The sequence below is a fragment of the Mus caroli genome, chromosome 1 (assembly GCF_900094665.2).
Source record: "Mus caroli chromosome 1, CAROLI_EIJ_v1.1, whole genome shotgun sequence".
In the NCBI taxonomy this organism is placed as follows: Eukaryota; Metazoa; Chordata; class Mammalia; order Rodentia; family Muridae; genus Mus; species Mus caroli.
In genome coordinates, this window is record NC_034570.1 from 88,071,044 (window position 1) to 88,143,132 (window position 72,089).

Genomic DNA, 72,089 nt, shown 5'->3' on the forward strand with positions numbered 1-72,089 from the left:
TTGTGTTCCTGCTCATGTTTTAGCAATGGTCTTCTATAGACTTCTACAGTTATCATCTGTAGGTTGGTGGTAAGCTACTGAGGACAATTTACTCTTTGAACTGAGAGTGATAGGTCATTCTTCTAACCTCAGCAATTGGGAGGCTGAGTCGGGACAATTGTAAAGTTAAAACATGTCAGACTTACACAACGAGTTCCAGGCCAGAATAGATTATAGAATGCATCAAAATATGAATAAATGAATGAATGAATGAATCAATCAATCAATCAATCAATCAGTAAGTAAATAAATAAACCTATTTGCTATTTAATAGCTATCCCTGTTCTAGGTACTTGAGTTTAAACCAATGGAGACTTTAGATATTTTAGTTTGTAAGAGAGGCAGACCAGATACTGACCAAAACAGATATGAATGCTCGCAGCCAAACATTGACTGAGCCCAGGAACTCCAATGGAGGAGTTAGGGAAGGACTGAAGGAGCTGAAGGAGCCTTATCTGGCATCAGTGGGAGGAGATGCCCTTGGTTTGGTGAAGACTTGATACCCCAGTGTGGAGGAATGCTCGAGGCGGGAGTGGGTGGTGGGTGGGATAGCACCCTTACAGAAGCAGTGTAAGGGGAATGGGATAGGGGGTTTACAGAGGGGAAACAGGGGAAGGGGATAACATTTGGATTGTAAATAAATAAAATATCCAATTAAAAAAAAGAGAGAGGCAGACTTAGCAATACCCTTAATGAGAAGTACAATATGCAATTACTTTAGGAATTATTAGGTAGCGCAAGTATTGAAAGGCATTTGAAGAAAATGATATTATGAAAGATGTGTGTGATAGTTCATGATTTCATGATTGCCACCCCAGTACCCAGAGAGAGAAGCAGAAGGATGAGTTCCTTTTGAGATGTACTAAGTTCAGTTCCTTGGCAGACTTCAAAGTGTGATTTGGCCTCAACAAAGCAAAACCCAATAAAAATGAAACAAAAATTAAGGAGTATATTTAATATGGTGTCACAAATAAAGTGAGGTGTTTTGGTTTGTTAAACCTAGATGTATTTTAGACAAGATATTTGTATATAATATATAGTGTATGTATATATGTGTGTGTATAATATATAAATATAAGTATATATTATATACACACACATATATATACATACATATAAACACACACACATATATACACATAAATATATATAACATATAAAATGCTATATAAACCACATTGCTATATATATATAGTAAGACTACTTGTATAATGTTTGGCATATAGAGTATTTGGATTTTAGAAATTCTCACAAGAGTGGAAATACCTTATATTTTACATAATAAATTTTCTTTAATATTTTTGTGTGTGTGTTTTGGTAAGATTCCATTTTTCTGATCTACTGTTAGTAATGTTTCACAAAGATGTTGTTGTTTGTAGTTATACAGATTGCCTTTTCTTGGACATGCCTGTTTTCCTTTATTTTGACTGCCTTCTGGACATACAGTATCCTTTGTTACTTTAACACTATATGGCATGGATATCATTCTACTTCAGTGTTTGGGATTTCATTTTTCTTATGCACCACTTAAGGCTTTACATGTGATGACACAAAAACCTTACAAGGGGTTGAGTAATTGCACAGGCAAATTCCATGTTCCTCAGTGAACGTTTTTCATTACACATTTACTTTTTCATTTATTTCACAGATGGGCTGAAGCCAACTGTGTGTGCTGTGACCATAGTGTACTTTGATGTATAATAAATGTAGCTGGGCAATATTATTTTGTATAATGTTTTAGTTATTTTAATTGGAAGAGATTTAAAAGCAGGTCTTTCTATCCACACATTGTCTCCATTTTCAGTTGCTGCCTTTACCTTCAGTTAACTTAAAGTTTCCATCTTTGCACTCAGTCTGAAAAAACGGTATTTAGCCTTTGTTGCCACATTATCCCCCTGAAATGGAAGTTTCTCATACTAAATTCTGTTAGAAATATCCTTATTTTTATTACCATTTTCAAGAATAGTCTGATGCGATTGGGATATGGGTTTCAACACTGTATGGTTTGGGTTCTCTTGTCATTTCCTCCATGCTGCTGAAGTCTCTTTGGCTGCCTGTTCTTCTGAGAGAACATGCTGACTCATTTATGCTGATTCATTTGTGCTTGCAGGTTTTTCTGGTTTTCAGTGTCATACACTGTGGGGCATTGGGCTATGCACAGACAGGCTGGTCTCCAGTTGAGCTGGGGTCTGAACCCCACAAGGGTGATAATTCACCTACATGACACTATAGGCATTCCCTCCTGCTCCTGGAACTCTCTGGCTCCTGCCTAAGTTACCCCGCCCCACAGCTCCCACAAGAGAATCATGGCTAGAAGTCACATAGGTAATGTCCCAAGCTTCTGACCTTCAGGCTAAACTCCTCCCCAGTTACCTAGCAACAGTAAAGACCAAAAAAAGGGGGGGGGCTGTTAGGCCCCTACTCACCTCTCTCTTACTTCTCACTCTCACCTTCTCACTCTTCTCTCTTTGTCTTCTTTCCTCTCTCACTCCTCTCTCATTCCTTTGTTCACTTACCTCTCACTTCTCTCACTCCTTTCTCCTCTCTTTGTCTTCTCCTCTCCTCTCCTCTCTCCTCTCCTCTCCTCTCCTCTCCTCTCCTCTCCCTCTTTCCCTCTTATTCTCTCTTTCTCTCTAGCCTTCCCCCTCTCTCTCTTCTACCTTCTCTCTTTCCCCCTGCATCTCTATAATAAAGCTCTAAAACCATAGACAGTTTCTGCTCATCAAGATCCACTGCACTCACTTGCCGGTATGGGAACCTCTCTTCCTTCTTCCCTCTCTCCCATAACCCCTGGGCTTTAGAGAGTAGCCCCGTGGCTCCCAGGTTGGGCTGCCCCTTGTCCACCCCCCAAAGAGTGGGTCAGAGGCTTGGCTCCCCACCCCGGGGCTGAGTGGAAAGCATCTGACCACGTTCGCCTTACCAGAGCGTGAGTGGAACTCTGGTGGGGTGTGGATCCTTCCTCTCTCTTCCCTGGGCCCCCTTTTTAGTTCCCACAATATATAACTCTGATGTGAGGAGATAAGGATCCTTTTGTTCATTTTTCAGCACGTTAATCTCTGGCTCTTCTGAAGCTTATATTTACAGCCCTGTCTCTTGTCATAAATTAACTTTATTTCCATTAAATTCAGTAAATACTTCATGAATGCTGACCATGTATAAGACATTCTGTTAGGCACAAAAATGACACCTGTAAATCCATAGTGAGTAGTGATATATGTACCTAAATTCTGTTTTACAAAGCCTAAAGTTGTTAAAAATCTATTAGGCCAAGTAACACTGAAGTATTCTTTTAATTAAACTTTTTATTGATTCTTTGTGAATTTCACATCATACACCCCAATCCTACCTCTTTTTACCCACCCTCTTCCTTTGTAGCATGCACCATCCCACCTCATCCCCCACAAGAAAAATCTCAGTGAGGTAGCTATATCACTATCTACAGTATAACTTTTGTGGACTTCTTTACTAGCAAATGTTCATTGCAAAGACTCCTTGTTCTGTTTCAAGGTCTCTGGCTTCTGCTACACTACCAATACTGGACCCTCACGGGGATACTGTTGTTTTCCTGTATCATGCAGGTCCTGCCACATTGTATCTGTAGGACCTACACCTTCATATACTCCAAACTTTTATAGATCTGGTAGATGTTGAGGTGGGCCAACTCAAAGTCCAAGATCTGAGCCTACTTTGTACCTGAGTTGTTTACTTCACCAGCACACAACACCAGAGGCAGCTCTCTAGCACTGCCCAGGATAGCTCATCCAATGCCATAGCCAGCAAGAGACAAGGCAAGTTCCCCAGATCTCATGCCCTTGGAGCTGGCTCACCTGAACCTGTCATCAGAGGCAGCTCTATTGTGATGCCAAGGCCTGTTCTCCCAAGTGCTGCAGCAGATGAGGGACTGGACCAGTTCTCCATCACTCAGACCCTCAGGGCTGGCTCAAATGCAAATCCCTTTGCCTGCAACCAGGGCCACCTCTAGTACTGCAGCTAGTGAGGAGGGCCATCTTTCCTATGAGGCTAACTCTCCAGTGAGGTTCAGGCAAAGGAGGGGGGGGGGCAGCTCTGCACAACTCTGACATCAGCATGGCCCCAGGCACCAGTCCAGAACAGCAGCATCTGCCTGGACTTTGGTCAAAGTGTCAGACACAGAGATAATTAATGCCCCCCTTCTCTCATATAGCAAACACACACACACACACACCATTGTCAAAAAATTAAAAATTTAAAATGTTTAAAAAAAAAGACAGTATGAAATTGTGACATTATTTCCATCAGGTACAGTAGTAACACATGATCAGTAAAGTTAAACCTAACCATTAATGGACAAGCATGGAGATTTTGACATTGGAGAATAATTAGTAATTTTTTTCCCTATGGATGATTTAACTGGCAATGGAATGTCTGTCAGTACCAAGTTTATTTTTTCTCTACTGACATAAACATAGCTGTGTTGGAGACCCAAGCATGTCCTTTTCAATGCGGAACTTTAGAGGTTCCTCAAAAGCTAGGTACATTCACATCACCTGTAACAGTTATCACTGAACAAGGACAATCAACAGCATCAGTTAAGATTTATCTTTTAGGCTAATATTTATTTTCCTCATTAGAAAAAACAAACAAACATATTGTTCCTCTCTATGTCTGTTCTCTACTACCCTTCTACTTGATACTACCCTTGAAAAGAATATGACAACTTCAGTACTCTGATCCTGGAAGAATATAAGAAGTTACCAGGTATAAATGAGTTAAACAGGTAGCCTAGAACCAACTACAGAAAGGTTTAGGCTGAGATAACTGACAAGACTTTAATCACACATGTATGAAAGAGAAATGTTTACTTGGTTTATGCCACAATGATTTTATGGTGGCTGGTTATTGCCTATTATCCTAGGAATAGCAGATTGAGACAATAAGCTAGAATCAAGCCATATGCATATTTAATTGGGAAAATATAATAACAAAGCAGTAAATAATCTGTTTGCTGGAACCACAAGGGGTCTGTATTTAGCAATATTAGTAGTCACACATGTTTTAGCAAAATTATTTTCTATCTCAGTTTTCTTAGTTGTAAATTAAGAATAATAATGGTGTATTTTTGGTAAAACAAGATAATATACCTTAAAGCCTGCCCTCACAGTAACATAATACTTTCTCCAATAAGGCCACACCTATTCCAATAAGGCTACACTTCCTAATAATGCTAATCCCTGTGGTCAAGCATTCAAACACATGAGTCTATGGGGTCCAAACCTATTCAAACCATCACAGTTATTCTGACTCTATCTTTGATCGTTTTATAGTTCATCCAGCACCGATAGTGACAAATACAAAGAATTCAACAAGGAAAGGTAAATATAGAGGAATCTACAGTACCCAATATTGCAAAAACTGGGGACAACACAGAAGACTATCTCCTGGTGGCTCAAAAAGTGAGCTCGACCATCTATTAAAACAAAACAAAACAAAACAAAACAAAACAAAACAAAACAAAACAAAACAAAACATAAAACAGGTGTTATAAGAATGTCTATACTGACTACAGCAGACCTGTGGGCAAATGACAGTGTATCTGCAGAAATTATAGCACAACACCTATTGAGAATGAAGAACTATGTTTGTATCAACCAGAGATATCTTGTTGGCCAAGAGGTTGTTATAGAGGCTTTTTTGACTCCTTGGAAAATACTACAGAGTCAATTACATTATAATTAAAAGATGTACTGATTATTTGCTAGTAGGGCAATAGTCTTAAAGCCCAAGCTCATGCATGTTGTAAGTGTAAGTGGTAAGGGGAAAGGCTTTTTAAAGGCAAAACCACAAGATCTTCAATATTTATGCAAACAACCAAATACTGGTCAGTTCTGCCAAGCTTACGTGGGCAAGGCAAAACAATCTTTGGGTATCTGCGTAAGTAAATTACACAATTAAAAAAGCACCTAGTCATATCATAATGTCATGGCTGTGCATTTCTGCATGTGGTCACTGAGTCAAGGTTACTGGGAGCTTATCTTCAAGGGACTGGAGTCAGAGACAAATGGCTAATGGCTACCAAGTTGGATCTTAGCATAAAATGAAGTTTTGTTAGCCCTCACAAGGGAAATACTTCAGCTCTTGTTTGAAAATGCCTGCAAAATTAAGTAGAATTCACAGATACTTGTCTTGTGACATTCTGCATTTTAAGACTGGAACAGGCTGTCTAGAACATGTCTTCAGCTGTGATTTTAGAGGTCCTCTATAGCTACTGCAGTGTCTTCAGGGTAATCCTAATAGTTTCCAGGACATGGACTAAATTGCAGTTCCAGACCCTTAAATAGCTGACTCTTGACAGATGTCTGAGAAAGCCTAAAAAAAAATCTGTTTATAATAGACTGAAAGAAAGCTCAAGAAAGAACTAATCATATTTATACACAACCCAGGCTCCAATGCCCCAGGCAGGTGTCTGTTTTTTCTCAGTGTTACTTGATGGAAATCTTAGATAAAGGCAACATTATTCAAATGTAAGAGAACTAAACTTGGAGTTCAAGTTCTACAAAGTAAAATAGAGTAGGCAGATCACAGTCCCAGATATTTGCTAAGGTAACATACAAACTTTCTCTCTTCTATAAGTTCAGGGATAGTTTTGCAGCTTGAGGTAGCCCATAGCAAAAACTAGTTAACAGGGGCACAATTTTCTTGTTGGTTTTATTTCAAAAGGATGACTGTAGATCTCTGGAAATTGACAAGAGGGGTTTTTACAAATATTTACACTTTAAAGGGGGAAAACCTGAATAAACAACTCTACATTTTCCAAAGAAAGGGATTCCAACAATAGTCGATACCCTTACAGCCAGAAAAAAGCTCTCTTTAAAGTTTGTGATCCTCCAGAGGGAACTGAGAGGAAGTGTTTACTGATTAGATGTAGTTATGAGGTTTGACATCAAGGAAATTAAATCGAGTTTCCCATTGCTACCGTTTCCCCACTTGGAAAGAATTGTAGGCATAACTGTTCATCTTGTTCAGGTTACCCATTCTGGCCCAAGCCTTTTCTCTATTAGGCACACTCCTGAGACATGGAAAACCTAGATTGGACCTCTCAGAGGGTCCCACAGCTACGCGTGCGCAATAGGCTCGAATCTCTGACGTCACTGAGCGCAGCCCGCCCCTACATATTAGCAACCGGAGGCGTCCGTAGCAGCAGTGGCTGCGGGGATGTACGAACTTCCGGTTGTCCCGGCAGGCTGCCGCCTAAGCCGCCGCCTAAGCCGCCAGGCGCAGTCTCAGCCACCGGCTCTCCGCCAGAGAGTCGGCTCTGCGGTTCTGGCGCGCCCATGGTCGGCGCTGCGGACCGGGAGGCCGGCCCGGCGGCTGCGGCGTGCTGAGAGGCCGGCGTGGAGACCATGCCGACCCCGCGCGGCTGCTCCGGGCCTTGCCACTTCCTGGCTCTGGCCTTCGTGTTGCTGTTGCTGCCCGCGCTAAGCGGGTCCGGGGCGGTACCGTCGATGGCGGTCAGGGAGGTGCAGAAGTCCAAGCCTCCCAAGCCCGGGCCGCACACGCTGTCGCCGCTTCCTCCGGGCCCCACCGCGGCCCAGCCTCGGGGCCAAGCTCAGGCTGATGCCGCCGAGCTGCCAGGCTCGGAGAGCCGCAATGGCAGCATCCCCGGGGCGGGGTCTGAGGCGGACGGCCTTGAAGGGAAGGCCGGAGAAGGTTCCCAGGGTGGCAGCCTGGCCGTGAGTCCCAGTCCTGGCGACAAACCCATGACCCAGCGGGCCCTGACAGTGTTGGTGGTGGTGAGCGCCGCGGTGCTGGTGTACTTCGTGGTCAGGACCGTCAGGTGAGGCACAGCCTCGATGGGCACCCCTTGCAGCCTAGAGCTGGCTGACAGGTGACCTGCTCCATGAAGCGGGGAGAATGTCTGTGACCTGGGCCTGACTTATCCCCTTCCCCGGCCCCCAGCGTCAGGGACTGGAATCTAAGACCATCTGGTTGGCTGTCTTAATGCCTGTGCTGCCTTAGCTGGTGACACAAGCTGTTGCCTTTCCTTTAGAAACCAGTAACCTACCCCCAACATCTTGCTCTCTGAGGCTTGCCTCTGCCTTCACAGACCCTGAAGTGGAAGTGCTCTTCCATCCCCTGGAAGTTTGATTACAGTGCTGTGCAGTACTTCTCTCACTACTCTGCAGTTGGTGTAACAGCCTTTTGCCTGTTAGAATGCACTCCTATTTCTGAGGCAGGGTACCATAAAAGTAGCGCACAAAGTCCTGATTGGGTGTTTCACTTTTGCAAAACTTGCCAATTATGTTTCTTAGATGGTGCCCTTAATCTATCCCAATGTTAAATTGTCCTCAATTAATTGGGCACCACATCCCTGGAGAGGTGTCACATAGAGGAAGACCCCCAGCAGAAGGGGCTAGCTAGCCAAGAGAACAACTGTGGTTTCCCTTTCCCTAAAATGAGAGCAGATGGTATTTTGTGAGATCTGTACTGGTTTGTTTATTTCCTGTTTTCCAAATTACTTCACACTTTCCCATAACTACACCTTACCATTACTTAATGTCCTTAAATCCTCAAAACGAAATGTAGATTTTTTAAAAAAAGTACTTGTGAATGGAAAGCCAACATGGCGTGTTTTAAGTGGTTGATTAAAATGGTACAGTGTTTCTATGTCGTCCAAAGAATCTTATGGAATCTGTTTCTTTTACACATCTTCCTTAGCTACTGTTTTACATCTGTTTTCCAAATAACACATTCTCCTACAAGTATATGAAATACAAAATATTTACTGGTAAGGCTGGAAATTCTAATTGGAACTGATATCAAGAAAATATGTCACATTTTAGTGTTGTATATATTCTTAAAAAGAATCAGAAAAGGGTATTAAAGTGCACCCTTTTCCAAGTTGATATGTTTTTGAGGGTGGATTTTCTTTGTATCCATTAGCCAAATTTTACAAATGATTGGATGCAGACACAAATTTGAAAATCTAGGGTCCCTCCTCCCCTTTTTTATTTTTTGTACTCGGTTTAGGCCAAATGTTAAATAGATTTTGAAGGGGAAAAAAGTCACTTTTTACTATTTTTGGTTTTATGAATCGTTCGTTAACTTAAGATTACTTTTTAAAATCAAGTATTTAATTTGTCCAGAGTTCATTGATACTAGGTTAGAATCCACATATATAGCTTCCTGGAGCCCTTAATAAGTTCTAAGCATATAAAGGAATGCAAGGCATTTGAAAGCCCCTCACATGAGCAATATCACTGAGCTGGAAGCTGTTGATTTACAAAGTTCAGAAAATCCACACCCACTTTGTCACTGGCGAGTTAGATAATGCTCAGAAGTTATTAAAAGCTCATGACCACCAAAGTGGGACTTCTTGATGTTTAGAAATCTTAAAGGAAACTTAAATCATTTTTACTATGCAGTTTTTATGTAATACTGTACATAATGCCTATAAGGACCATATTATTCATGGTATGTAGAAAGCACAGTTACACTGATCATTTTCTCCATATGCTTCTTTTTTCCTATTTTATTTTTATTCCTCCTTATTTGGAATCTTTTATATAAACAGTTGCTGCTGTTGCTTTTCTGTGTTCATTTCCTTACAACTTGAAAGAACTCAGCCTTTTCTGATTCGCCTGGATAATTCCGTATCCTGTTGTATGAGAGCACCAGATTTAGAACTGGGGCTGATAAAAACTGCGCACTCCAGGCAGCATCTCACACGTGGGCGCAGTCCAAGTTCTACATTTAGTTGGCTGTCTAACATCCAAAACGTGATTGGGGCTGACTAAATCTCGGCATATCCAGAACTTGCTCCCTTTACTTCCATATTGTGTTCTTTATCCTCATTATGGTGGTTGCTCATTCTGGCGCCTTTCCCAAAGTATGCGTGACAGAGAACCAGGGCTGCTTACTTGTGCCAAGGGAGTCCATTCCCAGGTCACTTCTGTAACCGATGATATGGGCTAAAACTGATTGTTTTCATTGTAAAATGTTATTATATCAAACTCTATGAGACTTTAAAAATGCTTTGTCTTAATCAAACTTGGTATCACAAATATTTGGATAGAAATAATTTATTCTGGTAGTATAGAATTATTCCAAGCAACAGCATTCTTTCTGTAGAGGAACTTGAGTACATCACTAGAGTGCTATAGGAACAAAGTAAACTTAGTACAATGAATACAGCTTCTCTCTGAATATGGTACTTGTCTGTTCTGTTCTATACTGTATGCCCATTGCTAAACTTTGTAGCTCTGTGCACGGAGTATAGAGCGCATAATGTTGCTTAATGGATGGGCCTTCGTTCATGCTTTATGGTGCTGAATAGGTAAGTGGTGAGGATAGACATAAAGCGTGACTGCTACTTGCTGATAGAAAAAGAAATACTCAATTACTATTTAATTTCTTTCTTTGTAGGACTTTCTTCCTATAGTAAACTGTGTAAGGCCAGAAAACAACTATAGACAGTTATTACAATTTCAAGGGTATATGTTGATTATATAAAAAGTTTCTATTATAAGCTTAGGATAATTGTTCTTGTCTTAAAGCAAACATTTTTTTTTTCCTGCCATGTTGTGTCCTGTTTATTCATTGTGTTTATTCTACTTTTCCTCCTTTGGGAAGTCCCTTGACTTCTCCAGTCACAGCACTCTATGAAATAGAGAGAAAGAATCCTTTGAAGTGGTGGCAGTAGGCACCAAATTTAGCATTGATTCAGCCATTCAGCCAGTCAATATTTATTCAGCTGCCCACACTGGGCAATCACAGTATCATTTTGAAATAAATCAGCATTACTGCCCCCATGGCACTCACAGCCTGGAATAGCACAGGGACATTCATCAAACAGTTCACAGATAATTAAACAGTGCAGTCCCCACCCCCACTCACTCTCTTCCTCATTGATAGTGGATCGTTTACCTTTCCACCTTGGCTTCTTTGGATGATAGGGACTATATGTATGTACAATTATTGTACAGCAATTAAGAATAGAATTATGAAAATTATGTCTGGGTTCTATTAATATTTAGCATATGAAACTGCACAGTATTAATATAGTTTTAACCATATACTGACTGAAAACTTTAAAGCTTGTACGAGGCTTCCTTCAAAGAATCTGACTTTGTACATAAAACACTACTTTTGAGATTTTTATCTGTCATCTGCATAAGCTAGTCAGTATTAATTGCTGATTGATGTGTGTCAATATACCATGTCACATAATATGATAATTCTTGCAAAAATCCTCAAAGTAGGTGATATTCTTCTGAAGACAGTTGAGTCTGAACGAGGTTAAGGGGTTTATCTGGAGCACATACATAGGACCTGCCCAAATCCAGATCTGCCTGAACCTAACTGTGGTCTCTTTTAACAAATATACTTTATTTAGGGTGATAGTGTATATGAAAATGGCCAGCTGGTTTATAAAAAAAAATGAACTTGGCAATGTTTCTGTGTAAAATAAGAGTTTGGGTGAATGTTCACTTTTTAAAACTTTACAGATTGACAAAGTAAGACAACTTTAGGATTTATTGATATTCATTACTGTGCTAAACTGAAAATAATTGTTGTTGTTTTGAAAATAATTTTGTATGCTATGTTAACCCAACATCCTCTCCTTCACAGATGTTCTTCATTTGCTAGATATAGTCAGAGAATAGCTGTATTTTAAAGCAACTACTGCTGCTATACATTGTCATTTGTCTGATTCTTCTTTATTTCTATTTGTCTGCCATCTATCTATCTATCTATCTATCTATCTATCTATCTATCTATCTATCTATCTACTTATTTGGAATTTCACTATGCCACCCTCGATGGCCTAGTATTTGGTATGAAAGAACAAGGCAGTGTTAGATTCAGAGCTGTGCCCACCGCTGTCTGTAGTGGCACTAAAGCTGTGTACTACCATGCCCAGCTTCTTACCTGCTTTCTTGAGAATATGAGTACTGAGTGAGTTTCACCACCAATTATAAAATTAAGTCATTGAGGGAAATTCAATTTAGACAGTGATAAAGATAGGAAGCCTGCATTGCTATTTATATCCATTAGTCATTGCCATTAATTTAGTAAGTACTGCTGAGTGCCTGCCAGTACTAGGCCTTGTAATAGGAACTAGCAGTAGGTAAGAGGAGAAGTGCTACATGTTTAAGAATCTATCTAATTATTATCCCTTGAAAGTGTCATTTGTGCTCTCGTTTTGTATCAAGAGAGATGAAAGTACATTAGTATATATTTAACAAATATGATGCCTCAAAAAATATTTTTTTTTGTGGGATGAAACTTTCCCAAATGTTTATGTATATTGTGATATAATAATACAGTGTGAAATATGCTGTGTGGTCTTCTCTCAAGATGTCAAAATATGACCAGGCGTGGTGATCTCAGTGATGAGACAGTGTAGCTTGTCAGTCATCAGTGTGGAAGGAATTACTGGAGATTAAGGAAGACCAGAGAAGAGTGGCTATTTTACTTACTACATTTCATCCAGGAAGAAGGACAGTGCTTCCACCCAAATTGTTAGCAAGTAAGAAGGCCTGAGCAGCCTGAGACTGTAAAGACTCTACTAAGAAAAATAGTTATTTCATTGAGCTTTTCAGCAGAAATAGCCTCTCTCACCCTTCTCTCCCTACAAAACAGGAAGAAAAGAAAGGAAGGAAGGAAGGAAGAGAAGATTGGCTAAGTGATGGGATTTTCCAGAATTTTGAGCTATCAAGCAGTCAAAAGAAAGAAACAGAAGAGAACAGAACAAGTTGAGGGTTTGAGCAGCACGGAGGCTGCACTGAAATGCACCCGGCTAGGAGAATAGAAGGTCCCCACACAGCCCTGTGTGCTGTGTGTTCCCACCTTGACATGCAAGGTCCAGGCTGGACTGACAGTTCTGGTGGTTTGTGAATCAGGGAAAGTGAAGGTATCTCAGGATCTACCTATAACAGGCAGTGCAGGTCCTGCCAGTTGACAACCATTTACTAAATTTTCAGGGAGATAATGGTTATTGTTTTCCTTATTTTTCAATGTGATCTGAAAATCTACCTCTTTTATCCAATAATTTAGACATAATACTTTTGAGAGTTTCTTTTTCTTTTTTAAGACAATGTTTTACCTCATGTAGCCGAGGCTGGTCTCAAATTCCATATATAGTAGAGGCTAGACTTGACCACCTGATCTTCCTTTTTTCATCTCCTAAGTACTGGGATTACAGTTGTGTACTATCATGCTGTCCTTTTGAGCATTTCATTTTTTAGTTGTTACTAAACATTACTACCATTGTTACTATTAGTGTGTGCTACTGTAAAAAAATAACTATCTAGTCAGGTGTCAGGGAGATGATACAGACAAGGCAAAAAATGAAATTCCTGTGCCAACTCTGCCTTTCAGTCAACTTCCAGAGTGATCCTCTGGTTTCTTCATATATAGATAGTTAAATACAATGAAACTTTGGAAAGGTTTCCAAATGTGACAGTTATAACAAAGTTTTAGGCCTAGCTGCACAGAAACTCCCTAGCACAGTAGCAAAGCTCCTGCGACCTTTACTGTAAGAATGAGGTGTTTGGCTGATAGAGCTCAGGGCTAGGGCCTAGAGAGAAAGGATTTGTAATAAAGCCTAAGGATAGATTTTATTGGTGGAGGATGCAAAGTACATGGGACATCTTTCCTAAGGATGGGTTCCAGTCACTTAGACAAAGCCTAAACTATGCTTAGGATATGGGGGGATTCAGGTGGAGGCTGACTCCTAGTAGAAACAATAGCCTGATTCTTTGACCGTTTCCACTTTGCATTCCAGAAGTCCAGGCTTCATTCAGTTCCTTCTGTTGAAGAAGATAGGCCCATGTGATCTGATCAACAGTCTCCTTTCTACAGTGCTCTAAGCTGTGATTCCTATAGGAAGAGAGAAGTTTTGGATTACTATATAAAGAGATGTGCATTCAAGATTAAACTCTCTGTTTCTGTTTAAATGCCAATACTGGGAAAAGAGCAATAGAGAGGGAACATTTGAAGGACTGTGGGAAGCACAGAAGTTGAGAAGACAGGGAGGAGTAACTTAACACAAATCCGTAGATCCCTGTCTCCTTATCTTTTATACTCATAGCCTGGCTTCTGGTTGCAGCACACTGAGTTAATGGAGCATACATACAGAGGACTCCTTGTATGCGTCTTCACATCTTTGTTAGCTGTGCATAGAACAGTGTGTACTTTGCTTTGACAGCATCACTCCTCCTTGTTCCTTTTCTCTTTATTTTGAGTATCTTGCTTTTTTATCAGTTCCCTGCTTGATGAATTCTTTTTTTCTGCTTTTGGTTGGTTAGTTTATGTTCTTCTGAGGTTCAATGTATAACTGAGCCAGGCTGGACCTCTTATTCCTCCTGACTCCACCTTTGGCAGCCGTGGACCACTCAACTCTTCCTGTGTTGATAACCACTTGTCTGCCATGGAGAGCAGGTCTTTGATTCCTGAGGTCTCTTTCCAGACAATGGAATATGAATATTTGCAAAGGGAATGTTCTAACCACTGTTAATGTATTTCAGTGGCATGTGGGCCTTTCCCTTAGCCCTTTGTTCAGTCTATATACTACTATGACCCGTTACTATTTCAAGTGACACCTGGTGTGTTTGGTTATAGAAATGGAAGGAGGTGAAGAGAGAGAGATGTCGAGTTAGAGTTTTGATTATGCCGCATATCCAGGTTTGATTCTGGGAGGAAAATTGTAGAGAACTAGCACCCTAGGTCACTAATGTTACTTCCTTTATTATTTATTAGTACACAAATTGCTTCAGATGAACTCTTGTTTACAAATTGCTACATTAATTCTTTGTTATGATAAATGATAAAAAGTTTTATTTATGTAAAAATACAAGCATATATGCTTATATATTTAGAAGCTGAGGTCCACTTTGCTTTGTTTTATGCCTTAGCTCATAAAGAGCGTGCATGTGAATATGTCTGTGTATGTGAATGATTGACATAGTCCTCGTTCTAGCTTGAATATATTATGAAACAAAGTTTCTGCTATTAATATTAGTTAATATTACTTAATATTGTCCTGACACATATTCCATTAAAAGAAAATGAAAAGAAACAAATTTGTGAACCAGGTCAGGTATTCTCATGTCCATAACGTAGTAAAGTGAAATGCAGTTTTATTCTGTTGTGTTTATTTTATGTGGCATCAAATGTTTTCACATAAAATTTTATAAAGCTTACTTTAGTACTTTTGATTCTATAAATGGCTGATGCATATTACTGAAACAGACACAGTTCTGACTGAACTGAAGATATTTAGTGAAACATTAAGGAACCTGCATCTAGGTTAAGACAGCCATTTGAATGACTTATGATGTGATTAAATGTACCTCATTATACAGTACTCTTTCACTGTCTCTTCTGCCAGTTCAGGAGTCCATACTTTTCTGCCTATTTTAGATAATATTCCTAATATTCGTTAGTCACCAACAAACTATACCTTTAAGTTGCAGTATGTGTTTATTATGGCTAATTAAAAATGTGCATATTAGCGACTGAATATATATATATATATATATAATTATTAGCACATTTATATGTATGAGAGTAAAGAATGTAAGGAGTGGTTTTAAAGCCTCATTTAGATTTCAATTGAAAAATAGTGTAAACTGGGTAGTAAAAGAAAAAAATAGCGTTTTTACCTTAATATTTTTTTTATTAAAATGTATAGTTTGTTTTATGCTTAACATTTTAAATAGCTCATTGGGTCATCACAATGATTTTAAAGTTTTGTGTTTTTGATTTTCCTTGAGAAATACCACTACATATAGCACCGTTTATATGGCAGTTGATATTTTATGTATAACTCTTATGATGTAAGGTCCGGATGTCACAAGGTCAGACCATACAGCAGATCTCAATTGACAGGTTTATTGGGGGAGGGTAGTATACTGACCCTACCTGAGGGGGAGGCACTGGCTTTTTATAAGGGATGTAACACATGTGCATAGGGAGGATATATGGCTCAGAATGACAATGGATAAGTGTAGTGAAAATATGTCACATCTTGGCAACTATCGATGATATATCCTGTTGTCACTGTGTCTCTAGGGCAGGCCAGTGAAGATTTCTGGTTGTTAACAGTAGCTGTCATGACCGTGTAAGCATCATTGAATGTACTGCTAGAATGAGGAAAGACAGTTTTCGAGAAATGACATTTTAAGTTATTCTATTAATATAAGACTTTTAAGTTTTGTTTAATTTTTATGAGTTAATACATATATTAATTGGTAAATTTATTTTAATCAAGATGCATCTCCCACTAATTAATATTTAGTATTAAACTATTCTGTCTCTATGTAAAAATAGGTTCCTGCTTTTAAGAGATTTTTGGAAATAGTATTTACATATATTACTGAATAAATGTACAATGTAAACTATAGAGAGAAAATGCCCAGATTATATATAAGCTGGAATTCCTAGGTCAGTGCCTCCTGATGTTTGTATCACACCTAGGAATGTGATGTAATCTCAGATAGATGCATTTATTTGTTTGCTGAAGATTAATCATCATTCAACTTGTGATGACTTGGATTATAGGTAAAGCATTAGCTAAGTTAGTCCAGGATACTAGCATGTTGTTCGATTGTTGTACACGAGCTGGGAATAGTAAGTTTGTTACTAGAGATATATTCTCATGATCTCAAGTTCCTCATTGACTGAAACTGTGGACTGGGAAGTCATGTGATTTAGAAAATGCACTGAAAGAATTGCCAAAGAGAAAGAAGCTCTATTGGAACTGCCAGTATCTACAACCTGTGCTGTCCTAAGTCTTTGCTCACTGTGTGAGAGCAAGCGAGTCATCACAGATATCTAAGTAGCACCTTAATTACCAATCATTAAGTGAAAAGGGACCAGAGTGACTGCTTACTTCCCTTAGTTTTTTTCCTTTTTCCAAAGTAATGTTAGTAGCTTTCCTGTTAAGTACTTTTAAGAAGTCTAAATTTAACTTGGTAAACAAGCTAAATTCTTATAAAGTTCTTATAAAGTCCTAGACAGAAGAATTTTTAAGGACTGTAAGCAAAACAAAATATTAAGATAGATATGTGACAGAAATCATATAGGCCTATAAAACCCAAATAGAAGCAAAAACTTAGGATTATGTTTTATATAATTTGTGAGAATGTGTGCAAATGTCTGTGTGTTGATTTATACATCAACACATTTTGCATTGTAATTTGCTAGTTTAAGTATGTAATTTCTCATTATATAATGCTATTTTATACCTTACACTGTCTTGTTCTTTCTAGTTAAAACACGTATTAGGCTTTACATTGGTTAAATATGGGATGTTGAATACTGTTCTGAAACTAGTTACTTCATCACCTTTCAGTAGATATAAAGATAGGTCTGTAAGAAATGACTTGTGGAAATTATATTTTTCTCCAGATGTAGTAATAGCTTACAAATTTTGATACCTGAGAGTAGATATTTTATACTCAAAAAGTAATGTAGTGTCTATTGGTTAATATGGCACAAACACTGATTTTAATGTATGCATGCTTGCATAAATGTACAGGCACTTTGTCTTTCAGGGTTCTCAGTTACTTTTGAGGGGACTTTTAATACTCTGCCATTGGAGCTGGTTAATATTTAAATATCAGTTAACATTATGTCAAGCTGAATAAATTATACGTTAAGTAAAATGAATTTCATTTGTGATCATTTGTTGGAATACTTTTTCTTTTGTTTCTAATATCCAACAAGTCCCTGTAAAACACACACTGAATGTCCTGTATAGTGTGTTGATACTATCGTGTTTTATTCTTAGGTATTGAATGTATCGTCATAGTTTGGATCACTGAGTCAGAAATCACCAGCTTAGTGATGCCGAGTTTATTCCTGAAATATTTGGTTTCTTTATGCCTTATGCCTCAAGTATGATCATTTTAAAATTCTCAGATTATTCTGATGTGTAGTCTAGGTAATGAGCCACTAATCTAAATCGGTGTATGCCTAGGGCTTCCTATACCTAGCTTTTGGGTGGTAATAACAGTGCTTAGTTGTGTCTGTCAATAAGAAGGCATCAAGGACAAGAGATAAAGGCTGAAACTAGAGTGCTTCAGAAAGATTTAGTATCTGAAGGAAGGCTTGCAAACTTATCTCTAGGGGCTGGAGAGATGGCTCAGCAATTAAGATTACTGTTGTTCTTCAGAGGACATTGAGTTGTTTCCAGAACCCACGGGACGCATTTCAGAACCAACTGTAGCTGCAGCTGCAGCTGCAGCTGCAGGAATGTGGCACCCTCATCCTTCTGGCTTGTGTGGCATCCACACACATTTCATTCACTTACACATATTCATACATATATATACACACATAAATAATAATAGCAAATATCACTCAATTTTAGTTCACAGAGGTTCAGGAGAGTATGCTAGACAGGAGAAATGTTGAAGTCATGCAAATATATAGGGATGAGTTTATTTAATGAATTTCCAGGAATCCTTCATGCTAAATTGATTGTATTAATATGCCTGAATTTTAATCAGTTTTGTACTGAAGGTGTGGTTGGTAAGAAATACCTAAATTCTAATTAAAGAAACAAATTAATTTCTTTAATTTACAGTTACATATAAAGATAAGGCTATATTAAAATAATTGTATTTATTTATTTGGTTGGTTTACTAGGATGAGAAGAAGAAACCGAAAAACTAGGAGATACGGTGTTTTGGATACTAACATAGAGAACATGGAATTGACACCTTTAGAACAAGACGATGAGGATGATGACAACACATTGTTTGATGCCAATCATCCTAGAAGGTAAGTTGCTACAGTGTGTCAAGATGCAAACCTTTGCTCAGACAATTGAAGTACACTATCATTTTACAGGCTTTATTCCAGCAGATTTTATTTGGTTCTGTTTAATGAAGTTCTTTGTCCTGCTCAAGCAATGGATTTCATTCACAAGGCTGTGCTGGAATGGATATAAACTACAGTATACATTCACTAAAATGAGCTTTCTCTTTGCAGATTTCTTTGTAGTGTTTAAGTTTGAAATGTTTCATTCTTGCAGTATACATTACCTTAGCATATATTTGCTTATGTTTGTTTTTAAAAAACATTTAGTAAACATGCTTTTAGTTTACAATCTGAAATGATTTTGTTAATTCACATATTTGGTTTGCAAATACTTCCAGATGGAATTGTAAGTCTAGAAGTTTGCTGTTTCATGGCATAGCTCTGATCTCTATATTCAGATCTAGTCCCGTAACACATGGAGATCTTTCCTAAGGTGATTGGATGAACAAAATTACAAGGGTTTATGAATTAGTATGAGTGCAAATATAATGAGAAGAGGCAACAAAGGTTTCAGCAGATAGTAAAGATATGCTAAGAGAGCATGGGGTTTCTTGTGAAGGCAAGGTAGAATCTAGAATCATATAAATCAGAGGGCATAGAAATCTTTTACTTGATGAAAGTTATTCTTTGACAGTTTCACATATGCATATAGTACATTCTGCCTAACCTCACTCCCATCTTGTCTCCCTCTCCCCTGGTATTCCCTAACTCTCTCTCTTACACTTTTCTCTTCCACAATTGGGCCTTTTTGTTCAGATGCAGTGAGTTTAACCTAGACCTGTGAACACTGGTATGCACATATCCACTGGATCATGGTGGCCTCACTGTTAGGTCAGTAACTGCTGCGCATGGCTCTTCCTTCACCTGAATTGTTTAGTAGCCAATAGTTCAGCAGGGAGGAGTCAGACCCCAGTTCATGACTGGCTATTGACAGGTTCAGTGGTATACAGGCCCAGTGCAGAAGACTCAAGCTGCCCTTTGCAGTGGCTGTGCCATGTCCTGAAGACACGGTTCCATTGTTGTCCTGTGTAAATTCCAGCTGTTGTATTCTCTCTACTCACTCATCTCAGAGGTTTTCTGAACCTCATTGGGGTGGCTCAAATGCCCTGCTTAGGGCTAAGCTTTCAACTACCACTTATTAACACCTTGGGCAGCTCTGATTCTGTTTCAGTGTTGTTCCTTGCAGAGAGATTTAGAATGCAGTTTGGTTCCATGTTTATTTATCTGAACCACAGTAGTGAATACCCCACTAGGCCCTATGCTCCCAAGCTCCTAGCTTTGTGGTTTTTGTTTGTTTTGTTTTTCTGTTTATAATGCCAGACATATATTCCCCTGGTAGAGGCCTAAAATCCTGTCTAAAAGCCAGTGGACATATGCTGGTTGTCATTTTAGTTGTTAAGGTTTGTGCAGGGTTACTTTTTTTGTATTGATATAGAACTGAATAGTTCAACTTTTGTTACCTTTCTTTTAGATCCCAAGATTTTTCTGTTGTTAGAATGAAGATATCTTATATAGCTGAATAGCATTGCTCCCAAAAGCCATTATTTATTTAATAAAATTCTCATTGCCAAATTTGTGACTTCTCTTTAAGAGTTGATAGTTGGGAGTGCCAGCAGTCTTTATGATATCTTCCAGCCCCAAGAAAGCTATTAGGGAGAAAACTTATGGCTCAGTTCTAGCTTGATTTCTCCATATCATGGAGCTGAATGTCATCGTTTGCGATGACCATAATTATATTCAATTATGCTAAATATGTATGAGATGTCTGCTCTATACATTCATAGGAAAGACAAATGAAATTTACAGTTCATGATTACCTCCAAAGAACAACTCAATTGGAGCATCAGTTCATCTCTATTAAATATGTTGTCATTTGAATGGAATCATCCTCTCTGTTTCTGTTTGAATACTTAGTTTCAGCTGGTAACATTGTTTACTCAAGCTTGTAAAGCCATTAGCCAGTAGAGCCATTAGCCAGTAGAGTCATTAGCCAGTAGAGCCTTGCTGAAGAAAGTAGGACCCGTCAGTGCAGTTTACCAGGTCAGTACCTAGCTCCAGTGTCCTCCTGCTCCTGTTTACTGACTAGGGTTCCAATATGACTAGCCACATTGTCACTCCCTTGCCTGCTGCCATTCTTCCCCACCATGATGGAATGTACCCTCCAAACTGTAAGCCAAGTTACAGTCTTACTCCTGTAAATGTAGCTAATACAAACCCTTCAGGCTCTTACAATCATTCTGCAGCTTTCCCTGACCTTATGTGGAGGAGTGTTTTGTAGATGGATCCATCGGACTGGGCTCCACAACCCATTTTGAAAACTACGTTGTAGATTTTGTAGGCAGCCAGAGTAAGAAGAAAGATGAGTTAGATCCTGCAATTATGAGAGGGATTGGTACTATTTAAGATATCAGAGGATATTTAAGGGCATTACACAAATTTAGGAATTAAATTTTGTAGGCAGAGGAGAAAGACAGTAATAATAAAGTGGTTCAGTGTTTAACAATAAGGTAGTGAAGCCATTGAGATTTGAATCTTAGTTTATATCTCAGTGGGTATTAAATTTAACAGCAGTCATTGTGGAGCACAGTCAAACTGAAATGAAGCTATAGGAGTTATTATGGGTCATCAAGTATGAAGCCAGTTTTATTGTAAGGAATTATGGGTGATTATGAGGTATCCCAATGATCAGAGAAAACTGAATGATCATTCTGATATTAGGATTAGTGATTGATATTTACTATGTGCCCAGGTATTCTAGCAACCTCTGGCTGCACAGGGTGACCAGAGGTAGACAGATTGCCCAGTTTCGCGTGGTTAATGGTCTGTTCGATAGACATAAGGCTAGCAAGACAGAAAAACAGAAATGTAAAATAGTAAACTTGGGATTAGACATTTTTATTAAGAATCAATGGTAGTTTACTTTTGAAGGCATATGTTTATTTTTAAAATGAGAAACAAAGATGGATAGTTAGAGACACAAGTAGCAAAATACAGTAAAATTGTTTGTGTGTTCTTCCTTTACTCTCTGCATTTGTGTGTTTGTGTTAATGTAGATTAAATCCAGAGTCTAGCAGATTTATGCTATAGAAGCACCTCTGAGCTCCCTCCTCAGCTCTACATTGGTGTTTTTATACTAGATTTGTATTTCTCAGTTGGTAGAATTCATGAGTGGAAACATTAGAGAGTGGAGTTTTTTTCTTTGGCAAGACTGTTAGCGATACATTGAGCTTTGTAATAGACATACATACATACATACATAGATAGGCACATATGTAGGTTTATGTTTCCAACTCTGAATGTAAAGGTTGTAAGAGTGAAAGGATTAAGACATATACTGTCAGACTGCTTTATAGAAATGTCAAAAGCTACATCCACAAATTCTCACCAACATAACTGCTTAAGATGAGCTGAACAAAATCAGCATTAACAGGCATGTGGAACTAGAGAAGAGAGGACCACAGGGACTCAATACCACACAAAAAACTACAACCAACTAAGGAATGCTAAGAGTGAAGAACTAGTTTTCCTCAGAGAAGAACACACCCATTGGTTATCCAGCAGCAAATGGTCAGCCCTGTTGTATGTATATGTGCTGTACATAGACGGAGCAGGTTGTGCATATGCCTTTAGGAGTGCATGTGTGTATTCATATGCACATACATGGAAGTTATAGCTATAAATTTGACAGAGCAAGCAGAGATATATGGGAAGATTTTGAGGTAGGACAGTGAAAAGGAAATGATATAACCTTAAAAATAAAATATAAAATTAAAAAGAATAAAGGCATATTAAGAAGGCAAACAAGAATCAAATTTGAATGAAGTTGTAAAAGAAGTAAAAAGATTAAAAATAAAGCCACAGCAAATTTATAATGATAGCAGAGATGACTTATCGGTGCACCTAGCATATTTTCACAGAATTCTTAATGATGTATTTAAAAAAAAGCACTTTATATAATTATCTAACTAAAGTCATGCTTGGTAGATTTACGCTCATTAGCTCACCATCCTTAAGAATTTATATTACTAAGGTAGCTTATTAAATAATTTTGAAGTTTGGGTTTCTCCACATATGTTAATAACAGGGACTATGCTCTTGTTCTCCCCTCCCCCACCTCAGTGACTTGGTAAGCACACCACCACTGAGAATCTTGGGTAGCATTTTATAGTACTTGTATCAAATTTTCAATAGTTTTAAGGAAAAAAAAAAAAGAGAATATCCCAGTCAGAATCGCATCCTTTCTATACTGACAAATTCCAAACTTCAACAGTTTTATGTCACTTCTTGATGGCTGACTTTAATTTCCCCTTTATGGCACAGTATATGATGAACATAAGCAGACAGCACAGAACACTTGCTACCAGTTGCCGTGAAGCAGCTGCTGTGAAGCCTGTTCCTTCTATGGCTGTACGTTACTAGCTGTCCTCACCACTGAACACAGGGATTTTAACAACTGAAACAGGAAGGCAAACGCTACATCTCTCAGCTCTTGTACATCATTAATCTGTATCTTTGAAAGATGAATGGAGCTACTGGACAGTTTGTTCTGCAGAATGGATCAGACACAAAGGGAACAATAAAGAACATGGAAAAGGCTAAGGTGGAAAAAACATCAAGAAAAAACAAAGTAATAATGAGGAAGAGGAAACACTGTGGGTTATTTTAATATTATGTCAAATAGAATTTAAGGAAGCACATTGATTAATAAATAGAATTTTGTACAACCCTAATATTCTTCCAATGTACCATTATGTATTTGGATATGTATGTGTGTGTATATATGTGTGTGTGTGTGTGTGTGTGTTTGTGTGTGTGTGTATAGGCATATATGTAGTCTATACCAATTATATATAATATCTAAATTACATATCCAATGGTATAGGCTAGTATATGTGTATGTGTGTATATGCACACATAATTTTACAAATATAGTATTATGTATATGCATATATACATAATTTATATTCAAAACATATACATAGTACTGCTATGTGAACATCTGGTCTTGAACTTGTAGTGATTGTCCTGAGCCTCATGAATGATGAGATTGTAGGTATGAGTTACTATGTCTCGCTTTAATTACTATATTGTATAAAAATTAAAAATGAATCTGCATTCTATTAGCAGAAATAATATTCTTTACATAATATGCAATATACATATATGCAGTAATAAACATTACTGCATAGAAAATATCTCAGTAATTGATGCACATTTCACTAGGCGGGAACAATTCATTTTGTCTTGGGAACATGAGGTACTAAAACTGTCACAGGAATGACTAAGTAGACACTATGCCGCCCTTTTTACTAGGAGTGCTATCAGAATGGTCTTCTAAAGGAATTCTTTCTTTTTTATTATTATTAGATATTTTCTTCATTTACATTTCAAATGCTATCCCCTTTTCTAGTTTCCTCTCCAAAAGTCCCCTATACCCTCCGCTGCCCTAGAATTCTTACAATTCCAGTTCGAGGGAGGAAAATTGGGGCTGACTCCTTATCCTGGTACAATCTCATTCCATTTGTTTAGTATTTATTTGATTTCCATCTAAAATATAAACATCCCCATTCTGTCCCTTCCCTCACCTAAGAGTCTCCGCTCCTATTAGTTTTCTAGATATGGATCCAAATCCCACAGGACTGGGAATCCTGCAGTTTTCTTTGTTTCCTGCTGCATGAAGAACCTTAGCATTCTACACTAGCAATTGTAATTAATTTTCAATCATATCTTACCTCTCCTGCATTAATACTTATAAAATTATCCTTTATCAAACAGATTCTTTGTTGTTGATATTTTGTTTGCTTGTTCGTTTGTTTTAAAGCACGGAATCGTTTCTAGGAGGAAGGGGAATCTTCTTCCTTACAATTACATAAATTTAGCTTTGTACTGTTTGTAGAGAGTTTGTCTTCCTCGTCCACTCTCTTGTTTAGGAACTGTAAACATGGGAAGAACATACCAAGGTTTTACATGATGGGTGGCATTTTCTCTTCTTTTGAACAGTAAAAACTCAGGAGATCAGATAGCATGTCTTTACTAAAACAAACTACCACTTTTCTGAAAAAAAGAAATCTTCAGAGAAAATGTCAATAATCCACTACACTATTGGGAGAGTAAAACAACTTTAGAGCACAAAGAACAAACAGAAACAGTATATCAGTAGAGGGAAGTTTAACTTCTGTCCAAAATAAAGTAATAATTATAATGATAGGAAGTAGAAGACAACTCTAAAATTAAGGAAACAGCCTTAAAAGTGAGTACTAACATTGTCCAGTGCTAGGCTAGTAATTTGTGCTAACTATGTCATTTTAAATCCCTAAATTTGCTTCCTCACTCCTTTCACGCTGCCATGTTTAATTTAATATTGTATGTGTTCATTATACTTTGTACGTAAAGACCCCTAATCATAACAATACTTTCTTGCTGTTTATATCAGTGTCAGAATCAGAAAAAGAGTTTCATTTAGGTGTTTAACAGATGCAGTAGTTAGCTGGACCCTATAGGGCTGGAAATATAGATAGGTGACTGCACGGTGCTGTGACATACACTTAGCAGTAGAATGTGGTGGGCAACCAACTGACCAAATGGTATTTCAGAATAGAGGTCTTCATTTCAGGTCAAGATTAGCTCTGTCTTGTGAGTGATGCCCAGGCTGAATGTGTACATTTACAAGTACAGCTGTCTTACAAAATAAAGAAGTGAGATTATTCTTTTACTTTATTAATTGATCACTGTCTTCTCAGCTTCACAACACTGAACAATATTTTTGACTCTGAAAATAAAGGAAGGGGATCAGGAATTCACAAGTGTCTTTAGCTATGTGAGACTATAATTGAAAAAAAAAAAAAAGGCAGTATTTCTGAGTTAATAAAAACCCAGAACCAAGCATGGTAGATCATGCTGTAATCCTAAAACTTGAGAGGCCAAGGCAGGAGGATTTCTGGGACTTCAAAGTGAGAACCTGTCTGGAAAAAATTAAAATTAAAATCTTTCAGTGTATTTGAGGTGATTAAACAACAACAAAGCATGCTTTTCAACTGTTTTCTACACCAATCCACATACTGGCCCGTGCTGGCTGGTGGAATACTTGCCTGCTTTGAGTGCACAGGGCATCATCAGAGCATTGACCACTGAGATTAATAAAAGATTCTACCCATATTGTGTCCTTTGTTTCAAATTGTTGCAAGTTCTGTGGAGACTTAAAACATTACTTACTTCATCTAGGGCCTTACTGCTTTTGGGCTGGTGACCAAAATAGCTGAACAAGCTGCCAGTTTAACTCTGACATTGTAATGATACTTCATGCAAGTATTTTCCTCTCCATCTCTTGCAAGCTTCATCTCTGGAATAATTTGGCAGCTTGTGGTTGCAGTTGAACATCTTGTTTTGTGACAGGCTTTTATCATCATATAGAAGTTATTGACCTGTGTTTATCTAGGACAGTATGCCATGTCAAAATATGATCTTCTTCAGAGGACAGGGTATGCTGGCAGTCCTGTCTTCAGTGGCCACAGTCTGTTCTAATGGCTTTCCAGCTTTGATGTCTATCCCTCTGAATAGGCACAGCTCAGCACTTGGCACCCTCAGTGTGCTGTGGCCCCTGACTCTAGTCTAACATCTGTGTTATTTCTTCAGGAAGTAGAACTTGGTTTTGTTTTTCCTCATGTAATGCTAATGCCATCCTGGTTTTCTGAGAAAATCAACTGAATTAAGGGTAGCAGATGAGAAGGGCATATTGATGAAGTGATGTTTGAGTTACAGTTATTTTAAAAAATGCACAAGACAGCCAGATAAGGTCCTGTGGGAGATGTTTCAAGGAGAGTTGAAAGCTCCAGCCATGGTATGGTGTTGTATAAGTGTGCTCTTGTTCTCAGGCTTTGAATGTAGAACATGGAGAAATGTATCATAGCTGGAGCCAAGGTAAGGTCATGTAGAAACAAAACCAAATCTCTAAAGACTGATTTTGTCAGTCAAGAATGCCCCCAGACCTTCCCAGGCTTTTAAATAGATGAGTGAGCCTATGGCACTCTTGTTGTAGATGACCCCAGTGACTTGTAAATGGCTCACGATTAGATTTACGAAAGAACCTGAGGTGCAGTATTTTCAGATACTTTATGTGGTCCATGAGGAGTGAATAGAAACGAAGATTCGTATTCTTATAAGTAAGGGAAAAGTGAGACACCCCAGCATGTGTTTATTGAAAACTCGTCCATTGCTGCTCATTGACTGTGCCAGGGTCTGACTGGGTAGTGCAGAGTGGTCGTGAATTTATCCCTCTCATCCACACCCACCAGAACTTTGTCTTGTATAGGATTTTTTGTTGTTGCCATGCTACAAATATCTGAAAGATTGTTTTTTCATTGAATGTGATTTCAGAACTATGGGTTTTGATCTTCATTTCAAAAGCCAAGAGGCAGAAATAGAGAACTGTATTTATAGAAACTCTAAAAGAAAAAAACCAAAAAAACACCCCTGTATTTCCTGATGCCCACTGAAATAATTTGTTAATGTTCTGTGAAAAATTTTATTGTGAATATAAATGAGATTTTATTACTCATAATATGTATAAAATTATTTTGAATAATTAAAATTACAGTTCAAAGGATAATATCCAAAGTAATTAATAGTGACACTGTCATATGATCAGAGTGGCTTACAATAAAGATTTTTTTCTTAGTTTATGTTATTCTCTTCAAAACTTCTGAATCTTTAAATGTGTTTATAAACCAGTATTATTCATGTTTCTATTTTTTCATTTTACAGATGAGTATGTGCCTTTCATGAGAAGATTTCCATATTTCTACTGAAGAACAGAGTTTCTATGTCTAAGGAATAAGAAGCCACTCTATCAAGGGGAGGGGAATTTAAGTTACATACATTATGTCAACCTTTAATTTGTTGATACTCAATCCATAGTGCATCATTTGGTTACAACTTTGTATAATTGGAACTGCTGTATTTATTAGTGCGCTCTGTGTTATTAGGGACAAACTGTACTGTGCTGGATTTTCTGTTTGAAAATTATTTTAAGACTGTTTTCTGCAGAGCTTTTGTCCCTGTCTTTTACCATATTATTGTAACTTGGCTTTCTTTATTAGTCCATTGTCGTTGCTTTCGTTTTGTCAGTGTCATAATGTAAAGAACTATAAGCCACAGCTAACTGCTATGAGTAAATACAATTCTACTAAACTTTTTCCCATTTTTATGGGGAAAAAGCCAAATCTACTGTTATTTTTGAGTTTGTAAATAGTAATAATTGTCTGTGCTAAAGTATGAAAAAGAATAAATATGATTTAAAATTATTTAAGTGGTACAGATAGAATGTGTTTATAAAATAAACACTGCATAATTATATATTAACATGTGTTTTATATTATCTTTATATTCTGAGTCCAAAACATATGTTTCCTTAACTATAGTGTCTCGGTGGATCTCTGTGAGTTTGAGGTCAAGGATGAATCAGACAAAGGTTGAATATCTTGCTAGAGATTAGATATTTTTGAAAATCTATGAACTTCAAATACATTTGTAGTATAATGAGAGAGAGTTAATATAAAATGTATGGTTATAAGTCTGAGTCTTGTCAGAGATCAAGAGATTGAAAATTTTCATCTGTAGACTTCGAAGTCAGGATTTTATCTAGAGACTAGCATTATCTTGCAACAAATCCATTCCCACCCAGGTCTGATTTTAACACATTTTAAAATTTAGAAGAAAACTTAGAGAAAAAGCATGAGTCATAAAACTCCATTGCTTGTTAACATCAGTGAGGTCATTAAAATGTGTGACGAAATGGAATGATCCCGAGTCACAGTAGTTTATAAGGATGTTGTTATTTATTAACATCAACTTTATGATGTCTACTTTTACTGTGTTTGACATTTTCTCTGTATTAAGCTGGTTTAAAAAAATCTACCTCAAAAGCTAAACTCGGCTATTTTATAGACTTCTGCTTCATGATGATGAATTAATTTGTTACTGACTAAAGCCAACCTTGAGGCTACTCTCATTCAACAAGGCCACAATAAAATCTCCTCTAAGAACGAGAAAAAGATAAAAAGAAAAATGGTTGTATATTTAAATATAACTCAGGCCTGTTATTTCAAATAAAACTCAAAGCTTCACATACTAAAACAGCGTTCTTGTTGCCACATTCTCTCCTTATATTGAGAAGCTCTGCTGGCTGTCCACCGAGGTCATGTGGCACCATCATTCTCTGGCTGGGGTTGTGCTCATCTTAGTTTCACCTTGACTGAGACTCCAAAGCAGCTTACTCATATGCAGACAGTTGATGGAGAGGTCAGTTATAGTGCTTAACATGAATTTAGCAACTGGATTCTGAAAATCATCCTAAGGTAAATGTGAAAAACAGCCACCTATCTTAGGATTTCATTTCAGGTGTGTGTGAATATCGGCTCTGACACATTCTATTCATTAAGCCTGTCACTAAGATTAATTTAGAACCAAGGGAAAGAAACTACAATCTACATGATTGAAGTGGAAATTTCTGTATTCTTTTAACAGCTCAGTTGAATCATGTGATGTTTTTCTGGAAACTGTCTTGTGAGAGCATGTGATAAAAGCAAACACTTGAGAGAGAACATGATGTTTAGAAAGAACATAATGGAACCCCACAAACAGTGAGAGGATTCTCTTGCATTGCTACACCATGCAACACTTTGCTGGTCTTTGCTGGTTTTCCTTGGTCTTCACTTCCTAGAAATAGACCAAAGAACTTCTCATGACAGTGGTTGTCATGATGGAGGCAAGAAACCATGGAACTAGAACAACGTAATATAGCAAGGAGGATAAATGTTGCTAGAGACCAACTGCTTGGTGAAGGGCCGTTATACTAGCCTATGAGAACAAATCACTCAGATGAGGTCATAATTAAACATTACCATGTTGTAATTTTAATACCTTGGGATAGGATTGAGGAGCTGCAGGAGAGCCATATCAGACTCTGAAACCAGAGAGTCATTGATAGAGATTTAGGCATTTGAAAATGCAAATAGTGAAAGTAAGAGAGCAATCAGACTACTGCAAGCATGAGGAACCCTGATAGATAAATGAAAAAAGAGAGTTGACTTGTATTGGTTTCAGAAGTCTCATGCCAATATGATAGGGGAAGCCATAGCTAGAAGTCTCAGGAATCAAAATGTTTGATGCTAGCCAGGGCTATACAGAGAAACAATGTGGTACTCAAATTAATATCCCTACATTTCTAGGAGAGAGCAAATAAGGAAACTAGAGATGATACGGTAGATGCTCCTGGGGAAGGTATTGATAACAGGTGATTGAGAACAGTCATAAACTGTGCCCATTGTTGAAACACAGGACATCACAGGGATTGAGTTTTCAAATGTATAAAAGGGACCACTGCTGACATGCCAACAGTCTTGTAGTTATCAAACAGACCTTGTGTGGCAAGAGCAGTAGCCCATAACAAAAGAAAAATTGTAGATACTTGAACAACTGGTACAAGAGCAGCTGGACTCACAACATATAGAAGGGTCTACCAGCCCATGGAAAATCCCCCTGTTGTAAAAAAAAATAATGAGGAAAATGGAGGATGATATCTGATTTAAGAGTAATGAATAAAGTAATTAAACCAATGGGTCCTTTACTGCCTGGACTTCCTTTATCTTCTCTGCTCCCTATATCATGGTCTATAATTGACTAGAAATATTGTGTTTTCACAATACCCTTCCATGTCCAGGATAGTGAAAAGTTTACTTTCTCAGTACATAATCTGAACAACAGTGGTCCAATAAAAAGATGCAATTGGAAGGTACTTTCACAGGGAATATTAAATAATCCAACTATATGTCAGTATTTTGTCCTGCAATCATTAGAAATAATTTGTAAGCAATTTCCCCAGTCTTTCATTTACCATTGCATGGATGACATTTTGTTGGCTAATTTTGACAAAGATGCTTTAGAGAACATGTTTAAAGAAACAAAGAATTCTGCCATACTGTGGGTTACAGATTGTTCCAGAAACAAACAAACAAACAACAACAACAAGAACAACAATAAATAAAGAGGAGGTTCACTTAGTTATTTGGGTTATAAAAATCAGTCAACAAAAAATTCAACCACTAAAGCTACAGATCTGTAGGGACTCTGGATGATTCTGGCCGCTTCTGCTAACTCCTGCTAATTTGGTGGAGCCTTGCTTGTTTCTGCTGGACTGTGCCACTGCTATTGATCAGTGTTTGGTGTTTGCTGTTGAATTGGACTGCTGGTATCTGACAAGGAGGAGTAGAATCATCTCAAGGAACTACTTCTGAAACGAGTCCACAACACCTTTTGCCTATGAACCTTCCTCCCCTTCCTCTGATCAGTGGTTTCTAAGGGAGGTTGAAGTCTTTAAGAAACCTAAGTAAAGTAAGTTTTGAAAAAAATCTAAGCCTACACGTGCTCATCGTGGGAGAAACAAAACACAAACACACAGAAGGAATCCAGTGGTATCCGTTTTTGGAGACCACTAACATAGGCTGTCTGTCTACCAGAATTTATAACTTCCTTATCTGCAAAACAGGCCAATCTTTAAACCAGTATTCCCCAAGTTATATCTCATTTAGGGCTTGGATTGAACACTAAGATTTATACATTTAAAGGGACGATGATAGGTTTGGATGCATTTACGGAATGTAACAATTCCCCCAAACATGGTTTCTCTTTAACAAAACCAATATAAACAAAAGAAACAAATGACCTTTCCTCTTCAACAGTCAATAGTCCAAAGGAAAAACATGGGTTTGAAGTTCATTAAAAATTCAAATTATTATAAAAGGATGATTTTGACTGGGAGTATTGGAGGTAGCTATGCTGTCTTTCTATGGAACACTAAATGACATTTTGGTTTAATACAGTGTTTAATTGTTAAATTGGATGCCTTATTCTGTCTCTCTCCTCTAATACTTAGTACTTTGTCATGAAACAGTTGATATTTGTTTTCCTGGTAATGTTGAACCAGCCTTAATTATTATCTCTTTCTGTCACACTCATTCCTCAGCACATGCCATCTATTTGGTTGGGTTCTAGTTGGGACCCTAGGGAATGCGTATTTGCCACTTTTTCTCTCCTCTAAGCTGCTGACACTGAGCTGTAAGGCCTATTTTTGAGTTTGAATAATTGAGTCTGATTTATGTTGATAGAAACTTGAGCCTCTTCCTTCATTCTCTTTGGAGTGTATGCCATTAGACAATATCACTATGGTTTCTGTTTTCTCTGGAGGTGATCTCTGTTTTGGGGCTTAGAGTCTTGATGCTGTCCTGCTTTTTGTCTAGCAGAAATCGATGTGCATAGGAATTTGCTTTATTTGTTTATTTGTCTCTGTCCCAGAGTTGTCATTAAAAGATTTCCTAAGTGCACTATTGACCGGAACCCTGCCTTAAGGTTATAATGTTGCACATTACTGAAAACAACGTAAGACTGTATTTTTCTCTGATGCATTTCTTATTTTGAGAGAAGTCCTGCTACTGGGAAAGACCGGATAAAGTGTCCAGTTTTGTGTCCTATAGTCTTTGTCCTCCAAATTCTCCTTAAAAAATACTGAATATTGTCCCTTTTAATTCTGTCTTTACATTATACTATGAAACCAATAGAAAGTAGTTGGCCTATTTAATCTTTTTTTCATGGCATATAAATTATTAGAAGTTTTCCATTTTCTATGTTTCTGTTTTCTTTGATTTTTGAGACAGGGTCTCACACAAGCCCAAGCTAGCCTGGAACTCGATACAAAACCCAAGAGTTTTAGACTTTGTAAGTCTTCCTGCCTCAATCTCAAGGTACTAGGATTAGAGCTTTAACCACACTACCTTTGTATGTTTTCTGCTTCATGGGAACATGTTACCGGTATGTAATTTTATTTTTTGCCATTGAAAAGTTTTATATGACATCTCAGTTCTCAGACATGATGTCTGCTGTATTTGATTATTTAAATTACCCATTAAATTATTCCTTCATTTAAGAACAGAGTAATTAAATTCCTAGTCTTGATGGAGGGATTTATACGTGATAAATAAAAATTTTATTGTGTCCGACCTTGGGAATCGTACACAGGATTGGAAAATATCAGATTATACAGGAATTCTTAGCACTCTTGCACTTTATCAATGATCAGAAGTGTCTCCTTCAGAAAAGAAGTGGCTTACAATGGGGAAATACAGATTTTTGTTTGAGTTCATTGTCAACAACAGCAATAACAAACAGGAAAGAAATGGGCATCTGACTAGAATTCCAACAAAATTATTTGGCTGTAGACCATTCTTTGGTGGTTTCTCCATGTGCAGTTTTGGGAACATTTCAGTAGAGACATAATGAAAGAATAAAAACACCCATTTGTCTCCATTTAAAGACCAGGCTTGATTTCAAGAAGGCCATAAGGCATAGCTCCAGGAACAGACGATAAAATCCAGGAAAAAAGTCATGAAAACCCCTCTCAAAGAACAGACTGGGGATAACTACAAGAATGAGAAAAGATCTTATCTCAGGAAGGGCCATCTGCGCTGGGCAACCCTGTCTCATCCTGTGGATAAATGTTCATGACATAGGAATAGAGACCACTGACCACCTGCTACAAGCCAATTAGAAGCCTATAAGTTTAATTTTTCAAAAGCTATTTTTCATGATGGTTCTTAAATGCTTTACCCTCCCATTTAGCCCACCACACACCAGAGGTAGTGGAAAAGAAAGGATATGGGGAAAGTGGACCTGTTTAGAAAGGTTCTTTCCAGCTCGAGGTGTCTGTAAATCTGCTGTTTAGTTCATAGGTTGATCCACTTGCAAACACTTCACAGGACACAGCAGCAGTCCAGTTCTTTAGAGTCAGGACAACAAACAGGAATCCGTAGTGGTAACATAACTTAGCAGAGACAGTCAGGCCTTGGCCTTTACACAAATCAGCAGGAGGGACACAGAGGGACACCAGAGGAAGTTCTCAGCTGTTCCTATCTCAGGGAAGTGAAGATCAGTGAAGAGACAAGACCCACAAGTGCTACACAACTAGCTCTATAAGCAAGCCTACCTCAGCCTCTATCACTGTCCTGTGAGTCCTATTTATATCTTCCAAATATCATGTGTCCTCCACAGGTCTTGCCTCAGCATTTGTCTTGCTTCAGTACTGGTCTTCCCCTACTTAGCATGTGTTTCTGTCTCAGCTAACATCACTCTGCCAATCAGCCTGAGGCTAGAGAGGCAGCAAGAAACTACAGCACCCTACTACAAGTTTTTTGGTGTGTTTCTCTCTATGAAGCCCTGACAAATGCAGCTCAAATACTGTAAAGCAGACCAATACCAGTGTGTCATTGGCAAAACAATCCTTCATCACGTGTCTCTTCATGTTTTAGCAGAACATCCTTTCTCCTGTGTTTGCTTTAGCTTAATGTCCCTCAGGAGTCTGCCTTAGAAGTTCACCTGGGTCCACTTCAGCTAAACAGTCCTTCATGTGTTTGCCCCAGCAAAATACCATCTAAACGACTTTTTTTAAAGTACTCTAGAAGGAAGAAGACCAAAGTGTGGATACTTCACTCCTTCTTAGAATGGGGAACAAAATACCCATGGAAGGAGTTACAGAGACAAAGTTCGGAGCTGAGATGGAAGGAAGGACCATCCAGAGACTGCCCCACCCAGGGATCCATCCCATATACAATCACCAAACCCAGACACTATTGCATATGCCAGAAAGATTTTGCTGACAGGACCCTGACATAGTTCTCTCTTGTGAGTCTATGCCAATGCCTGGCAAATACAGAAGTGGATGCTCACAGTCATCTATTGGATGGAACACAGGGCCCCTAAAGAAGGAGCTAGAGAAAGTACCCGAGGAGCTAAAGGGGTCTGCAACCCTATAGGAGGACCAACGATATGAACTAGCCATTACCCCCCAGAGCTGTGTCTCTAGTTGCATATGTAGCAGAGGATGGCCTAGTCGGCCATAAATGGGAGGCAAGGCCTTTGGTATTGTGAAGATCATATGCCCCAGTACAGGGGAATGCCAAGGAAGCTGGAGTGGGTGAGCTGGGGAGAGGGGCTGGGGGAGGGGTATAGGAGGCTTTGGGGATAGCATTTGAAATGTAAATGAAGAAAATATCTAATAAAAAAAGTACTCTTAAGTTTCTATAACCTCTGTGACACTCTAGCACCCATCAATGAAATTTTAGATTACCTAATCCTTCTAGAAAACTCCCCTAATGCCCTCTAAGAAATCCTGTGCTTTACATAATACCCTAGACTAAGGCCTTCCTTCAGCAATTTTTGGACCCTTACAATCTCATGTTCTCCCCTCACAATAGTGTCCTATTCTATTTATATAGAGTTTAAGTTGTATGCCTGTCATGTTTCCAATAGGGGTGTCTGTTCCCAATTTTCTGTATTCACAACTCAAAAGACAGATCATAATGTCCCCAAGGTAAGTTCAATTGAGAAAAGAAATAGAAAAAAAAACTTCCATTCAAGAAAAGAGTACAATAAAAATTCATATATATAATGCATATAGCATAAATAATACATATGTATACATATATGTGTGTATGTATATATATATACATATATATATATGCATATATACATCTGTGTGTATATGTGTGTATATATATATATATACCTTGTATTTTTTCCAAAAATTAATACAATGAAATATTTTTTTGTTGTTTTTAAGTTTAATCCTAAAAGAATTTTCAGTTTTGTGAATATTTGAAGATATGCTTTACAAAAATATATCATTTATAGGTCTGGATGCATGCATACCTGTATAAAGTATATGGAATATTTTTTTCCTTTTATTTTTTGCAGTCCAGTCCCCTTCCTGGTTCACCCTCCCACAGTTCTTCATCCCATTCCTCCTACCCCTTGTTTCTAAGAGGGTGCCCTCCCCCTACCAGGTCTTCTCACTCCCTGAGGCCTATATTTTAATTTTAATTCTGTTTCCTGTAGTACATCAAAAGTAATTCTCTGTCTACAGTCTAATATCTATTATATATGTGTGTATATATACATATTCATATACATATACATATTATAACATCTTACATTCTGCTAAGCATTGCAAGGCATCCCTACACTAACTCGAGAGTGAGCTCAGGCAATCTTTCATCCTTTTTAGCTTCGGTATTCCTTGCTTTATCCTTCGAGATGGGTACAGACCTAATGCTGCAGATTCTTGTACATTTTCACAACTGCTGTAGTTGTAATAGAAAACCTCGCAGTCTGTTTGGTACGTGTTTGGTGAAGCACTGACATATCACTGCTTTACAGTTCAGACTGGGCATCTTCACACTGAGTGTACTTTTTATTGACTGGTGTTTACACTGCCCACTTTCCCTCCCTCAGAGTATTGGCCATTGGCTGAGTCCATTAGAAGATATCATGGGGAGGAAACCAAACTCTTACTTTCATTTATTCCTTGATACTATCTGATTTTGCCTGGCCTTTCCCCAGTTTACCTCTCCTGTGAAGGCTGCAGTTTGCTATCCTCACAATGATTTCTATTTCGAATACTGGCAGAGCTTTTATCTCTTAATCTTCTAGAGATCTGAATTATAGGATTATCTGGAAAAACAGATGTCAAGTTGTGGGCAGAAAGTACTTCTCTTACTAAAGTGGCATTTCCCCCATCTGTGCCTGTAGGCCCCTTCACACATCCAGAGTTTCCCAACAGTGCCAAGCTGACTCCACCCAACATTCTGTTAGTTCTTTTTCAATGCTGCGTTCACTCAGCATACCATGTGCTTCACATGGTACAGCAGGTAAAATCTTAATTCTGTTTTCCATTGTACATCAAAAGTAATTATCTTTCTACTGTCTAGTATCTGAATGTCCAACTTCATCTCTCTGCATTCTCCATTAAGACAGATCTGCAATTTGTTATCCATTGCTTATAACAAGTTCTTATAGGACTTACTAAATCAATCAAGGAAATTAAGTCCAATAACAATACATTTGAGCTAACGTAAATCGCAAATAACTCATAAAATCTCCAGAATAACCAGAGGAAAAAATATTCCAAAGGAATCCTGCTTCCAAACGTCTCACGTCACTCCTAGGTCATTGAAAACAGAAAAGCAGAAACTGCAACAAGCTGCCCAGAATGCAGATCTTTGAAATGATGTGTGCTGGAAATTCACATCTCCTTGCCTAGAGGCTGCTTCATTTTGTTCTGGTCTACGATGAGACTGCTCTTGGCATCGGAAAGATATCCAAGGGCTACAATTTTTAACATTATTTAACCCTTTAATTTACATACATACAAGCACATGGGTGTGTGCAAGCTTTGGATGCTAAACCAGAATAAAAGTAGGGGCTTCTGTACATGGATTTCTTGTTCTCCAACTTGTGCTGAAAAACACATGACAACTACAAAATAAGAGATTCCACACAGGGGATATTGTAGACATCTATCCTTCCCTCACCATGGGAACATTGTTAATATGTTAAAGCTCCACTAACATTACTTGGAAGAACTTGGATGATAATAACTATGGTATATTCTTGAATGTGATGACAATACAGGATAAGAAAATAGTTTTTTGGAAAGTGTCTCTTTGAAGTAAAATCTCACCAAATGATGACTTTCTATATCATTTTTTTTAACTTGTAAAAAAAAAATCTAAGTTCAGTTCTTCTCAACTTAAAATATTCTCTATATTATCATAAATAGTTATTCAGAATCTTGGTAATTCTTTCTAGAATGAGGCATGCTTTGCATAAATGTAAGTAATTCTACACTAGAATATTAAAAAGTTGCATAAAAATTTAAATTCTGGAAGAAAAGTTCCTTAGGGTATTCAGCAGCAGTTGAGTGTATTTGCCAGACTACTAAAGACTTTCTGGAGAAACAATACCACTTCATATGTATCCTTGGATGATAAATAACATCAGTTAGTCTCAACACTTAGACATCAGTGCCACAGCAATTTTGTAGAAACCCTGCTGTGCCCATAAAGGCAAAAAGATTGAAAAGCAATGCAGCCACATGGAATGTGTGTGACAGCAACAGAACAGACAAGCACACATCCAAGTTCAGTGAGATGATTGCCAGTTATAACAAATATTTTGAAATACCAAGTTTTTGTGTTAGCAAATCTCTGGTAGGAACAAAATAAACTGCTCTATACTGTATTCAAGACATGCTTCGCAAACCATGTATATAAAATGAGATATGTAGGGAAAGAGTTAGATATTTGAAAAATCAGTGGGGAAGCCTTCTCAGGGAATTGCTATCTCAGTGTTCCTCAGATGGGAGACAATTTGAATTGCTAGAGAAACTTTGAACTCAAAGGTGTCATGGTGTCTTACACTACACTACTTACTAAAAACAAACCAGTACTAAGCTAGAATAGCATCATGGGCTGGGCTGTACAGAACAATTAAGAACTGGCAAGAATCTTGGTCTCATTGTAACTGATATGAATGAGGGCCTATAGGAAATTCTTATGTAGTCTGTGATTCAATCTATTTGCATTTTAAAGGCCTATTTGCTGTTATATTAGTATAGATGGTTGAGGAAAGTAGTTACGGGGCTTTCTAAAGAAATAGGCACAGTATAATTCTGGCAAGTTAAATGGGACCAGTGAATGACACCTGATACAAGTTGACACAGGTAGCCAACAGGGCCAATTAACTGGATCGGGAAAGCTGAAAGGGTAGGAGCAAAAGCTGCCACATATGTTGTTTCAAGGACGGAATCCTTCATATTATTCTCAGTTGCAATAGTGAATATGACAAAACAGATGGGATATAATTCTTGGAATTTAAAGCCTTTCTTTTGCTCATTTGTTCAAGGGAAATTTAGAGTCTTGATGTGGTGGTTGAGTGAGTCATTCATTATAGGTCAAGAACTCAGAGGTATTAAATGTTCATTTAAATGTCTGTCTATCTATCTATCTATCTATCTATCCATCTATCTATCTATCTATCTATCTATCTATCTGTCTATCTAACATCTGTCTGTCAGTTGGTTTATCTATCTGCCCATTCATCCATGTATCTCTCATCTACTTGTCTGTCTGTCTGTCTGTCTGTCTGTCTGTCTGTCAGGTGGATGATGTATCGACTTATCTATCTATCTATCTATCTATCTATCTATCTATCTATCTATCTATCTATCTATCTATCTATTCATTAATGCATCTTATCTATCATCTATTTATCTGTCTATCATCTGTCTGTCTATCTAATTTATCTTTTATTTATTATGTGTACAAGTGTTTTGCTTGCATGTATTCATGTGTACCACATCTGTGCCAGGTGTTTGTGGATGTAAGAGAAGGCATTGGATCTCCTAGAGCTGGAATTACAGACAGTTGTAAGCCACCATGTGGGTGCTGGGAATTAAATCCAGATCCTCTGTAAGAAAAAGGGATCTTAACCACTGAAACATTTATTTCACACAGAATATTCATTTAATTACTATCAGCTTGAAGAAGCAATTAAACTAGCAGTAGGTATTCATCAGATGAGCAGAACTTTGCTAAAGAAATTTGAAATATGCATCCTAATCATATCAAATCAAATAGTGACATAAAGATAGTACTTTTAGGGCAAGAATTCATTCACTGAGATAACTCACATTGCAGAAGAGAAATTATAAGATCCCTCTCTGGAAACTTTCAATGTACAGGAATTGTGAGTAGATCCTAATGGTGTATGTTTAACTCATTATGTTAAACACTATGAAAAGGTAAGTGTATATGTATTTGTGCCCCCAAATGAAATGCAAAAAAGGGTCATAAGAATATCTTGTCTCCTGTAACTCAGGGAAAAGCATGTAAATTTAGAAATGCATGAAGATATACTGATAACCATATTTGAGGAAGAGAAATGCTTAGGAAAAATACAGTGCTCAGCTCTATCAGAGTGCTGAGAACTTTAACAATGTGACATAATGGTACAGATTCAATATAGAAATAAAACAGGGCCCCCAATGGAGAAGCTAGAGAAAATACCCAAGGAGCTGGGAGGATCTGCAACCCTATAGGTGGAACAACAATATGAACTAACCAGTACCCCCGGAGCTCATGTCTCTAGCTGCATATGTATCAGAAGATGGCCTAGTCGGCCATCAGTGGAAAGAGAGGCCCATTGGTCTTGCAGACTTTATATGCCTCAGTACAGGGGAACACCAAGGCCAAGAGGTGGGTGGGTGGGGGAGTGGGTGTGGGAGGGTGTGGGGTACTTTTGGGATAGCTTTGGAAATGTAAATGAAATAAATACCCAATAATAAAAAAATAAACGAACTACTCTGGACATAAAAGGATAATGCAAGGGAAGCATTTTGTATTTTATAGGAGTGTAGAAGCTTAAAATGTCACAAAAGGCAACGACAACACAAAAGTGGCATAGACCTTTGTGATTTATGGTGGGAAAGGGGGAAATCTTGATGTCCTGTGAGGTCATCAGTAATTTCATGCATATAACAGGAGAATAGAAGGAAAGGAGATGCACTAAGTGTACAGATTGGTCCAGTAGCAAAGTATGGTGACGTGTGAGAGTATAATCTCTACAGTGTCTAATTCAAGTTACTCATCATCCCTGTAAAAAGAAACAAGGTATGCTATCACAAAGTGTTCAATAGCTTTCATTTCATGGTAGGTAAAACAAACTCTCAAATCAACTTAATAAAGCAGATTGATTTTTCTCAAATTAAAAAAAACACACCAAGTCCATGTGCATTGCTATCTAGCTGCTTAACTTTGTAGTTACTGCAGCCTATGATCCCTGGGTAACTGATTCTATAAGTCATTCTCTTGTGGTGTCTGGGTGAAGCCTCTCTAGTGACTATTATGCTTGGTTATTATGCTAGTGTACAAGTATAGCAAAGTATCATTAGGAATCATTTTATTAACTATTATCATTATTATTATTAGACTATTATTTTTGCCCAGTTGTGTTTGGCTCTATCTTAGATGTCTTGGATATTCAGGCTTTGGTTCATGGCTCTTCTCCACTGCTAGTTGGAGTGTAAACTTGTATAGCCACTTTGGAAATCAATAAAGGCCGTGTCTCAGAAAATTCAGAATAAAACTACCTCAAGACTAAGCTTTGCCACTCCTGGGCATATACCTAAAGGATATTCTACACTACCATAAGGACACTTGGTCATCTATGTTCATTGTAGCTTAGTTGATAATAACCAGACACTTGAAATAATGTAGAATTTTTTTTACTACAAAACTGTGGGCTTTAATTTGTTTTGCAGGTAAAAATTTCAATGGAATTTTCTTTTTTCTTTTTCCCCAATATTTGGTTATTTTATTCTCTCTCTCTCTCTCTCTCTCTCTCTCTCTCTCTCTCTCTCTCTCTCTCTCTTGATACTTTATTTACATTCCAAATGTTATCCCCTTTCCTATTTTCCCCTCGGAAAATTCCCTATCCCCAGATGTTTTCAACTGAAGGATGCATAAAGAAAATGTGGCACATTTACACAATGGATAATTACTCAGCTGTTAAAAAGAATAAAATGAAATTTGCAGGCAAATGGAATGAACTTGAAAAAAAATCAGCCTGAGTGAAGTAAATCAAACCCAGAAATACAAATATGATATGTACTCACTTAAAAGTGGAAATTAGCTGTACAGTAAAGGGTTATCATGTTATAATCCACAGACCTGGAAAGGCCATATAATAAAAAAGGCTCAAGGAAGAATGCATGGATACCCTGGGAAGGCAGAACAGAATAGTTCATTGGTAGACTTGGGATGGGTAGTGATGGGAACAGGAGGAAACAGGTGTGTGTGTGTGGGGGGGGGGGTGAGGGGAAAAGAAGACTAGAATTACAGAGGTCATTTCAGGGGCAAGTTAGCAACCTGGTACAATGGAAACTCCCCGGAATCTACCAGGGTGACCCTAGCTAAGACCCCACCAATGAGGAGTATGGACCTAAACTAGCTATCTTCTGTCATCAGGCAAGGCTTCCAGTTGGAGGGATGGGGTCACCAACTCAACCACAAAATATTTGGCCTATACAATGTCCTCCCCATAATCTTTTCTGGGAAAAAGGTGACACAGAAATTGTGGGAATGACCAACCAATGATTGGTCCAACTAGAGACCCATGCCATAGGAAAGAATCTACACCTGACACAGCAACCTATATTAACTCCATTTTATTTTGGTGTTGATCTTCTTTATAACAATTACCCTTGATTGTAAAATAGCTTTCACCATTACAGAAAGTCCCATGGAGTTACTCAATCAAAGAATAGGAACTGTAATGCTACGTTTTCATTGGGAGAACGAAGAGATTAATTCCTGAAGGCATTGCCAAAGCATTCCTGAGCAGTAAATAAATAAATAAATAAATAAATAAATAAATAAAAAGTGATAAATGAAAAACAAAAAATACTGGATGGATTGTTATTCCAGACTTCAAGACTATATATATATATATATATATATATATATCCAAATGGCTAAAAAGTACCTCAAAAGGTGTTCATAGTCTTTAGCACTTGGGGAATGCAAATTAAAACAACTTGAGATTTCCTCACACCATAGACAGGATGGCCACAATCAACAAAACAACACACAACAAATGCTGGTGATGGTGTAAAAAAAGAGCAACATTCATCACTATCGGTAGGGATGAAAACTGCTGTAGCCACTCTGGAATTCAGTATGGAAAGTTCTTAAAAATTAAAAAAAAAAAAAAACAAATCAAACGTCTAACATAGCCCAAAGGACTCCATGTCCTATTCCATAGATGCTTGACCTGTCATGATCATTGCTGTTTTATTCACAATGGCCAGAAAATGGAAATGACCTAAATGTTCTTCAGCTGACAAATGGATAATTAAAATGTGTACTGTATGGAATACTATTCAAGAGAAGTAAAATTATTAATTTTTCAGGTAATGGATGAACCTAGAAAATATATTGAGGAAACCCAGACCCAGAAAGATAACTCTGTTCTCTTTGCAGTTCTTAGATCCAAATCTCCTGACATGAGTACTCAGTTTGGAGTTACCACAGAAACTGGGAAACTGTAAAGGGGACATAAGCAGGAGGTAGCAGGATTTGGCTTGATAGTGGAATAGTAAGGTACAAGTGATACAAAGTGGGAAATAGAAAAATGGGAGTGGGCAGTGTAGGAAAGGGGGTGATGAGGGTAACTAACACCGCGGTTGTTTGACAAATACTCAAGGACTTATTTTACACTTACCTAATATGTATTAATTAAATTGAGTATTATATACAATATATATGAAGCTAGTATAGCCATTAGGCTGACAATGTTCTCCATAAAAAACATAGTGTAACAAAACAACAGACTAACAAAAACCCCAGTATAAGGCATGTGAAATCTTTTGAATGGTTATTTAAGATAGTCCAGATGACTTCCAAAACAATATATGCAATCAATGGAACCCTTAGTTGTATTTCAGGGATTGAGGATATTCCCCTATTGGTGAAAACATGGTAAATATATGAAACAGGACTCAAATAATTTGATATAGATGTGACCTACATTTCCTACAGTGTAGTCTCTGTGGTAACAGAGTAAACTAGGCAAACTGCCAAGGCAGAGAAGTGATTAAACAGTGCTATCCAATAGCAACCCCTTTGAAACATGACAATAACCAGAATGAAAAGCTATGCATAAAGGTTCAATAAGTCACATATGCTGGTCAGTAGGCACCAACAGCTGCCTAATTGAACTACAGAACCACCAAAGAGTAAGGTAAATTATTTCTGATACTGGAAACCTAGCCAGCTATCCAGGGTTCAGTGTGGGCATGGGCATTAGAAATGAATCTATTATCACCATTTTTTCTAGACCAGAATAATTCCTTACTACATTCTCTCTTATCCTTATACGCACAGATAAGGTTAGCTACTACTCTTTACACCAAATGGAGATGCTCACAGAAAACCACAACTGGACACAATGTAAATAAAGATCAATGGACCAAAGAGAGCTCAACACCAAAGGGCATCCTCATTACATCTCCTGCATCTCTGTCTCAGGGGACATTCATTGAGAGGAAGTCTGCAGTGAAACAGTCTCTCCTATAAATGATGTGTGAACAACACAGAAACAACGGAAATACCAATGGCCTTATAATGTGGAATGATGACATTTTTATCAGACTACTCCCCCAAACCCAAAACTACAGGCAACTAATGATCACTGAGAGAAGAGTTAGCCTCTCTGGTGATGAGTCCTCTTATTGGTTGATCACCACAGACTGATTAGATCAGACACTGTGTACAAGTGAACTAAAACAGATAGCCACATATAAAAGACACATGCACATGTACATACATGTAATAAAAATAAACAATGAAAAATAGTCTATTAACTTGAAATGGGGTTTTGAGGGGGTTATTAGGGAAGATACCTAGGATAGGCTGGAGGGCGAAAAGGGACAGGATAAAGAGATTAATCCTATTTAAATAAAATTAACATAGTAAAAATAAATTATATAAAATAAATTTTTGTGTTTTCTAGCTAGGTGATTGGTAAAAAAAAAACACTCAAGTATTATTTAAGGCATACTTCTTAATTTTTAGAAGATTGCTATATTGTTCTTTTTTATTGCTTATCTTTTCATATTCTGATGTAATTATATCATTACTTCCTCTTTCCTTCCACTATGTCCTCCCATACACCCCAATTGGTCTTCTTTTAAACAATGGCTGCTTTTTCATTAATTAAATCACTAATACATATTTTTGGTTGTGAGCCTAGCCTTAATGGCTGAGCCATCTCTCCAACCCAAGCACTAATACATATGAAAATAAAATTAATCAATCAAATGTTTAAGTACAAAAAGCATTCATTTTACTGTTGGGTGAAACTACATAAATGTTTTACAGAATATCAGAGAAGGAACAAATGACATTCACTTTGTATATTACAAATGGCCATTAGAATAATGCAATAATGGGCAATAAGAGAATACAAATATCAGAGCTACTGTGAATGTTTAGAAAGAGGAGACCAGTAAACCGGGAGCCTCCAAGAAATCAAAACTCCGTTTAAGTCATAAATTTGTTACTGAAGTAAACTTTCTGGTGAAATGGAGTTGTGAGATATTGAAAACCAAGCATGTGAGGGCATAGTAGTGTGAGTAAAGAAAAGCCTGTGGCTTATTTTTGCTTCTCTCTAAAGGACTCTGAGGATAGTTTCACTGACTTTTACTACATTTAGGGGTCTTCTTTAAACAAACATCTACTCTAGTCTTTTGCATAATGTTCATTTAGGTTATCAGCTTTTTATAATATTTTCCTGGGCATTTATCTACAACTAGACACTAGCCCTTCTATGCTAAGCATTAGCAGGATTCAAAGGTAGATACTGATAAATATCTATCAATGGACAAATTGATACAAATGGAATATTATTCAGCAATATGAATGGAAAATGCAACATTAAAGACATGAAAATTTTTGGAGTCTGTTGTAACAACAGTGAAATGATATGACTACAGAAAGATAAACACTATACAATTCTCATGTGACATTTTTCTAAGATTCTAGGTTGCAAAGAATTGAACGAAAGTGAGAGTTAATATTCAATGGATATAAAATTTCATTTATGCAAATGAAGATGTTTTAGTGACCTGTTGAACAACACTACACATAGATGATCATACTTGATTTTCTATGTATCCTATTAAGGTCTAGATCTCATTCCAAATGCTCATAATCCAATAAATTAAGGCAGAATAAACAGTGATGTTGTGAGGATGTTAGACCTCCTTAGACCAACTGTGTTAATTTCCTAGTGTTTATCTTACTATATATTAACATCAACACTTTTAAAAATGGTGGACAGGACATCAGAATTTATTTTTCTGTAGCTTTCAAAAGCACATCTTAATGACAGGTTTCAGTTGAAATAAGTGTTTAAGCGAAGTTCCCTCAGATTGTGTAGAAAATTTAAAAAAAAAGATATATCATGGAGAAAAAATATAAAATCATACAAACTACACAATAGCTCTGAAAGCTGCTTGCAAAATGTTTAATTTATTAGAGTGTAAACAAAGGCATATAAAAATTTGCTGTGTCAGTAACTGTCCTTTGCTGAAGGTTATTACTAAAAACTGCCTTTAGGAAAATAAATATTGTCACCCAGCAATTGTGATTAGCTAAAGGAGAATTAGAAATAATTATGGATAACATTTGATGCCACAGCTATGACAGAATGTTTCTTAGTCGACTCTGAATTTTAGTTTCCTACTTTGCTTGTTCCTCATGTCTTTGTAGCCTTGCCACATCCCTGGGTCCTTAGCTGTTCCCATGCAGAGCTGATATCAATGCATATTAGCTGAAGTCTTGTGGAGAGCTGCCAAGGTCGCTGTTGCAGTCTGACTCTGCCATCCAGCTGTGTCCTACCATCCACATTGACAGATTCCCATGATTTAAGTTTATGTACCCATGGACAGCAGGCCTTATTTTATGTAAAAATATCTATTAGCCAAACATCAGGGTTATAAAACATGCCTGCCCCTTCCTTGAATAGCTACTTTCCTCTTTCCTTTGCTAACTTCATCTACAAACTGAAAGCTATGATTTTTTTCTTCCAAGTTTAGGATGATAAGTCAACCTCAGAGTGGGTCAGATCATGGGCTCTTCAGTTAACCTGTGGGCCAAGGTATATTAGCTATTTATGTACTGGAAAAAAAAACTACTTCTCTAGGAAAATAAGATCTATTTCTGTTCTCATTGATCTTAGCCTGAACATGGAAATGAATAAGCAAGTGGCATGAAAACAAACAAACAAACAAACATAGTCTAACTGGCCAGAAATTTCAAAGGGTGCTAAAGAGAGAGATGTGTTGTATCAAACACAGCTACATTTTCTGAGCTAAATTGTGTCATTGTTCCCACATGTGATTAATATTTGTCACTTTGTTTCAGTATACTGAATTTAATAGTGAGTTCATGATCCCTTATAACATGGAAATCTCTAGGCAGATGAATTGAACTGTGAAGGACATTTTTTAAAAGACATGTTAATACAGACACTTCAAAACATAGATTATATAGAGTGATTTAAAAGGAACCCAATCTCTTCTATTTATTTATGGAAGCTCTGTACATGTTGCTTCAACTAGAACTTAGAACATATATGGAAGAGGAATTTCTGTATTCTTCTTTTGAAACATACAAATTGTCAAGAATCTACCTTAAAATTATCCAAAACTTATTTTTTCTCTATAATTCTGCCCTCATTGATTATTGATTTTACAATTCCATACTTAAGAAATATTCTCTTCTGGGTGCTGGAAGTCATGAGCTCTTTCTAACATCACTAAGAGACACAGTCTCACAGTAAGCTCCCTAATTGTCTGGATCACACAATCTTTCTGCTTCCCCGTACCAAATATTCCCTGAGGTCAAGATGTAGAAATTCTTTGTAGATGTAGCCAATGAATAAATCTTTAAAAACTAATTGTATTTTTTTCTGGTTATCAAGAAATCTTAGTATATTATTTTTTAAACTCAACATATAGTGTTTTTCTGTGGAGTGGCATTGATTTTTTTTTATCAAACATTTAGTTTTGATGGTTTGTTTCATTTTTTTTATTTCACACTTTTATAAGAGGTGCTAAAACAAATGTTGTTCTGCATATCACTCTACATAGATGTTGTTCAGGATAAATTGTTAGAATTTATGAGATCATTTCATATTTACAAGGATGTCTGCATTTTTTACGAATACAGAAAACTAGTTTATGACATAATAGAGCAATATGATCATGCTAAAAGTACATATAGAAACAATATCTAGACTGTCTCAACAGGGAATATTGATTCTGGAATTAAAAGCAAAATTTGACACCAAATTCTAGCTCAGCATGTGGACAGAGTTTTGTGTAGCTTCAGCTGGTGTCAATATAGCTAGGAGAGCTACATGAATAATTAGTAGACTTTGTTTTTCCATTTTAGAAGAAACTCTGTGAAGGGGTGTATGTGTGTTCATACATGCACATGCCAGTGTATATGTGTGTGAGTGAGTGTGTGACTGTGTTTGTGGGTGTGGACACATGAGTATGAGTGTGTATATACATATGTGTGCATGTATGATATGTGCATGTGTGTGTGTGTGTGTGTGCGCTCATATGCAGTGATAGTAGTAGAGAGAAGCAAAAAAGAGTAAGCAGCTTAACTGGACTTCTGTCAAAGCCATATGCTGGTGATATTTACATTCTCATCTCATGTTCTACACATTTTCCAATGACCTATTTCTGTGCTATGAATTTCTGAGCAAAAATTACATCATAGCACAGGGAAGCAGAGAAAAAGTAGAACATTGCAGTACAAGGTGAATTTCAAGCTAAGAGTCCCTAAATTAAAGGAAATGATTTTTCTTTTCAGTTAACAGTAAAGTAGGCAAATCATATTTTGACACTAAAATACAAGGTCCAAGGTCTTTGATGATTCTCCCACCTTTAATAGTTCAATTTAAAAATTGTATTAATCTATCTAGAAGGGTGCTGGAATATGGAAACATAATGTGAACATATAGATGTGAAGTTTGTGGGCCATGTGCTGGCAGAGGCTCTCAGAGGACAACTATACCAGGCTTCTGCCTGCAAGCACTTCTTGGCATCAGCAATAGTTCAGTGTTTGATGTAAGCAGAAGGGATAGATCCAAGGTGGAGCGGTCTCTGGATGGCCTTTCCTTCAGTCTCTGTTCCATTCCCCCTAACCCCTGGAATTTCTTTTAGATAGGAACAATTCTGGGTTAAAGATTTTAAGATGGGTGGGTGGCCCCATTCCTCAACTAGGAATCATGTTTATCACTATACCCAGCAAAACTCTCATTCACCATAGAGAAACCAAGGTATTCCATAACAAAAGAAATTTAAACAATATCTTTCCACGAATTCAGCCCTACAGAGGATAATAAAAGAAAAACTCTATCACCAGGAGGGAAACTACACTCAAGAAAAAACAAATTAATCATCTCATAAAAAATCCAAAAGAAGAGAACTACAAAAACATAGTACCACCTCTCAGAACAAAAATAACAGAAACCAGCAATCATTGGTCCTTACTATCTCTCAACATCAACAGCAGTGCTCTTACCACTGCTTTCATTGTGTCCCATAAGTTTGGGTTTGCTGTTTCCTCATTTTCATTGAATTCCAGGAAGTATTTAATTTCTTTATTTCTTCCATGACCAAGTTATCATTGAGTAGAGAGTTGTTCAGTTTCCATGAGTTGTGGGCTTTCTGTTGTTTTTATTTTTATTGAAGACAAGTCTCAGACCATTGTCATCTGACAGGATGCATGGGATTATTTCAATCTTCTGCTTGTTTTGTGTCAAATGATATGGCTAATTTTGGAGAAAGTACCATGAGGTGCTAAGAAGAAGGTATATTATTTTGTTTTAGGTAAAATATTCTGTAGTTGTCTGTTAAACCCATTTGGTTCAATCTGGAGTTTCACTGGGTCTCAGTTTAGTTTCTGTTTCCATGATCAATCCATTAGTGAGAGTGGTGTGTTGAAGTCTCCCACTATTATGGTGTGAGGGTCAATGTGTGTTTTGAACTTTAGTATAAAATGTTTTTTACACAAATGTGTGTGACCTTGCATTTGGAATGTAGACTTTCAGAATTGAGAGATCATCTTGGTGAATTTTTTCTTTGATGAGAATGAAATTTCCTTCCCCATATCTTCTGATGACTTTTGGATGAAAGTCTATTTTATTGGATATTAGAATGGCTATACCAGCTTATTTCTTGGGACCATTAGCTTGGAAATTTTTTCCAGCCTTTTATTCTGAGATAATGTCTGTTTTTGTCCCAGAAGTATGTTTCTTGTATGCATCAAAATTCTGAATCCTGTTTGCATATTCAGTCTGTTAACCTATGTCTTTTTATTCCAGAACTCCATAATTGATGTTGAGAGATATGAAGGAACAATGATTGCTGGTTTCTGTTATTTTTGTTGTGAGAGGTGGTACTATGTTTTTGTAGTTCTCTTCTTTTGGATTTTTTGTGATATGATTAATTTGTTTGTTCTTGGGTGTAGTTTCCTTCCTGGTGATAGAGTTTTTCTTTTATTATCCTCTGTAGAGCTGAATTCGTGGAAAGATATTGTTTAAATTTCATTTTGTTATGGAATATCTTGGTTTCTCTATGGTGAATGAGAGTTTTGTTGGGTATAGTAGTCTGGGCTGGCATTTGTGTTCTCTTAGCATCTGTATAATATCTTTCAAAGATCTTCTGGCTTCTAGAGTCTCTCTTGAGAAATCTGGTATGGTTCTGATAGGTCTGCCTATATGTTATTTGGTCTTTTTCCCTTACCACTTTTAATATTATGTCTTCCTTCTGTGTACTTAGTGTTTTGATTATTATGTTATAGGAAGAGTTTCTTTTCTCCTCCAATATATTTGATGTGCTGTAAGCTCCTTGTACTTTTATGGCAATCTCTTTCTTTAGGTTAGGTAAGCTTTCTTCTGATTTTGTTGAAGATGTTTCCTGGCCCTTTGAATTGGGAATCTTCATTCTCTTCTATTCCTATTATTCTTAGGTTTGGTCTTTTCATTGTGTCATGAATTTCTTGAATGCTTTGGATTAGAAACCTTTTGCACCTTGTATTTTCTTGGACATTTGTGTCAATATCTTCTGTGGTACCTTCTACACCTGATATTCTCTCTTCTTTCTCTTGTTTTCTGTTGTGTGTGCTTGCATCTATGACTCCTGATCTCTTTCCTAGGTTTTCCAGCTCCAGAGTTGCCTCCCTTTGTGATATGTGTATTGTTTCTATTTCCATATTTCAATCCTATATGGTTTTGTTCAGTTCCTTCATCTGTTTAATTGTGTTTTCTTTAAGGGATTTATGTGCTTCCTCTTTAAGGGCTTTCACCTCTAAACCTGTGTTCTCCTGTATTTCTTTAAGGAAGTTATTTATGTTCTCCTTAAACTTCCTCTATCATCTTTACAAGATGGGATTTTAGGTCAGAATCTTGTCTTTCAAGTGTTTTAAGGTATCCAGGGCTTGCTGTGGTAGGAGATCTGGGTTCTGATGGTGCCTAGTGGCACTGGTTTCTGTTGTTTATGTTCTTGTGCTTGCCTCTCTCAATCTGGTTATCTCTGGTATTAACTGACCTTGTTGTCCTTGTCTGGAGCTTGTCCCTCCTTTGAGTCTGGTTATGATAGTTCTCCTAGGAGTCAAGCTGTCTTTGGATGTGGGCAGGGGAGAAGGGGGCAGAGGCACTTCATCTACCCCTGACACAGTTGTGGATGGGAAGGGAGATGAGTCTCCATTAGGGCAGATTGGTCCTGTATCTGCAGGGTCCTATGTGGGTCCCAGTCAGGCTAGGCATGGGCCCGGGGATGGGATTCTTACCTGTGAGAATGGTTTTGAAGAACCTCCTGGGAGTCAAGCTGTCTCTGAGTGGAGCATCCAATCTGCTACCAAGTGCAGTTGCAGACCAGAGGGTAGTAATTGAAAATAATTTTATTTTATTTATTTATTTTTAATTAATTAATTAATTAGTTAATTAATTAGGTTTTTTGAGACAGGGCTGTCCTGGCTGTCCTGGAACTCACTTTGTAGTTCAGGCTGGCCTTGAACTCAGAAATCTGCCTGCCTCTGCCTCCCAAGTGCTGGGGTTAAAGGTGTGCACCACCACACCTGGCTTTGAATTTTTAATAGCAACGTGGGTACTTGATTGAGGAAAGATGATTCAAAATCATAATATGTGAAAACTAAGGGTAATAAATGAACAAATAATAAATCAGAAAAATAAAACACAACTTGTTATATTCTAATGAAGATTTTTAGTATTGGGAAAGGTCAAATCTATCCAATAAAACTACATTTTATATTAATTTATAGTAATACAAGATCATATGCCTCATATTGTTACATATTACAGCAGATTGTTAGTATGAAAGATCCCTTATGTACAATTGACCAAAGGTTAGATGTGGCTTGCTCCCTATGGCAGAATGACATCACCCAAGGGCAACTAGAAGAAATGCTCCAAAACAAGCAACAGACAAACAAACAAACAAACAGTAAAATATCAAGTCGATCCAAAAATGTAGGGCCAGAAGACACGAGTCCATGCTAGAATAGCAACAGTGGTTTGGATGATGAAATTTGAGCACTGAATTGTAGGACAATTGAGATCAGGACCTCTAGATCAGACTGTTCCAACACCATGATTAAAGAGCAGCCACTTCAGAGTTATGTTTTTGGGTCACCTGAAAATAGCTTGCTTCTTCAGGAATCTCATCTTAAGCCCAAGGCATACTCACATGATAAAAGAAAGCATCAGACCATAATCAAACCTGACAAAACTTAGTGGAGTGTGTAACACAAATAATAACCACTAATCTTCAAAGGTCATACTTAGATTATTTAAGTGGCTCAGGAGACTTCGTAAAATGTTAAAAAGTCACAAAAATGAAGAAGTGTCTGGAGTCAGTGATGTCCAAAGTAAGTGTATTTTCCTGACATGGGCATGGTCTTCTCCATCGGAGACCCAGTCGATTGATCCCAGCTCTCTGTGATCTATTCCTTCACTGACCCTATCAGTCAGGCCACCTCTGCAACAGTGTTGGATAGGGCAATCACAAATTTGTCAATTAATAGAGCTCTATAGGCAAAATCTAAAAACATAGAATTCATAAGAAAACAAAAAACAAACAAAAACAGCAACAGTTACTTAACTAGAAAACCAATGATATATTAAATTGCAAAACACACAGAACTAAAACTGCAAGCTGTATCTTGTAATAAATTACTTGGTTTTGGAGATGTTATGCAAGTACAACTAACAGGGCATGCTTATGAACTTAAGGTAATTAATAAGAGAAAGATTTGGACTCAAAAATAACCAAGTTGTTTTTAGCAGATATTTTATTTTGTGAAGATACTACTGGTTCTGTGCATTGCCAGTATTTCATTTCGTAGCATGGTGAGAATGACAAGGCTGTACTTTGAGCAATCAGTGATATAAGGGGGAAGAGGACCAGGAGGCCATGACTGCAAAGATAAATTGGGGTATCAGGAGACAACATCTGGTACTTAAGGCATGAGACCAAGATGATTGTCAAAGGCAACCGTGTAGAGAAGGATGCCATAGAAGAGTGTCGAACATCTTGAAACACTGAAACATCAGTGGGTGAAGGGTCAGGGGGAAGGAGAACAAAACCTGAAGCTTTAGCAGGATGTGATCGTTTCCATAGGAACAGTCTATGCTCAAAAGCATTGCAGTAAGCTTTAGTCTCCCCAGACAAGCAGTCCTGAACAAGTCAACTTATGACAAGGGAACACATCCCTGCTTCTTTCAGGCAGTCAGACCCAGGCGTCATTTCTGTTCTATTTAAATGTAATCTCTCCGAAGCTTTTCCTAGGCATTTGTAAAAATGATCCAGGACAAACACTTCTTATAACTTCCCATGCTTAATCTCAGCCTTTGGTTAGTTTAGGCCTTTGTTTATTTAGTTTATCTCCTCCTATTTTACCAGCTTAGAAATTTATGATTCAATTAGTCAGATTTTCTTCACTGTTTTACACTAATAAGACAACTGGATTTTAGAATTAGGTCAGGCTAGAACCATGAATCCAGAGTTAATTCCTCAAATGAAACAAACAAACAAACAAATACTTTGAACCAAAAACTTTCCAGACACTTCACTCCCTTATTAAATTAATTTATATATTTAGAAAGAATACTAAATATGTTGCTTGAAAACATTTTCCAGCTATGTGTCAGAAGCATTTTTATGGATTTAGATGTGTTATTTTAAGTCCCTGTCTCAACACATGAAAAAGAGATTGACTTTTGTAAGTGTGTGGTCTTTATTCTGTTTGTTCACAGACAGTCATGTTATTGATCTACATTGCACAAAAGCATATATTATCTGCATAGAAAGAACTTCTATTCAAGAGAAGGAATTCCCTCTCAAAAGAATCCCCATTGACAGAGGTGGCTTCTCCATGAACACATGTGAACACACACACACACATACACCCAAATGCAAATGGACAAGTACATGCAGGTGGATGAGGACATGTAACTCTAACACAGGACCGCTTCTATCATCTCCTTGGCCTTTTTTTTTCTGATCTAGAATATGTAAATTTGGGAAAGGCAGTCATGGATTTTTGAATAATGAGATTTCATGAAATTACAGATATAAGTATATATAGTTATAAGACATTATACAGATGAGAATTTTACTAAAGTATAATTATAAAGCACCAAATTATTATAAAAAGACAATTCTCAGAGCATATCAAGATTTTCCCAGAGAAACTGCAGTTTCTTAGCAACAATTGTAAACAGGATATTTGGAGCTTTCTCAACAACTGCTACAGATGCATCGATTATTTAAATAGCATGATCTTGACTTTTCCAGCTAAATAAACTCCCTGAACTCATGAGCTCTCTCCATGCCAGTGGCCTGGACTTCTAATCTCTTCATTCTAGAATGAAAAGGGATTTTTAATTTACCTTAGCCTTGAGGAATATCTGATTGTATTATTTATTAGGAATAAATAAATTAATTGGGGATGCAAAATTTTTGAAATATCCTCTAGTAATCCTTTCTTAACTAATATGTGTTGTCTTTTAAAACATATTTTATGGTATGATGGAAATATATGCCTTTTTACCTTTTGGATAGCTTATTTGTTACAGTGGCTGTAATCATCATTATGAAAATGTTCTATTAGTATGTGATTGTAGCTGTATTAATTTGTTATTTTCATTGAAAATATTTCATTAAGTCATATGCATTTAAATTATATTTCTTTATAGTAATCTACATTCAGAGTTCAGTATTTTTTCCAGTTGGAAACATAACTGATTTTGAATGTCGTATAATTATTTTGTAACCATTTTATAACTTAGATAGTTTTTAACCTTTTATTTTTTGGGGGTATTAAACGTGACAAGTAGAGCTTTGTATATCTTCAATAATTGATGGATATGCTCTAGAAATGGATTAATGTCTGCATCTAGGCTTTGTAACATTTATGTTGCTGTTTAACTATCTCTGTGCTCTGCCTATGAACAACATAACTTTGGCTCTTCTCTTCCTCTAATGTCACAATGTGGTTCAGATTTTCATTTACTATTGTTATATGTTAAGTCCTGCCACTTAAGACCCTAATTATTCTATCCTTGGGAAGTGGGGGTTCTCTCCCATTGACTTTTCTGTCATTTGTGCAGCACTTCCTATTAAACTTCCTATTTTCTCCAACAGCAAAGGTTCAAGTCCTGTGTTGCGTTTCTCTGCTTTAATCTTAGAATGTGTCCTCTAGCCCTGCTTCATTTAGGCAAGTACATGGTGGACGCCATAACTGAGTTTCTCATTGTTCCTAGAGGAATTGAATTTTTTAGGTCTCCAAATTGTTCTAAAAATATGTATCACAAGTATATTTTGACATCTCTAACAAAACAAGAAAAGATTTTACTTTCATTATTTAGTTTTTTTATTCTCACTTCCTATTTCTTAAAATGAATTCTCTTGGTCACTATTAACAGTAGCTTACTATTTTCCGTATTTTACAATGTGGACAAAATGGTTTTGAATTGTTACCACATTTTTAAATAAACCAACCCTTTGACTAGCAATAAAGTTGTGGAGGGAGATTCTTAGGCATTCTTTTTTGATCCTCACACAGTCTTTCACTAAAGGTGTTCAGAGTTGTGCTCAAAAGCAGTGTGCTCATCTCCTCAGCCTCTGTGGCAGTATTTTATGTTCAGTTACATTTAGGTTAAATCTTCCCTCGTCTCCTATGTCCTTTTATCCCTTCCCTTCACACCTGCCACCCCTCTCTCCTTGGCAAGTATCCAGCAAAGCTCAACACGTGTTTGTGTTCTTTTCTTTTCTGTGAGAGGGTGTGATAGGTTAGGAATATGAATATACATTTTTTTCTTCTGAACTAACACTTTACTCAAGCTTTATAATTATTTCTAATCATCTAACTTTCAACTCTTGTTGTAAAGATGTTTGACTGTCCTGTCTATCATACCTTTCTATTTACTTTTATTAATTTTATTGTTATTTTATTTTGGTTATTTTTAAATTTTAAACTGTATTTATTTATTTTTAGTTTTTCAAGACAAGGCTTCTTTGTGTAGCCTTAGCTGTCCTCAAACTCACTCTGTAGGCTGTACTGTTCTCAAACTCAAGAGATATGCCTGCATCTGTTTCCTGTGTGCTAGAACCAAAGGCTTGAGTCACCAAGGCCTGTTCTATCTTTTCCTGTTCTAATGATAAAGATAATGATGTGATTAAGATTTAGAACTTTAATATTTAGAAATTAGGTACATTTTTTCTTCAAATTAATTCTCTCAATGGTTTTGTTTTTGTTTTTTGTTTTTTGTTTTTTGATTTTTGTTTTTTGTTTTTTGTTTTTTTGTTTTTTTATCTTGAATGATCTCTACTGACCTAGTCAAAGCCACAGTACTATATGTTTTGCTGTGTGTCATGAAACACCTTCTTTAATAGTGAGAACTGGCTAACCAATTGATGTAGCATCCTCTATACTCTTTATGTCACTGGATAAATAAAATTGTTACTAAGGGAAAACCTAAGCAAATACCTTAGTTTTACTTGCTTTTAACTGTTGTTTTTTTTTTTTTTTTTTTTTTATGACTAATTTTGGTAATCACACAGCTAAGGAATGCAGTATTAGTCATGTTGAAGACGAATATGACACTTGAGCCTGAAGCTAACAGGATTAAAACTTTTCCAGGGAATGTCTGTCTCAATCTTCTGCTTTCTGGGTCAGAGTTACCCTTCATTACTGCCCCCAATTCTGTGGGGGGTAAATAGGCATTACCAGCTGTAACCCATAGTCCTGGAGGATAGAGGCTTTATGAGATAATTAGTTCTTCTGAAGAAAATATAAGCAAAAATACATGATTTTAAGAGTTTGAATGTGTCAAAAGCCCAAGGCTGAGACAACACATTGTCACACTGGCTCTTCAAAGGTTTTGTTTCTTCCCACAGACAGGGGGCAATCCCATCCTTCTTCAGACAAACTTGCCTGCCTCCTTCCTTCCTTCCTTCCTTCCTTCCTTCCTTCCTTCCTTCCTTCCTTCCTTCCCTCCCTCCCTCCCTCTTTTCTTCCCTCCCTCTCTCCCTCTCTTCCTCCTTCTTTCTTTTCTTCCTTCCTTTTGTTTTTATTCTCTCTCTCTCTCTCTCTCTCTCTCTCTCTCTCTCTCTCTCTCTCTCTCTCTCTCGTGAATGTATAAACTCGTGGCTGCTCACGATGCTGTGGATAAGTGACTCAGTACTGCTCACATCTAAATGGTGATCTATGTCAGCCCCTCTGCGGCTTCTGTAATATTATAAAAGTGAGGGCAGAAAAAAAAAGTAAGAGCGAGATGATGGGAGGGCGGGGGTGGGCTGGGGAATGCTGGCTTCTGACAATGATGAGACCTTTGCAATCATAGAAGCAGGGGCTAGCTTCTTCTGACATTAGAAAAATGTGTCTGTCAAGTCCAGTCTCCGATGGAGGAGAGGCAGAAAGGTATTATTGACTGTTGATAGCTGCTAGGATGTGGGAATGTGATTATCATCAGAGTAGAGTAGTTTCTGGTAAATCCCCTGTAATCCACTCCTTAACTTCATACCTCCTGTCTTGGTCAGTTTTTTGTTTTTGTTTTTTTTATTTTTTTGTTTTGTTTTGTTTTGTTTTGTTTTGTTTTGTTTTGTTTTGTAGTTATACAATTAATGAGAAAAAAAAGAGAAAGAAAAAGAAAAACCAAAATGGATTTGAAAAGCACAGCAAGAAGGAGTTTGTTGAAAAGGTTGGTGGGAGAAATGGAAAAGGGAAGATGGTATAATTATAATCTCAAAAAAAAACCCCAAAAAGAAATGATTAAAAAAATAATAATCACCATGAGCAAAAGCAACTTGGGAGGAAAGGATTTGTTTTGCTTACACTTCCAGGTAATAGTTCACCACTAAAGGAAGTCAGGGCAGGAATTTGATCAGAGCAGGAACCTGGAGGTATGAGCAGATAGAGAAGTCACATGGGAGTACTATTTACTGGTTTAATTTCAAAGGTTTACTGAGCCTGCTTTCTTATAGAGCCTAGAATCAACAGTCACTCACAGTGAACTGAGCCCACCTTTATCAGCCATCAATCAGGAAAAATGCACTATGGGCTTGCCCATAGGCCAATTTGATGAGGGCATTTTCTTAATTGAACTTGATCCCCCTTCCCAAATGACCCTGTAAAGTTTTAACCAGGATATAGATACTTACATGGATGAGCATGGTTAAAATCACTAGGTTTCAAAACAAAAGACATAAAAATGAGGGAAGAATTTGGGCAGAGGAAGGTGTTTGTCAGTGATGGAAAGAAAAGGAAAGGCAGGAACAAGTAAGCTCAGACTTCATCAAACACGTGTTTGAAATTCCCAAAGAATGATCATAACTTTAAAAATCTTTCTAATCTGTATGTCAGAGAGGCAGCCCCTAAGTTAGACCCCTAGAAATCCAAAAATACTGTGGAAGTGGTAACTGCCCTGTTCAGTACTTATCTGTATGGAATCCACAACTCTCTATGTAATTCTTTGTTCCTGCAACTCCTAAGAAAATGTTCTGTTGCTACAAAGATCTGATGTGGAGCCCTGTTACAATAGTAATTAATATGCTTAAAAGCTTTCAGTCATAATCATCAGTGAGTAACAATGACATCACACTGAAGTGTCCTCATAATTGTGGGAGGTATAATTGACAGGATGTTTTAGGGACATACCCAATATAAGACATTGCCTCTTGATTTGTCCAGTTTGTGGAAAATACTTGCTCTCAAAGTATTTTACATTGGATTGAAAATTAATTTCCATCAATAATTTTGTGTCTATTAAATGGATTTTGTTTATATAAATTTTAAGGTATTTTCAGAAATCGCCAATATATATTGTTACCATTTTGTGGGCTTCTAGTTGCTTTTTATTTGCTAAAATGGTCAGAAAATATGTGTAAGTGTATGTTGGGGAGTGTACTTCATCTGAACTAAAGATTGCTTACTTTGTAATATATCTTTTCTTAGGATAACTCATTCACTATTCATAAAACCTGACAGGTCAACTAAATTGGATTTTGTAGGATAAAGGGCTAAAGGGATAACACTGAACATCTTTTCAGTAATATCTTCACATTTGGCAGCATAGTGTAATGAAAGAGCCATTTAAGCCATTCAGATATTGTTTTTAAATCCCAATTACATTATTTAAACCCCAAGCCTCCATTTATTAAGCTACAAAATTGGAAAGCTTTTGTCTGTGCCTGTTGGTTATTATTGGATGAAAATGTTGTAAAATGTTTTTCTACCTACCTCGTGACCTTCCATCACACCACTGCAATGTGTCAGACTCTTCCATTTCTTGCCACGTTTGAGAAGAGTTTAAAATTAATTTATGAGACTAGATCGAAAGTCTATGAACTATTTATCAAGAATACTTCCACAGATGATATCAAAGAACAGTTTATAGTCTGAGACAAATATTCTATGCTTTTAATTAATGAATAGAATTATATGTATGAGTAGCCAAATATCTCAAGGAATTATCAAAGACATACTTAGGAAAATGAGTCAACAATGTCAAAAGACACATTATAGATGCCAGTTGGTATGTGGGAATATATCTTAAATTGCTGAAGAGATATGTGTGTAAAATTTATTGTTCATTGCGTGCTATTAATTATAATTACAGGATTGCATTTTTAATTCCATTGCCTTATGACTGAGATAGAGTTAAAGAAGATATGTTGATACTACAAATATGAGAGGGAGGGAGGAAGAGAGGGAAAAAAGTGCATGTGCATTGAGGAGACTATATGACGACAAGATTCTTTTATATTGGATATTTTCTTTATTTACATTTCAAATGTTATTCCTTTCTTGTTTTCCCGACCTCCCAGAAACCCCCTATCCCATCCTCCCTCTCACTGCTTCCAGGATGGTGTTCCTCCACTCACCCATCCACTACTACCTCCCTGCCTTCAGTTCCCCTATACTGGGGCATCTATCAACTCTTCATAAGACCAAGGGCCTCTCTTCCCATTGATGTCTGACAAGGCCATCATCTGCTACACATGCAGCTGAAGTCATGTGTACTCCTTGGTGGATGGCTTAGTCCCTGGGAGTTCTGGGAGGTCTGGTTTGTTGATATTGTGGTTCTTCCAATGGGGTTGCAAACCCCTTCAACTCCTTCATTCCTTTCTCTAACTCCTCTATTGGGGACCCCACGCTCAGTCCAATAGTTGGCTGTGAGCATCCACCTTTGTATTTGTAAGGCTTTGGCAGGGCCTCTCAGGAGACAGCTGTATCAGGCTCCTGTCAGCATGCACTTATTGGCATCCACAATAGTGTCTGGGTTTAGTAACTGTATATGGGATGAATCCCCAGGTGGGACACTCTCTAGATGGCCTTTCCTTCAGTCTTTGCTCTACACTTTATCTCCATATTTGCTCCTGTGAGTATTTTGTTTTTCTTCTAAGAAGGACTGAAGCACCCACACTTTGGTCTTCCTTCTTCTTGAGCTTCATGTGGACTGTGAATTGTATCTTGTGTTTAGAAGCTTCTGGGCTAATATCCACTTATCAGTGAGTGCATATCATGTGTATTCTTTTGTGATTGGGCTACCTTACTCAGGATGAATTCTAGTTCCATCCATTTGTCTGAGAATTTCATGAATTCACTATTTTTTAATAGCTGAGTAGTCCTTCATTGTGTAAATGTACCACATTGTCTGTATCAATTCCTCTGTTGAAGGACATCTGGGCTCTTTCCAGCTTCTGGCTCTTATACATCAGGATGCTATGAACATAGTGGAGCATGTGTCCTTATTACATGTAGGAGCGTCTTCTGGGTATATGTCCAGGAGTAGTATAGCTGGGTCCTCAGGTAGTACTATGTCCAATTTTCTGCGGATCCACCGAACTGATTTCCAGAGTGGTAATACCAGCATGCAATCCTACCAGCAATGGAGGAGTTTTCCTCTTTCTCCACATCCTCACCAGTTTCTGCTGACACCTGAGTTTTTGATTTTAGTCTTTCTGACTGGTGTGAGGTGGAATCTTAAGGTTGTTTTGATTTGCATTTCCCTGATGACTAAGGATGTTGAACATTTCTCTAGGTGCTTCTTGACCATTCAATATTCCTCAGCTGAAAATTATTTGTTTAACTTTTTATCCCATTTTTAATAGGGTTATTTGATTCTCGGGATTCTAACTTCTTGATTTCTTTTGTATATATTGGATATTAGCCCTCTATCGGATGGAGGATTGGTAAAGATATTTTCCCAATCTGTTGGTTGCTGATTTGTCCTATTGACATTGCCCTTTGCCTTACAGAAGCTTTGCAATTTTATGAGGTCCCATTTATTGATTCTTGAGTATAAGCCATTGGTGTTCTGTTCAGGACATTTTCTCCTGTGATCATGTGCTCGAGGCTCTTCCCCACTTTTTATTCTATTAGTTTCAGTGTATATAGTTTTATATGAACTTGAGTTTTATAAATGGAGATAAGAATGGGTCTCTTTGCATTTTTCTACTTGCTGACCACCAGTTGAACCAACATCATTGGTTAAAAATGCTGTCTTTTCTTCCACTGGATGGTTTTAGCTCATTTGTCAAAGATCAGGTGTGTGTGGTTTCATTTCTGGGTCTTCAATTCGATTCCATTGATTTTTCCTGCCTGTCTCTGTACCAATACCATGCAGTTTTTATCACTATTGCTCTGTAATACATTGAGGTCTGGGATGGTAATTCCCCCAGAAGTTTTTTTATTGTTGAGCATAGTTTTTACTATCCTGAGTTTTTTATTGTTCCAAATGAATTTGCAAATTGCTCTTTCTAACTCTATGAAGAATTGATTTGGAATTTTGATGGGGATTGCATTCAATCTGTAGATTGCTTTCAGCAAGATGGTCATTTTTACTATATTAATCCTGGCAATCCATGATCATGGGAGATCTTTCCATCTTCTGAGGTGTTCTTTGATTTCTTTCTTCAGAGAATTTGATGTTCTTGTAATACAGATCTTTCACTTTCCTTGTTAAGAGTCACATCAGGGAATTTTATATTATTTGTAACTATTGTGAAGGGTGTCATTTCCCTAATTACTTTCACAGCCTTTTTATCCTTTGTGTAGTTGAAGGATACTGATTTGTTTGAGTTAATTTTATATCCAGCCACTTTGCTGAAGTTGTTTATCAGCTTTATGAATTCTCTGGTGGAATTTTTGTGGTCAGTTAAGTATATTATTATATCATCTAGTTTCTAAAGTGGAGAAGGAAGCCATCAATCTAGAAATGTAGATGGGCTTTACAGCTAAGATGTGTTCCTGTATGATCTATTTATAACTACTCACCTGTGGAACTGAAGAACTCTGTTGTTTTAGTTCACTAATTTGTCACAGTAGTCATGGATATTTAAGTATAGTTTTTGTTCCAGCTTAAGATTCCATAACTTAAATTGAAGGCTGATTTACTGTATTCATATAATGATAAAAACATAAAAGAGGAAACACTCAGTATCTTAGTAGTGGAGAAATCTGCTCACACATGGCTTAGGTGCTTGCGGGAACTATCAACTGTGCTCACTAACTGTAACTGACTATCCCAAGACAGAGACTTCAGCTCTAGATCTCTGTAGCATTGGTCTTATTATAACAGAAATCAAATAAAGCCAACCTAAAGAAAGGAAATTAATTTTTTAGGATATATATTTTTTTCTTACCAAGAATCAACAACTTTTTAATTTGAAAATGTTGCTCTAACAGGATTGCTGTGAAGTCTTGGTCTAACGAGGGTGTCTCAAGATGATGTTGTGTGATTTCTTTTCAGCTGTGTTTTACATAGTAAATGTATTTCTTGTACAAGTCAAAACAAGAGATTTTTCCCCCAACAGTGTGGAGTTCAATATTCACTTTAAAATCAAGCTGTTCTTTCTTTACACATCTAACTGACAGAATCACTGGAAATCTTACAAAATAGACATGCCCTGTAGTTTGGATAATAAAGGAAACTACAGAAATATTGTTTGATTTTTTCTCTTATAAAATCTAATCTCATGGTGATAATTGCAATTCACACACTTGAGTATCATAAATGACTAGAACATGTTTGGATAGGTGACTGTGATATAGATAAAACAAATGCATATATGGAAGTTACAAGAATATCAACGCATTACAGAAAATTGTCAGAAAAATACATCTATTGTATCTTCAATTAAATGTCAATTTTTATAATATTAAACATATCATTATTTCAGCCTGTCTACCAACATATCGTTTGCAGGAATCTTTAAGTCCTATAATATGTATATTTAATTTAAGATTATGTCATGGCTATATATTTATAATGTTTATAAAAATAAAATTTATTATTTTAATAGAAGAGAATGTTTCAAAACTTAGCTCATTTATAATGTCCTTTAAAACTATTTCTCTAATTTTATTCATTAAGGTTTACTACTGTTGAATGATATCAAAAGGTAAGCATTAACATAATTCACTGATAATTCTTATCATTGTATTGCAACCAGATTTAATTCATTGTGCCATTAGACACATCAAATATTCTATACAGTTACATATCAAATATATGCAGTAGCTTCAAAGGCCTTCATAAAAGCTACCTAAGATTGTGAAACAGAGAATCTAGCAACAAATATTAGTAAAATAGAAAGGAATGGAATACAGTTTCAATATGTTTTCAAAGTTATCACAAGTTTGAGCAGTCTGACAATTGTTTGTGAGCATTCTCTCTCTTTCTTCCTTCTTCAATATCTGAGCCTAAGAAGTATTTGGCAGACTGCACTTTTTCCAGTAAGAAACGAAATAGAAAATCACCAGCCAATCTAGCCGTGGTGGAGAGAAGCCAGCCTGGCTGACACTTTAGAGCACACTGCTTCTGTCTCTCTATGTGATCACTAATAGCTTGCATAATCAAGACTGTAGTCCTGGCGAAGTGCTTCTCATGATGAGTATGAAAATGAGTGCTAAAGAACAGAACTACAGTTGAGAAACTACTCAGAGTGGCCTGAGTGGCCTTTATTTTCCTCCCTTTTATTCTTGGTGGCTGTGTCATCTCATCCTGTGTCTGTAGGCATTTCATCTGCTTTCTGTAGCTCCTAAAAAAATATAGATTACTCTGGCTTTATGAAAACAGATCAAAGCTATGCAAAAACACAGATTCATATCTTCCATTGTTAATATTTTGTTTTTCTGATCTGTATTCTACTACTTCTTCAGATAGTATGCCCTTGTACAGAGTGCCTTTGACTCCATTAGCATTCTCCACAGCTTCTAATTTGAACAGAAGCAAAACATTTGACATTATACCTGAATTGTGTGTTCCCTTCACAATAGGTATATAATACCACAATTTAGCCCTTTATATTATACTATCAGTATTATAATATATGCTTGTAGTTGTCTCTGATTTTGTAACAAAATATGTGACACTTTATTATCATGCTTAGCCCAATGACAAGCATGTGTAGATGCTTTTGGAAAATTGATTGAGGTATAGTGTATTGGATATAAATCAACATGTTTTGTGATCATTCAAGTACTACATAATGAGAAGCCAACTTGGTAGCATTTCACAATTCACTTTTCTCCCCTTCTCGGTACAGAAAGGTGAATATTATTCAACTCAGAGTGATGAACAATTTTAACAACAAATCTAAAACTTGTTTCTATCATTAAAAGAGAGCCCTTTAGACTTGCACATTTATTTTCAAGTGGTTTGTAAAATCACTTTTCCTGCAAGGATTTTATTGTCACAATGAAAATAATTGTAGCAAGAGCAGTATTTATTCCATGTTTCCTTTCATTGGTAAGAATTGAGAAGCTACAGACACTTGACACTATGGGACCCTTTCAGAAACTCGAAGGCTCATGAAGCTGAGACCAACAGACATCACACCATGGTGAGAATCTATCTGTCTAAGGTGAAGCTGTTGACCTCTGCAAAGTTATGAGAAGGCTAGAATTTTGAAAGCATTCCTTCGAGATTCAAAGCTAAAAAATATCTGTCCAAGGCACAGGCATCAAAAAAAAAAAAAAAGAAAGAAAGAAAAATGGGATTACAGCACATTTAGAAAGCTTCTGTTGAGAGAGGGAGAGTGGGAGGGAGGAGAGGGAGAGGGAGAAGGAAAGGGAGAGGGAGAGGGAGAGGGAGAGGGAGAGGGAGAGAGGGAGAGGGAGAGGGAGAGGGAGAGGGAGAGGGAGAGAGGGAGAGGGAGAGGACGTTGTACATCGTGGTGCGCACTAGGCTCCGCACCACGATGTACAACGTCCACAAGCAGGGAGGGAGAGGGAGAGGGAGAGGGAGAGAGGGAGAGGGAGAGGGAGGAGAGAAACTAAAGGGATAGCTTGGGTAATGGCAAAAATTATTTGCAAACCATATACAAAACATATGCAAAACCTATAAAGCATCTAAATATTTAACAGCTAGGAACAACCTGATTATTAAAGTGAGCAAAAGTTGCAAGTAGATTATTTTCCAAAGAAAACATGACAGTGAGCAGCTGGTACTTTTTAAAAAATATATTCAATATGCAAATCAAAACTGCAACAAGCTATTACCTCCTAACTCTCAGGAAGGCTTTTATCTAAATAAACAAGAAATGCTGGCTGGGAGATGAAGGCGCACATTTTGTATCCCAGCATTTGAGAAGCAAAGGCAGGTGATCTCTGTAAGTTTGAGTCCAGCCTGGTCTACAAAGCTCATTCCAGGACAGCCAAGGTTACACAGAGAATCCTGTCTTGAAAAATCAAAAACAAACAAACAAACAAATGTCAACCAGGATGGGGAAAGAGTTACTGGACATTGTCAGTGGCAAGACACAGTCATTTGGAAAACAAAAGGAAGGACTCTCAAACCATTTAAATAAAAGGTATTTTTCTTTGGGGTAATTTTCCTAAAGGAAGGAAAACAATCACTTTCTAAAGCCACCTATATGCCCATTCCTTCTAGGATTATTCCAAATAGCCAAGGTATGGAAAAGATTTTTAATGGCCATTTAGTGATACATTAGTAAAAATTTTAATACATATACACATACAAGTGCATCTAGAAGTCATTTATTAAGCGAATGAAAGAGATGTTACTATTTACAAAATTATAGATGAGTCTAGAACAGCGGTTCTCAGCCTTTGTAATACTGTGACCGTTTAATATAGTTCTTCATGGTGAACCCCAACCATAAAATTATTTTTGTTGCTACTTCGTGAGTGTAATTTTGCTTCTGCTATCAATCACAATGTAAATATCTGTGTTTTCCAATGGTCTTAGTTGAGAAAGGGTCATTCAACTTCCAAAGTGGTCACAAACCCCAGGTTGAGAACCACTGATCTAGAAGAGCGCATACTAAATGTGATAAGCCAGGTATGGAAGGATGTGCCGTTATTCATTTAAGATATTTTTAAAAGTCAGAGAACATCTGCGCTATGGCTGAAGAGGTAAAGGGACTTGCAGCCAAGTATGATTGATTACCTGAGTTTAATCCCTGGGACTCACATAGAGGAAGCACAGCATGAACTATCAAAAATAATCCTCTGACCTCCACACATGTACTGTGGTGCCCACATATGAAAATTGACCTATTGTTCCTAACTTGTTATATTAAGTCAGAATCATTGAGAGATTAAATTGAGAGACCCCTATCAGGGCCTTGGTGAGAAAATGAGATCTTGACCAACAAGTACAAGCCCCGGGAGGATGAAGGTGGTCTGAAGACCTGACGTATTCCATGGGCACTGTTGCTAAGAGTATTCTATTATAATATAGAATGTTATAAAATATTAGGTCTAACATTTTCTCATAACCTACTTAAATACACAAAGTTAAATATGGGAGATGATATATCAGTTGTTTGGCAACCAGTAATCATTTAACTGAGGCTTGGCATGCATGTACATTCTGGAGCCCGGAGATATATATACAGTCAAAACTAGCTATGAATGTGGCCTAATATAAGGTTATAAATTTAAAGTTATATGAGATGCTGGTTGTGTGTTTGCGCCCCCGCGCATGCATGTATGTGTGTGTGTGTGACTTCTTGCTATTTGATTGTTTAATTCTTTCTTTCTTTTTTTTAACTATTTATTTCAATTACATTTCCAATGCTATCCCAAAAGTCCCCCATTCCCCCCGCCCCCACTCCTCCACCCATGTACTGAGGCATATGAAGTTTGCACGACCAATGAATGGGCCTCTCTTTCCAGTGATAGTCTTGTGCATTTGCTGATGATAATGTGTCGCAATGTCAGAAGGGTGGGCATACTTCTATGTATATAAAAATACCACATACAGCATCTTAAATATGTCTGCTATGTTTTTCAATTTTGCCTTCATAAAACAAAGACAATTATTTAATACTCTAGCAACACTGATAACACAAATTTTCTTTTCAAATGACTGATGGGAAGAGAAAATGAGAAGTCTCCTGCTCAGTGGGAGAAGTAAGAAACTTAAAATATTAGACTAAGAAAATATCAACGATTTTCTGTGTTAAAAGACCCAGAAGTAATCATCCACTTGAAATCTGTTACCAAAACATACCTTATGGTTTGTGTTTCCTCATTTTAACCTTTTGAATCCATATCAGATTTCAAGATATGTGAAAAAGAAACAGGAATGTGGATAAATATATTTTCTTTTATTATCTGTCCAAAAATATATTTTTAGGAATTTTATTTAAAATTACCAGCTTATTTGTCAATTGTTTGTTTATAATACCACTATATGTTATTTCCAATAGACATAAAGATGCTACTTTATTAATAAATAAAAAGAAGCCGGGCGGTGGAAAAAAAACCTAATAAATAAATAAAAGAAAATATTTAAGAGTATTTATATTAAATTTAAAAAATTTATTCAGTATACAAACGAAAAATAAAACTTTAACATTAGGAAAAATTCAATATTTTTTAAAGAAGCCTTGCCTTCTAACTGATACTTAAATTCTTAATCTCGCTGCAGTAGCATCCCACATACTAGGATTATAGGCACACACCAATGGTGAACTGTCCCTTTAATAAATGTATACACTGAGTGTTGTTTAATATGGATAAATACATGTATCTCTCCAGATATTATCATTTTCTCATCGTGAAAATAGTCAAAATCCTTTCAGCTTCTTGCAATGTAAGAATTCATCCATTGCTCTTACCTTGTAATGCTAGCATATCAGATTTACCCACTTCTCTTAACTGTGATTCATATTCACTGACGAACCTTTTGCTCACCTTCCTAAGTCACTGGTAACCAGCTCTCAAGTCCTCTGAGGTCCATTGTCCTTGTTCTTACTCATTCTAAGAAAATTAGATTTGAGATTTCACCATAGATGAAAAGGTCTTTATAATTAAAACATTTAGATTTTACTACATTAACCTTTGAAACATGAAGACTATCCTAAAAAATACACCTTTTGAAGAACTCAGCTTATGACATAACAAAGGTTCATTTCAACCCTTCCCCATTGTCTTGAAATGACTACCTTTTCCTCAGTACAGAACATACATAACCATATGTTGCTGATCTTAAAGGACTTCATAGGATATTTTCAAAGAGATCATTTTTCCTAACTTCACAGCATTAGTATGTTTACTTATAAATATGACACATATAAGATGTTATCATATAACCATGACATAATATTTAATATTATTGGTTCATAAAAATAAGTATAGCTTTGTTTAAGACAGTGGTTCTCAATCTGTGGGTCACAACCCTATTAGTGTTGAATGGTCTTTTCACAGGGTTGCCTAGGATCATCAGAAAACACAGATATTTACACCATGTTTAATAATTGTATCAATATTCCACTTATAGCAACAGGTATAATTTTATGGCTGGAGTCAAACACTGATTTAAGGAATGAAAGGTTTATTTCAGCTCATGGTTTGAGGATACAGTCCATCCTAGAGTGGGAAGGCATGTGTGGCAAGAGCAATTCTCAGCTCCAGTTGCAGGAGGAGAGGATTGCTTGCTGCTGACATCTGAGATGATGAGAGAGCAGAGAGATAAAGGGAACCCAGGCCAGATCATAAAAATGTAAGGCTTCTCTTTTAGTCTTCCTATTACAGTGAGACTCCAGTTCCTTAGGCAAGTGTAGGAAACATAGAGGGCCTTGTGTTCTGTCTCCAAAGTGATAACCCATTTTCCACCCAGGAGACGGAGGACAGATGGGGTTAATAGCCTGGTGAACTTTCTACTATCATTGTGGTGGAAACCACACTGAATCCTCCCCCCCACAACTGTGATTAGGAAAGTTTCTTTTTGGATCTGCTATAATGTTCTCAGTGCACATTTGTATACCTTGGTGAATCTTAAAAATCAGATCTTCTTACTTCACAGGAGAAAAAAAAAGTGCATCATTACCATCAGAGCATCCCTGTAAAGTTTCAAAAGCAGGTTGAACGCTATTCTGTGTAATGCAGCATCAAAACGCTGCAAGCAACACTCTGATCTCAGGGTTTTTATTGCTGGTGATGATGCATGAAGTGGAATGCACATAGCTTGATTTTTTGAGTAAGTTGTTAAACTTGAACTTCTGACTACATTATTTTTAAAAAGAGGAACTTAGCCACTGAGTGAATATGACTGGAAAGTTACTGATGGGAAAGGAAACTAGATGTGCTAGTTTTTATAAAGCCACTTGTTTTTGAAATATTAAACTTTAAGCTGAAAGAGAAAGAGCAAACTGCATGGAAATGTTCAAAGGCAATGTAGAATCATCTTTGAATATGGTTCAACAGTCATCTCTTTGACGATGTTTCCAGTGAAAAGTAATTGATCACCTGAAATAAGGAACAGGTGGTTGATGGGCATAAAATTGGCACACTCAAATGTTATATAACATAATAAAGCATATATAATAACAATATCTTATTTGCAGATATATTTTTCTCATACAATATATTCTAATTATAGTTGCCTTACTCTCCTCCTTCTAGCTCTTTCCCATGTCCTCTCCCCTCCAGATTCATTCCCTTCTGTTTCTCATTAGAAAAGAACAGGCTTTTAAGAAATAATGATCAAACATGAGAAAATAAAATATAATATGATGAAGCAAAATCTATAGTTGATAGTTAGATATGGCAACCCAAAAAATGTACAAGAGTCAGAGACTCGCTTGCATTTACATTCAAGAGTCTCATAAAAATACTAAGCTAGTAGCTGTGATATATACACAGAGAACCAAGTTCAGGTCCCTACAGGCTCTGTGTTTGCTGCTTGGTCTCTGAACTCATATGGACCTTGCTCAGTTGATTCAGAGGGCCTTATTATCCTGGTGTCCTCTGTCTTCTCTGGATTTACAAGACTGTAACTCTACTGCCTCTTTCATGAGAATCCATGAGTTCAGAGAGGAGGGAATTGACAAAGACTATCTCCACAGATGACTGGTTGTGGGTCTCCATGTGCTGTCCCCATGTGTGTCCCCATGTGCTGTCAGAGAAAAACCTTTCTGATGCAAGGCACTGATCTATGTGTATAGCAGACTATTATTAGTATTCTTTTAATTGAATTTTTTAAACCACTAGTGTTTGGTTTTACTCCAAGTGTTGGGCTATCTAGTTTCTGTTTCTAGGTTACCAGATTAGTGCAGAGTATGGGTTCTCTATTGTGGAGTCAAATCTAACATCGATTGGTTACTTCCACAGGTTCTGTGCCACCATTGCCCTAGCATATTTTGGAGGCATGTCAGATTGTTGGTCAGAGGTTTTATGGTTGGGTTGCTGTCCACAGTTCTCATTTGGTAGCTTGCAGAGTACCTTCTCACAGCAAGGAGACTAGAACTTTGAAATGAAGGCCCCATGTAGGCACCAGCTTTACTTCACCATATTTAATGTGTTGTGTGTATGTTGTTCTCAGCAGTAGGGCCCTGCTATCAGTTTGTGGATAGCAACCATTTGTCTCAGCACCAACCTGGGATGTTTGGCGATTTTCATCAGATATCCTAGGCCAACAATTCAATTGTATGCAACCTAGTTTAGCCCCCAGAAGTCCTGCCTAGCTACAAGTTGAGACTTTATATGCTCCATTAATAGGAGTCTTTAATAGAAATACTTATATATTCTAAGAAGATTCCATTGCCGTATATTTTCAGACAATCCCCTAAAACTTTTATCCAAATCTAGCTGACTATCCCTGCACTCTCTTCCTCAACCCCATCTCTCCCCTACCTGATTTTCCAACTCCTGTTCTCATTCACTCCAGTATACCTGTAAAATCTATTCTTTTTCTTCCCAGAGAGATTGATGCACTCCCCCTAGAACTCTCTGGGTCTACAAATTGTAGTTGGTTATCATTTAATTAATAGCTAATATCCCCTTCTAAGTGAATACATTATCTTTATCTTTCTGTGTCTGGCTTACCTCACTCGGGATGATTTTTAGGAATTAATTCGCATGTAAACTTCATGATGTCATTTTTTTTAAAACAATGAAGCAATACTCTATTGCATTAATGTAGCACATTTCCTTTGTCCATTCTTCTGTTGAAGATTATCTAGGGTTTTTTCATTTTCTGGCTCTTATAAATAAACTCTCAATAAACATGGTTGAGTAGGTGTACTTATGGTAGGATAGAGGGTCCTTTGGATATATGTTAAAGAGTGATATGTCTGGGTCTTAAGGTAGAACAATTTCCATTTTTCTGAGGAACCACCATGTTGACTTCTATAGTGGCTGTTGCTGAGTATCATAGTATCCATCTATGGTGTCTTAGAGTTTGCAGCACATTTGTCCAGACACTTCCGACTTTGAGAGTCTCCATTAGGAAGTTGGGTTTAATCTTATTACACCTATCTTTATATGTTACTTGATCTTTATCATGCAGTTTTTAATATCTTGTCTTTGTTCTGCATGCTTAGCACTTTGGTTATTATATGACAAACGGCCTTTTTTTTTTTCCTGGTCCAATATATTTAGGATTCTGTGTGCTTCTTGTATTGTTTTAGGCATTTCCTTTTTTAGTTTAGGAAACTTTCCTTCTGGTATTGTTAAAAACAATTTCTGGGACTTTGAGATGAAATTCTTTTTGTTATTAGAAATTTTATTTATTTACATTTCAAATGTTATCCCTTTTCATGGTTTCCCCTCAGAAAACCTCCTCCCTCTATCACCTCCCACATCTCCCTGCTCATCAACCCACCCAGTACTACTTCCTGACCCTGACATTCCCCTATATTGAGGCATAGAGCCTTCAGAGGACCAAGGCCTCCCCTTCTATTGATGAACAATTAGGCCATCCTCAACTACATATGCAGCTGGAGC

The 72,089-nt window shown here is 37.1% G+C and overlaps 1 protein-coding gene across 1 annotated transcript; it reads left to right on the plus strand.

Moving 5' to 3' along the window:
• Positions 1-7,224: 7,224 nt before the first annotated feature.
• Fam174a (family with sequence similarity 174 member A) lies at positions 7,225-30,458 on the plus strand. Its single transcript, XM_021165920.2, has 3 exons — positions 7,225-7,852; positions 18,673-18,807; positions 27,607-30,458. Exons 1-3 carry the CDS (start codon positions 7,419-7,421, stop codon positions 27,608-27,610), a joined length of 573 nt encoding a protein of 190 aa, XP_021021579.1. The 5' UTR covers positions 7,225-7,418; the 3' UTR covers positions 27,611-30,458.
• Positions 30,459-72,089: the final 41,631 nt, after the last annotated feature.

What these genes read in the sequence shown, in the direction of transcription:
- Fam174a (XM_021165920.2), top strand. Translation starts at nt 7,419, where the DNA reads ATGCCGACCCCGCGCGGCTGCTCCGGGCCTTGCCACTTCCTGGCTCTG. An exon ending in TTCGTGGTCAGGACCGTCAG is followed by an intron (nt 7,853 to 18,672) that starts GTGAGGCACAGC and finishes TTGGTTTACTAG; the next exon opens with GATGAGAAGAAGAAACCGAA.